This window comes from Thermobia domestica, chromosome 13 (genome assembly GCF_964235325.1).
Source record: "Thermobia domestica chromosome 13, izTheDome1.hap1.1, whole genome shotgun sequence".
Classification (NCBI taxonomy): Eukaryota; Metazoa; Arthropoda; class Insecta; order Zygentoma; family Lepismatidae; genus Thermobia; species Thermobia domestica.
Window position 1 is genome coordinate 11,705,150 of NC_137466.1, and position 60,948 is coordinate 11,766,097.

The 60,948-nt window shown below is 33.6% G+C and overlaps 1 protein-coding gene across 1 annotated transcript; it reads right to left on the reverse strand.

Moving 5' to 3' along the window:
- Window positions 1-3,433: 3,433 nt before the first annotated feature.
- Window positions 3,434-60,623, reverse strand: LOC145669120 (pancreatic triacylglycerol lipase-like). The gene is made up of 6 exons (XM_081737461.1): window positions 60,508-60,623; window positions 60,001-60,242; window positions 53,557-53,686; window positions 48,490-48,610; window positions 29,134-29,334; window positions 3,434-3,912 (listed from the first exon to the last, which is right to left on the reverse strand). Exons 1-6 carry the CDS (start codon window positions 60,593-60,595, stop codon window positions 3,771-3,773), a joined length of 924 nt encoding a protein of 307 aa, XP_081593587.1. The 5' UTR covers window positions 60,596-60,623; the 3' UTR covers window positions 3,434-3,770.
- Between the last annotated feature and the right edge of the window lie 325 nt (window positions 60,624-60,948).

Below are 60,948 nucleotides of genomic sequence, written 5' to 3' on the forward strand. Positions count from 1 at the left end.
TACTCATGTGTAGTTTTCGAGAAAAATGAGGCTTTAAAGCGATAAGAGTAATGTCTTTCGTTGCCAATATGACGTTTTCGTTCTGGAATAAGTTACTTAATCATGTACTGTATATGAAAAATATACAATATTACTCCAAGTAGCAGAATGTGTCTATTGTTGTTTGACACATATTCCTAATACTGACACATATTATTACTATAAGTCTAATACCGACACACTGCTCTTGAATATTTCAAAATTAAGGGTTATCTTAACATTATCACTGCAGCTTTAAAGGGCAAGGATAATATATGTGTTATATAGTTTTCTGTGACATTGAAACTTATTAAATTTTAAAGAACAAGACTGTTTGTGGAAACTAGCTCAATTTAGATTGGTGATTTATCTTTTTTTTTAAGCTATAGTACTTGTTGTCCATAATGCTGCCATGATGTTTGAATCCATAATACTGGGCCTACAATGCTTAAAATTGTAATTGAAGTCAATATTTTATTCATTTCGTTACAGATACAGATTTAAACTTACTTTTAGTATGTTTAAAACCAAAACCGTTCCTAAAATAAATTTACCTTAGATACAAACGACAAAAATGCTAAATTATGAAGTAAAATTACAAGCTTTGTAGTTTTGTTTTCTCGTAATAACTCATTTTGTAGTTAATTTTTTTATCGTTACCAAAGGAAATTACAAGTTAAAATGTTTTCACTTTGATAAGTATTGAGCAGCAATGAAAGCCTTTCTCTGACTCGCTAGCTACCACTGCTGAAGAAAGCAGGCTGTTTCTATACGTTTCATTACAATAAATATTGTGCTGTCCAAGTGTTTTCGGAGGGATGTGGGTAGTTCAATGCTATGAAGACACATAAAAGGGTTGTGTGAAACTTTTATTTGGTTTCTCATCTTTGAACTATTTTAGTCGAAACGGAAGCGTGAGCAGTAGGCTGACTTCACATACTATCTGAAGCGTCGACAATCCACAAAAGGCACTCCTCGGATAAAGGTTTCTTCGATTATGACAAACCCGACTAATGCTGAATGTGTCCTCTTATGGGACAATCCAGATCCAATTTGAATAGTACCCGTCTATGATTTATTCCAACTTGGTATTAACTTTGTCGATAAATCATATAGAAATTCTGGAAATTGGGCGTATGTTGAGAACTGTTGCTTGTGTTATATCTTCTGTTGCATAAGCATGAAATCTTCAGTATATACAAACAAAACCATCAGGTTGGAAATTACCTTACTATCTAATGTGTCGTTCACAGATCTACTGAGAAGTTCCAAGCGACGTTAAATTACAGACCAATACGAAACCACCTTAAACATTCGAATAGCTAATTAAATAAAGGAGTAATATGTTTATCCAATCTATTCATTTATTGTACTTCAACAGAGATAAGTATTTCCAATTACAGAAGGTATATAAATAATGTATAATGCAATATAAATAGTTCATATTAATATATGAAGTATTTATGTTCATATTCATAATATAATATTCATATTATTATACACAAGAGTGATGTAAGCACATTGACAAAAATAGTTACATGCAGGGATAAAAGTGGATCTGAAAAGGTAGGGGGATAGTAGGTAGCGGCATGATGTCACGACGTCCCCCTGTCTATCTTTGCCCATTGTAATTTTTTGGAACCTGGGGGGGGCGCCGTACATATTTTTCCGAGGTGGGAAGACGGCGTTTCCCCGCGTTCCCTTTCACTTTTACCCCTGGTTACACAACAAGACAAATATGATTATCGTAAAAGTACAAGCGCATTAATTGTTAACTACACATATAAGAAAAAGCACCATTATTGAGTCAGATATTCTGTAGAAAGATATATAATGCTACATCCAGAGCTTTGCTTAGTACTAAAATGCTATTAAACTTACTACTCATTCTAAGTAATGATGAGCCTTTACACTTTTCATTTTTGGAAATATCTAAGGTCAACAATTGTCGAGTACGTAGATAGCTTGCTATAGTATTGAGTTCAATTTTTTCTATTATTGACATGAGCATTTATAGTTTTATAAAGCCATGATTTCACAAAGTAACAACTAAATTTATCTACAAGGGCCTTGACTCTTTGTTTCTTACAGAAAAATGGGGGATTCTTTCAGAAGAATCTCCCCTGGTTATAAAACAGAGATATCTTAGAATCTCTTTTGCATAATTTTCGCTTTTTCCTAAAGTTTTGCAATACGTAGTCCAAACAACTCATGAGTGCTTTAGTTTGCTTTGAACTCGGGTATTATGTAACATTCAAATAGCTACAGCATCATTCAAATTTCTGGTATTACTGTAATAAACACAGGTGCCTATAGGCACTGAGAGATACTCCAGTAATATGGCATACAAATAATAAAAAGTGTGTGCATAATTTCTACTCCTTAATCTTTAAATGTGGTAGTTTCTTCCATTTTCCATCACCAAAGTGTACAAATAAACCCAAAAATGAAATTTGAAACCATCTGGTATAAAAATCTATCTCATATATGGACCAAAGCTTCTTGAAAAAGTTACTTCGTATGATTGACTTGTTAGCAATTTCTTTTATGTGGCAGATGCTGAGTGAAGAATGTGTTAACACTTCTCGCTTGATTGACTTGATATACGATAGCTGATGTGTATTATCTTACTAACTACATTAGTTATAATTCAGTTAGCGGATCTACTAGATATAAACTCTATCTAATATAGGTTCCAAGATTTCGTCTTTGAAAAAAATACAACTCGTAACTATTTTCATATAACTATGTTTCAACAATAAACTGTATTATATTTCATCGGTTGTTATTTATCAACAATACATATTAGAAGTAAACTTTGTTAGTATTAAATTTTCTAAGTATCTTGGACAAAAATATGAAGTTAAATCTACATAGGTTAAAAGATCTATAGAGACACGTAACAAGAAGCAAAAACTAACTACTACTAATATTTGACCAATTTTTGTATATTGAATATTACTAACAGATACTTAAAAGATGTTATTAGTGATAGTTGGTTTAAATTCGTAATAACTACTTATTTTCTCTTATATCAAGTTATTCATTTTATTTTCTAGGCATTAGAAATTACACCATACAATCGGAAAATTAGTTAATAAGTTCCCTCATCTTGTGAGAGCTGCATGGGACCCATGGAAGTTCTTGTAAGCCAGGCAGCTTCTGATCAGAGCATTGTCTCCTATTCTACGCTTGAGTTCAATATCTCTCAGCTTAAATAGTTCTTTGATTGCCCAAGTTCTTCCGCAGGATTTTCAAACTAAAGAGCAAGGTATATTTATTTCCGTTATTTATAATAACTATAGCGTCGTCAGAAATTCAGCTCAGTGTTTTTATTATTATTATTATTATTATTATTATTATTATTAGATATAATAATTTCTTTGAAAAATAGTACTTTTTCTATAGTCCAGACCATGATTGTAATAAATTCTCCTCGCAGATTAGTTTTGTAGATGGAACTCAAAATCAGACCATGTTAGGGTGTGTGTAAAGCATAAGAGACTCCTACTTTTAAAAAACCGAGGTAATTTGCTTTCACGTTTTATTCGTTAATTTATTTACAGGCGAAGTTTCGTTTCCTAGGTGCCGTACTGTGTATATTCAACTGTAGTGCTTATTCAGGGTTTTATTATACCAATACTCTGTACTTATTGAATCGCTCAACACTGTTGCATAATTTTTTTTGTACAGAAAGTCGCAGAATGGAGAACAAATATTGTTCAGATCTAGGCGTTAGATTTTGAAAATAGTTAGATTGTGTTGGGCATTGTACCACTCAATATTGGCGGAAGAACTGTGTTTGGACGTTGATAACATGCATCTGCAAAAAACGTTGCCAATCGTTTCACTTTAACTTCCCCCTTTCTTCCACAAAAAGCGACAGTTTTCACTCTGAAATAGAAACAAAGAACTTCATTACATTGTTGTATCATTTAATCATAAGCATAATGAGAAGAAGAAATTTATAGTTTAATTTAAAGTATAGATAGACATGTTTACAGCACGCGGATAAGTATATCTATATCTATATCTATATCTATCTATCTATCTATCTATCTATCTATCTATCTATCTATATATATATATATATATATATATATATATATATATATATATATATATATATGGATATATCCATAAAACACCAATATCTTAAAATTACATAGGAGAGATATTGGGAAGTTTGTTTTCCAGTGTTTTAATACATTAATATTTATAAATATTTTATTTCAGCTTGCCTAAAAGCAAGAATTGTATATGTAAATTCCTTATAATCCTTTGAAAAATCCATACAAATGTAATTTCATTGAATATAAGATAACGGATACACATTAGGCTCAGGGACGATTTTGAGAGTATGTTACACGTATGGTTACCATCTTGTTTCCGTCACCTTGAATTCGAAACTTTTACTATGAACAGTAGGTGAGTAGAGAATGAATTTTCTCGAAATGCCAAGTATGAATTTGTATTTTGTGTAACTTAATTTGGCGAAAAGTAATTAGGAGCTGAAAATTATAATTACCTGTTTTTTGCATTTGTGAAAGCATGCCGTTAACTCGTGAGGATTATATCCAGATAATCGAAGGACGGGATGAAAGAAGTCCCCTGCAGTGGCTGTGTATTTCAAGCATAATCATCTACAATGGAGCCCTAGAACGTTACACTATCACAGTTATTATCCAAATTTGAGGGGTCGGGCATTGATATGAACAGCAGCTGACAAAGGAACAACTACGACAGTACAGGCCTTCTTCTAGATGTCACTCCAGCGGAGCATATGGCGTTCAGTAATGCACAAGGAGTTGAATCATAGTTCAGTGCACAGGGTGTTGGACAAGTACCCACATGCGCAAAAAAATGCGCGTATACTGTAAGTCACGATTTTTCACATTTATTCCATTTTTCTTACGTTTATGAGTAAACTTCAGTTATTAGTATGAGGAGATAATAGGAAGTTATCCATCTAAGGAGATATTTCCAAAAAATGTAGTAAAATATTAAACAAATAAGCAAAAACAAAATTCCGCTCTGTTTTGTTTATACTGGCAATCATGCTTACGAGGGATTTTTCAGTAGCGGAGCGCGATTGCGAAGCGAAATTGACAATAGGCAGTGAACGAGCTGGTGGAAGGAACTGGAAAGTGGAGTAAAATATTGAATTTATTGGTTCAAATCTAATGTTTAAACCAATGTGGTTTGCCAAATAAAAATTAGCTTCCGTAACTAAGATGTCGTACGAAAATAGAGAATTAAACAGAAAACTCTTATCGTAAAGTTCGAAGCGATACGCACCATTGTTATGAGCATTATTTGTTAAGAAAAAGAGAGCAAACAAAACGTTGTCTCTGTGGTTAGGTGGATAGAGTGGCGGACTAGCAGTTATTTTAATATTTTACACCAGATCGAATCCCATCCCATCCCACATTTTTTTACAAAACTTTATAGGAAGTGTATAATTTCGATGTTAATAAGAAACGAAACAATATAATAAGGAAATAACTTATTGATAGTATCCTTTAATCGTATTTATTCAGTATTAGAGTACGTGTACTATTGGAAGCAGTGGTTGTTTTCAGTTTATGGTCTTGTATGTTACACATCCCCTGCCCGTTCTTGAACAGCAGAAAACTCACTTCGGATTTGTGTGTCAGGAACAGGAAAAGAACATACGCGAATTTGAGTCTTTCCAGTCTTACCCCTTGTTACATCGAATGTTAGAATAGCTTGTTGCCATGAAAGAAAAGGAAGAAAGGAAAAAGCTGATGTCAAATTATCATTTGTGTGTGTGCTTGTGTTTTTTCTTTTTAGAGTATTAACTTTCTCCCTCTCTTTTTTTCATATCCATAAGTGCAAGAAATGCAATCATAAGTCTACGTAAGGAATAAATAATGCTTTCGTTGTACGAAAGTAAATAATACAGATCTATGTATGGGGAACACGAATATTTTCAAAAGATAACATGAATATCAACGAAAATCATACAATATTTATACATTATATAGTAGCGTGAAAAATTGATATTAAAATGATATAGCAAACAGGCATAAGCTTTTTTTCTAGCATGGCAACACATTGAACGTAGCTCATTAAATTTTGGGGATTACAAATTATCACCTTATGTGTCGTTGGATTCCTATTCATTTTCACGGTCGAGCGACGAAAGAAGAAATTGTAGTGATGGTGATAAAAATAGAATCCGAGATTTCAATGAATTCAAATTTCACGCCCCAACATATCGAAAAAGTGATTTTGATATCTGTCCATCTGTTCGTCTGTCGGTTCGTTACGCTTTTACATGCATTCAAATAGAGGCCATACTGTTCGACGTATCTGGACCGAATTCTAGACATGAAGTTTTTATAACACTATCGTTTCAAATTCTATATCCTCCGACACCTAAAAATAAGGGTAGTTTACTGAAGGTTGAAATATTAAAATAATTAAATTGTCTCAAAAATAGCTGTGAAGATTTTGAATATTTTTAACAAATAAATATTTTATTAATAACCTTTCACCGTACTATGAATCATTGCTCTGAAAAAATGCATAAGGTGTAATTTATTGTATGGGATGCACTTTTTCGAACAATTTTCTCAATCACATCAAAATAGCCTAACTATATGACACGACTCTTTCGTCATGTAAACATTCAGAAGGGGTAGTTTACTCTTAGTTTACTCTTCTCTGACGATTTTCCCATTAACGCCTGACGCTATTTTGTTCAAATTTCATAAATAAATGTTACATAAATCACTTAACGATATGGTATAATTCCATCTTCTTAACAAGCTAAAAGTGGTATATTACTTTTCGGAGCAAGTTTTACCCTACGATTTTGTCGGAAACGACTCAGGCAATTTTGTTCGTATTTCAAAAATAGCATAACTCATTTGTCCTGAAAAGATATACAAGGGATATTTTATTCTTGGGGATGACTTTTTTGACGATTTTCTCAGGAAGTTCTCAGACGCTTTCGCTCATAATTCACATACAATTATTTCCTTAATAATTCTAATATATGACATAAGTTATTTCTAACAGAAATATGATCAGTGGGTACTTTACTTTTAGACGTAAGTTGCTTCGAACAAAGTTTTTCAAAACACATTATTTTATTCGCATTTCCCAAATAAATGTTTCAGTAATAGCTGCAGTCTAACACGAGCCGTTTAAGAAATTCGAGAGAGAAAATTCATTGCGTTTCATCGGTACTCATTCTTAAATATATTTTTAAATATTACACCTAATCACAATTTTCCTAACAAAATCAAAATTTCTTTTTAAGTGTGTCTTGTTGTGGCCAAATGCTTCAAGTGCATTGGTTCTGGATTTGATTCCCACCGGTGAGAGGTAGTGTCTTTTTATCCAACGTTAAGGTATAGGTAATACGTAGGTGCAAAGAGAAAAGTATTTAAGTAAGCCTAACCAAGCTAATGAATAATACAGAGAAATAACACAATATTACGAAATTAGAGAAGAAACGTTGTTAATATTAGATATTTGCGTGTGAAATGTCCAACCGATGACTGTCAACTCCAAAAGCAAGAAAGTGAAAGATAAACATACCAGGTTAATCAGTGGTCTCTAGGTAAAGCTATCCTACTAGAAAGTGATTGAGATACCAAAAAATGAAATCGCTGTGAGACATGTTAGGAGAATACAGTGGGTGAGAGAGTTTAATACTGCAACTCATGAATAGTCTGCACCTTCGTTGAGTATTGAAGTGCGTAGGCCTATATAGGTCTGCATTGAATGAGCATTAATACACAATATCTGTTGAACATTACGGGGGGCTTGCAGACAGGTTTGCAGTGCATTTTACGAGGTTCGATATTGTAATGATCCCAGCGAACTCTTGAGCCTTCCCCACTCTACAATATATGTTAAATTCGTGTTTAATTCAAACTCTATTTGTTGAAATTTAACACTGTTAACCGTTATCAACTGCGCACTACGGGCAACAATCCGCCAGTAATTCTTTATTTTTGCCTTTTGCTTTAGTACCATAAATGTCTTTGTTCATAAATTTCTTTGTCTATGGTTTTGCATATACGTGGGCATTAAATTTTGACTTCTACGCCATATGCATCCAATTGCAAACACACGTATAGAACGAGCACAATAAACTTGGAAACTTCGTGTATGGAAAATCATACACGAGGCGCTGCACGGGAGGGCCGTGTGCATACATATGGCAGTCAACTTCCTAAGAAATTTATAATAATAATAATAATAATAATAATAATAATAATAATAATAATAATAATAATAATAATAATAATAATAATAATAATAAACAGAAAACGAAACAGTTATTTACATAATTTATTTATTTAAGCATGTAAGTGCGAGGGCATGTAAATTATTTCTCTCTTTCCCTCTCTCTCTTTGAAGGCAACAACCCTTAGGGTGCCAAGACGTAGAAAAGGACTTGTGGCACTCACGACTAGAGGGTGATGTGTGGTTGGCACATCGGGTTCCTTTGTTGTTAGTCCCAGCTTTCTAGAGCAGATGCAGTTATTCCCGGTAGAAAATACAGGAAAATATACCTTTCTAATACTATTAAAGTAAATAATTACACTCATTGCCTCAATGTGATTCTTGTTTGTTTAACTGTATACAGACAGCTGACCCGAGGAAGAATCGTTGATAATAATAAATAAAAAAAAACTCGACAAATATTCTTGTAAATAATAGGTAAAAGTTTTCGTCACACTGTTCATTTTGCTGGGAGAAAACGGGAGAACCCCGAGAAAACCAATGGACATGTTTGTCCACCACAAAATTCACTTGGCGCGAGCTGGGGTTGAACCAAGCATTCCATGCACCAAAGGTGAACGCTTTATCACTGAGCCACCGCGGCTTCTCTGAAATTGTTTACAGGAGAGAGTGACTACTTTATGAAAACTTGATATCGAAAACATTTGTTTAAAAATACCAGCTTTTGTGAAATATTGCTTAACATTCAGGAAAACATATGTAAATAATAATACTAATAATACTAATACTAATACTACTACTACTACTACTACTACTACTACTACTACTACTACTACTACTAATAATAATAATAATAATAATAATAATAATAATAATAATAATAATATTCTTAAATTAAAAACTCTGTGGACCTAGTGCATTGGCGCAATTTCACGAATTAAAAACAATTTGTTTACTTCTCATGTAAGTGTAGAAGGACTTAATCCCTGTTACTTTCAATATACGAAGAAAGTGTCCAAGTGTCAAATGGTATGCTACATGAAATGCTCTATGCAACATAATGTAGTATAGAGTCATCATTTCCAGTTTGTTTAAAGAACAGTTTTGTTTTAGCAAGAAAGGAAGAAAATAGAAAATGCTCATTTTTAACCTAATAGAAAGTTTGTAGATTTAAGGGAAAATGCACAGAGTTGTTGGATATTAAATGTAGTTCAGATTAATGGAGTAAGACACCGTAAATAATTTATTGTTTGAAATATACGGGAGTGACCAAGCCATTACTTATGAAAATATCGAAAAAGATACGTTAATGGTGTTAGTTGCAAACTGTTGTAGAAATGAAAAATTTAAGGAAATCTCTAAAACTCTGAAATCACAGATCCAAATTGACTGACTGTTAAGTAAAACTGCTAAATCTGTCTAAAGCGAAAAAAAAAAAAAAGTATTAATGACCTGTGTTACAATTTCAGACATCATTCTCATATCAAAACTACGATAGAAGTAAATTATGAATAAAGGTGAATTTACAGTTCTGGAAAACCAACAAATGATTTTGCTAGATGTAAATTTTGGGAAAACGTTTTTTATAAGGCTTTAGATTTATTTAATGGTTTGTTTGTTTATTAGCTTCCCCATGTCGTAAACGTCACCAACACCTAGTGGCCCACTTGCTGGTAAATGGCGATCGTCGATGTAGCGACGCGTCGAGGGATTGTCGCTAGTGTGCCACTAGTGGCAGGGATTCCTCGAGTCGAAGCAGATATCTAGAATCGGGGATATTGAAGTTACCACCGTGTAACAGCGAGTACTTCACTTTGATCCGCGCTCCTTTGATTTGTCACGTAGAATCGCAAAGGGACGAACACGAACTATCGCTAGTCATGTGCATGCGGTTATTATTTTATATTACTTTTCCCTGACGAATTGTTATTATAAGGACAATACTTGAGCTCCGGGGGTTAAGAGTAACTCACTTACATCATGAAGTGAAAAATCTTGAGATGGGTGCGTATAATTGTATGAATTTAGATGGCAACTGTCACCGATCACTAGCAAGTGAATATGGGAGAACTATGAAAAAAGTAAATAGACACTTGCCATTTTGTTATAAAATTACATGACGAGTGCATTTGATCTGATCCCAAACAGTTATCGTCAAATATACACGGTTAAAGGAGCACTCTGATTAGAAATGTTAAAACGACTTCAACCATTTATTACTGTACAAGCTGTGTCTTTATAATCGCCTCTGTGGCGAATTCGGAAGAACACGCGACTAGTAACCGCGGGTTGGAAGTTCGCGCCCAGCTCAGGGCACGTTTTTTACTTTTTTAGAAAGTGTTTTTAGACTCACCTTAATGCAAACACATCACGCATATAGGCTATTTAACGTATTTTAGGGGAATAATTATGTGCTTCGTTGGCGTGCCGTCGTTTTTCTGCCGCTCGTGGTATAATTTTCAAAACGGAAGTGGGACCACTGCCGATCATCGCTGCGGAACCGCCAAGTTTTGGGGATATGTTGCTAGTTGCCAATCGGTGGTCCACCGACGCTTACAGCATGGGGTTGTCCCCTCACAAGTGAGGGAGATTGTAATCGACCAAGAGTGTTTTGGAACAATGTGGAACATCTTCCATCTTCGACTTCTGAATAATCCGTTTAGGATCAAGTCGAATGAAGGCTGCCACAAGGGAAGGTAGAACAAATGAGGCAATCATTAAAAGCACTACGCTCGAGAGCCTCCGTCTCATTCAAGACTTAAACTCTTCAGGAAAATTAACAAGTTTATTACTTGTAGTTCATTCTTTGAGTGAAAGTATTTTGCAATAAACCATCGTTTTGTAAGATATTTTTACGATTGTATACTACTAATTTCGAAACTTGTACTCACAACATAATTTCCCATCACAGATTTGAAAAAATCAAAGTTCGAACAAAGAAAGATCTCCGATCCACATGTCTCTACATGTTTGATATGAAAATCTGATCTTCATTATTGACCCTTAATTTATTTTAGTCCTAGGCAACGTGAATCGACGGGATGGCGAAGTGAAAACATTCATTTAGATGGTTAATTCCTGTTGTTATTTCACGAAACACAACAGATCTTAAGGGAAAAACAAACAATTTTGCTAAGCAGGGGGAGGGAGTAAATCATCTGCTTATGTTTGCTTAACTACGAAGAAGGCAAGGGCGCCGATCCTGGGGGGCCGGAGGGGTGGACCCCCAAAGCTCATGTGGGCCCTCTTTGTATTTGTGAATATACAATATTTGGCATAATTTGAGTGCAATTTGCCTTAAAATCCTCATATATATATATATATATATATATATATATATATATATATATATATATATCTTCTACATTTGAATGGGTCCCCAAACTTACAGAGAAATCGGTGCCCTCGGAAGGTCTAGTAAAATGTAATACTTGAACAGCTCTATCTAATGGAGGAAAGTAAATTAGTATTCAACACTTCTTTCAATTTTAAGCATTTCAAAGATTCTCGTAATTTAGTAGCGTCCCGGATTTTCATTATTGAAATATGGGAACACTATCTATACCTTAGCTTGGGAATCGGTTTCGGACCATGCACTTAAGCCGCTTTGCCACAAGAGGCACATAGGAGTTTTTCTTTCGATTTCCTTAGGAATATTGCGAATGGTATGACTTTTAAAACTATGTTTTAAAAAGAATACACAGCGACACAATAACATGATAATCTGATACCTACGAAATATATTGAATTGTTTTTAATTTGTTCTCACGCTACCTAAACAGTACTTATGCTTTTTTTATTCCAGCCTTTTAATATAAGCATTTCACACTATTGTCTCTTCTAGGACGATACAATTCTAGTTCATGTATGTGCTAGCTTTGGAAATACAGTAGAGTTTCGCTTATCCGACATAAACAGGCAGGCAGAACGCCGGATAATATAGATGTGTTAAGAAAAGACCTATTAAAAGTATAACTTATGATATAATTTTACATATTATACATTTAATAATCATGTTTTATAACAAATAAATGCATTGCACTGAATCAGCGACGTATCCAGCGTGAGGGCCTGAGGGTTGTTCCCCTCCGAAACTCAAGCAATTTTTAATAAACTTGCTTTTATCCTTTTGAGGTTCTTTTATATTAGTTTACTTGGAGGCCATTATACCAGGTGGAATTAAAGAAGAGTTTTAAATAGGATTAACATTTCGTTTCCGTTCTGTTTTTAACTTTAATATATTAGAACGATACACTCAATGTCTTCTTGCTATTTTTATTATGTGATATACGAAGCACACAGTTTTCTTTAGTTACATTTCTCTCGAAAATAGGTTTCATTTTGTTTGTGCTATAATGCAGTTTCCAAAGTAAACCGGTTTACAAATGAAAATTAGGAAAAACTTTAAGAGAAATACAGAACTGTTGCATTATTATTATTATTATTATTATTATTATTATTATTATTATTATTATTATTATTATTATTATTATTATTAATAATAATAATAATAATAATAATAATAATAATAATAATAATAATAATAATAATAATAATAATAATAATATTGATATTGATATTTTTAAAACATTAGAATTACGTGCTTACGAGGATTCGTGTTGGGCCCCCTCCGAATAGAAAACCTGGATACGTGTCTGTACTGAAGGATAGACATATGAGTCAAGGTGTAGACGGGCGCGCTAGGCGATAGACTCCAGAGCATGAAAAATAAATTAACACCACAACTTGCAGTTCTTCTTGCCGATTGGCGCTATCTGTAATTATATGTCGGATCATACGGTATGTGGAACAAAGGAAGTTCGGATAAGCGAAACCATGGTGTATTGGTGTTTCACGCACCTAAACCTGTAAAATGTTTGTATAAACAATTATCTTTCACTCCATAGCTAAATTTTGGGTATGATCACACACCTTGCCTAGAAAAATATTTTTAGCTAAAAGCTAAAGAGGAGCCAACTTCAATAATTTACTTCTTTTTTAAAAAAAAATAATGGCAAACCAATCAATTTCATCACGATAAAACACGTTTGGTACTAAAATGTCTTTTTTCTGTCCGTATATATCCTTTACACTTTGTTGAAGACAAATTTATTCTTTCCAAGAAAACAGGATGAGAGAAGGTATACAATAGCATGAAATGAAAACAATAGCTATTGCAATAAGTTATGTCCTTATTATATTGCTACGGTTCTAATTAACATGATAATTATAATGTTTTGTAAAAAAAAGAATGGGATGGGATTCGATCTAGTGTTAAAATAGTATAAGAACTACTAATCCACCACGCTATCCACTTTTTAGGGGGGGTATAGAGATAATTTGCATGATAAGTATACAATTTCTTCACAGTCATATCTTTAATAGCTGTGTGACAGATAAGAGCATTCGAAATGTCTAGAATGATGGTGCGCAGGTAATGGTAAGATTGGGACCAGTTCAGAATAGAAACAGGTGAACTGAGAGGACCAGCTCAGGAGAGTAATCCTCCCGGAAGTAGGAACGAAAAACACAATTGTGATTGGTAGGCGTTATCCATTTCTTGCTACATTGCTCTCAAATAGCAGAAACCAAACGATTGTGGTTGTCGGTCTTCGTGGCCGAGTGGGCTAGCGCTCGGTTCAAACCCGGCCCGAGGAAAGTTTTTTTTTACATTTTTATAACACTTTTTAAATTAAAATAACATGAAAATAATTACTTACTTTTGTGCTGATTGTGCAGATAAGTAGCAGTAGTAGTATTAGGAACGGGTTAGAAGCCCCGCAGGGCTCGTTTTGTTCCCCTTGTACTCCATGATATAGGGCTCGTTTTGTCCCCTTGTACTCAATGATATAAATTTTGTGACCAACTTAAAACAACTGGCTAGGACAGCGCGTAAAACAGCTGGCTAGAGTAGCGCGCGGGAAAACGTACTTCCGGGAGCATTGCTCTCCCGAGCGGGTCGTCAACTGAGAGGCTCGTGTCGAACCAACGCATTATATGGCACGCGGAGAAGGACTCAGAAAAGGAAGTTAAGAGCTGACACGTGTGGGGTAGTAGCAGACAACGACCTTGAAGAGCCATGTCTTTAATACCTAACCCTCCTACTTGCTTGTTCGTACAGACCGTTCGTCGATGTACACGCAGTGTCAAGTGATACCACAAAAAGGCAAACAGATGGTTGTTAAGTGTGTTGGAGTCTGAGACAGAAAGCTGAAAATTCTGCATTATATAGTACAATAAACTGAAGGCAAACATATTTAAGAAGGTCGCTCGCTCATGTAATGTAAGATTGCAAGCTTTGGGTTTATAAAGCAAGTTAATGACCTTAGGAACAGCCACTCCATATATTGCCTGGATAGATGTTTTTATATTGGTATGCCAAGTAATGCCGAGAATTTTATGAGTGTTAACTACAGGGAAGGGGCAGACAAAAGGGCAAGAAGACATATCATTCAAAACAAGAAATTTGGTTTTCCTACGATGTAATTCCACACCAAACAGTTGACTAAATATCTGAAGATTATTAAGAATAGTATCTAAATCGCGCTGGGAGCGAAAGAAAAAGCAAATATCATCTATGAAACCCTGAAGTTTAATAGTAGACGAGGGAACACACAATCCCGTCATTTCATTCCGGATCCTTTGCAGAACCGTCATAACGACAATGCTATATAGCATGAGGGACAAGGGGCATCCCTGAATAAGCCCCCGGTTAATGAGAAAGACCCGCGTTAAGGCTCCGTTCAGTTTAATTTGGGCAGTACGATAGGTGCATAACGTCTTAAGCATATTTAAATAGACTGGCCCGAAATGAATCCTCTCAAGAACTGTGAAAAAAATACTGATGGCTTAGTTTATCGAAGGCCTGAGAAAAATCAGTACTCAAAAGCGCAGCATTTAATTTCGGACGACTTTCAAAATAAGTGATCGTGCTCCTAATATTCAATAAAGCCAGATATGTAGGATGCTGCTGATCGTGACCAAATTGTTCCGGTAACAGAATGGAACTTAAAGTGTTGCGTAACCGAGCTGCTAGAACTTTTGCGAGAAGTTTATAATCACAACATGCGAGACTGATAGGTCTAAAAGAGTGATGCGCGTGCTCTTGGGCTGCTTAGGAACGATCACTATAATACTGTGCGTAAATGTTTAACGACTTGTAAATTAGATCGAAAGGCATTAAAAAGTTTAGTAAAAAAATGAATGCAAAGATCTGGGAATATCTGGTAAAATTCGTAAAGTAGGGAGTCGATGCCAGTACATTTATTCTTTTTAGCCTCGTGGAGGGCATGCTGAATTTCTGCTTCAGTAAAGGAAGCATCAAGCTCTGCTTGAAGTTCAACTGGGAGAGGGTTCAAAGTGTCGAAAACACCGTCATTACTTGCTGGAACATCATGGTTGCGATATAAATAGGCAAAATAGCGCACAAAGTATGGAATAATATTAGTTCCTTCACATAAAACACCTTCATCATCGAGTATATTATGAATAATCTGTTGCATGCTTCTGCGACGTTCGGCACTGATATGTACAAGACTCGGAGGCTTTGTGGGATACTTTACTGTGGACAGTAAGACCATAAAGTCTTTTGCGGTGTAATGTCAACAGGAAAGCTTTTACCTGTTTAATTTGTGGAAGTACAGATTCACCGTTAAGGAATGCCTTATGATAGTCGCGTAGAAGCTGAGAATAGTAATTATATTGTTCATGGAATCGCTGTAACCGTTCTCTACTGTATTCTTTACAGATTTGTTTCAAAGCTGGTTTGCCCCATTGTTCCCACCATTGGATAATATTGTTCCGTCGCAAAAGTTGCTGATTAATTTCTCCAGCGTTGGCGTAGCAACTGTAGGAATTCTGGCTCAGAAAGGATGCCGGTATTTAAGTGCCATAAGCTAATATGTTTCAGAAGCTTTTGAAGCGGTAACTGGATAGTCATAACAAGCTCCACGTGATCCGAAAAACAAACTGGAATCCTTTCCACAGATTGCACATGTGGAAGTAATGACCGTGGGATATAAAAAGAATCGAGGTGTGAAGATCCAGTGGCGTATAAAAACGTGTGTCCAGGATTGTGGGGACGAAAATGACGCCTCAATTGCAGAAAGGAGCCTATACCTACCTATTACCGTTTGCATTCTACAGCTATTAAGATTGAAACCGGAAATAGTTTATTTCTACCAATTCCGGTTTGAGTAGACGGTTAACGAAATATATGGATCATATTATTGCTATAGTGAATGCAATGCGAAAAAAAAAAACACTTCTAGATATCTTTTACCGCATTTGCTCTGACACCTGTCAACAGACGGAACGACACAAACCAGGTTGAAAGAGGTTAACAATGATTAAACAACATTTAACAAATGGTACCAAACAATCTTAAACAAGTATTACCATTCAAGAAATTAAGAAAACAATAACATGTATCTTATTTAGGCAATCGTCGGATTTTAGAAAGTGAGAAAAACGGGTAAAGAGAAAATAACATTTGTGTTAGAAAACTACAATTTAATTATAACATCAGGATTCATTCCAGTGATTTGGAGACAGAATAAGGCTGTACTTATTTTGAAAACTGGGATAGAATTAACTAAAGAAATTAATTAGCGTTCTTTATTCATCTCCTGTTTGTAACGTAAATTTTGAGAGAACTATATGTTGCTCAGAGAGATTTAATACTTGCTAATTTGACCCTGTTCAATTGTTTGATGATTGGCACTACATTGAAACTGGGTAAAACTGTCAAACCTGTTTACGGTTGTTCTTTTGGCATCTCTAGGAAATTCAACATTGTTCCATATCTAGTAATAATAGATGCCTTGAGATGTACAGAGATTTCAGTAAATCACAATAAGCATAGCTTATAGCTTATAAAAAAATAAACTTAATTCAGTAATGTTAACTTTAATATTCAGATCAAACGTGGTAAAAGACATGCCAACCCATTAAGTCTGTTGTTACTCAATTCGGAGTTGGATAATATGATGCGGTAGGCGGATGTAAAACAGACGGGTTTTAGTTTGCAGATAGTTTCGATCCCCCTGCTTGGTTATGTCGACTAGTATATGAACGTGTACAACTAGTATATGAACTGATAAACGAATTATACATAAAATAGCTGCGAAGAAATGTTTGTCATTTCGTGTTAAGCCATATAGGAAATATGATGTAATGGTTGTAATCTGAAGTTGGCTCATAGCAGTATAAGAGACTTAGGAATGTACATAGTCTTGAAATATCTCGGTTGCAAATAAACTTTATGCATCGGCATTAAAAGCAAATATCACTTACATGAATATCACTGACGAGGGAACCTATCCAAGTGTAACTCTGACTTTGAGTCGAGACTATGGCCGTTGGATACCTTGTCCCAAAAGAACATAACACTAAAAGGGATACATCCTCGATCCTTTGAATGAAAAATTTGTGTTCCCGGGGCACTCGCAGGGTCCCAGTGGGGTCCAAATCAAAATTTGCAACTGGAACCTGGGGGTGAAGTAGCATATTGTATGAAAGCTATTTTTAAGTAAAATAAGGCAGAACAAATCTCAACTCTATACGATAACCCTGTGCAAACGGGCAACTTGTCAAAATGTCAATACATCCTACATCAGAAAATTTATGGCCGGTTTCTAAATCCGTTAAGTTGTGACAATAACAAGACAGAAAAACACGTTTAGAAGTGCAAGGTATTGAAGTAAACCAAATTGGTGCACGGTCTCCCTCAGAGTCACACAACGGACCTTATCCAAGTATAAGTGTGACTTCGAATGATCAATGGACCATAGAATAACCATTACCATTAGATTTCGTGTCAGAGAAGAGAAAGGATGCATTGTCAATCGCAACCGTCGTGGAGGGTGAGAAGGTCCAAATGAAGGAAATATGCTTCGCCCATCGAGACCCCAAATTCACAGATTGCACCGTGAAATTTCTATCGGGCATTTTCTGATCCAGAAACATGATGGTAAAGACGAAAAGGAGTGACCTTGAAACTGTGAGGCAACTTGGAGAGGAGCGAGGTTGGAGAAAAGTGGAATAATGGTGCAGAAATAAAATATAACGGAGAGTGCTTTCGAGCGTGAAACTCTGCAGCAATTTGCTTTACTTCAATACCTTGCACTTTCAAACGTGTTTTTTTCTGTATTGTTATTGTCGCAACTTAACGGATTTAGAAGTGTGGCCATAGATTTTCTGATCGACATTTTGGGGACCGCAGTTGCTCAGTTGTAGAGCGTTCACCTCTGGGGCTTGGAGTCCTGGATTCGATCTCAGCCGCCTCCAAGTGAACTTCGTGGTGGACAAACACCGTGTGCGTGGGTTTCCTCGGGGTTCTTGCGTTTCCTCGCACTTTCTTCTTTGCACAATTTCATTCATTACTCGTCATCACCGCCTCCTTTAGCCTAACCAGCATAACCGTGGGACGTAAAACTCAAAGGTGTCATTTCATTTCATTTTTTGTATTAACATTTTGACCAGTTGCCCGTTTGAACAGGGTTATCATATAGAGTTGAGATTTGTTCTGCCTTCTTTTACTTAAAAATAGCTTTCATACAATATGCTACTTCACCCCCAGTTCCATTTGCAAATTTTGAGTTGGACCCCGCCTGGGACCCTGCGAGTGCCCCGGGGACACACATTTTTCATTCAAAAGGTGCTGGGCTTCCCACACAAATTTGATATGTATTCACTGAGTTTCCTTACCCGACTTGGTAATGTATAGTGTGGAGCTCAATTTCTAACTTTTCACGCTTATATCTCCGCAACGGTTGCGATCGAGGATGTATTCCTTTTCGTGTTATGTTCTTTTCGAACAAGGTGTCCAACGGCCATAGTCTCGACTCGAAGTCATAGTTACCCTTGGATAGGTTCCCTTGTGAGAGCTGTTAATAAACTCTCCTTAAGGAAAAGAAGAAAACTTTTTTGATACTTTTTTAAATCCAAAGTTTTAGAGAGAAGGGGTGAAGGACGAACGTAGCTTGCGGCGCTACATTATCTTCAATCTCTCGCACTGGCGGAAGTTAGTTGATATTATGCACGAAGCATACCACGAATATTCATACACGAAGGGTAAATGTACTATTCATTAAACCTTATGTTTAGATATATGAAGAAGGTGCTTCTGCTATATACCAATACTATTATAAAATTGAAGTTGTCATTACATATTTTATCATCAGGGAAATACTGATGAACCGTTTGAATTGAATTTTTGAACATCTTAGTGTCTGCCTTGAACTGTTTTTACCATGTCTGTTTGATTAAAATCCATCCTATAGGAGGAAGGAGAGGGTTCAAAGGTACAGTATGTGAATAACCTCAAAACGTAAGAGTCAATACATACACGTCTCATTAAGAGTAAGTCGACAAGGTCCCAGTGTTTTTGAAACTGCCTCTCTTAGTGGAGAAATGGGCAATTTTTATAATATTTTCTCAGTATATGCATAAAAATAACATTGATGCTGTCTGTCTTATAATTTGAAGAAAACAATTGAATCTTTTCAATTGTGATTTGGGACATAAGTACCTGGCCCGAGGCGGATTTAACACTAGTTTCATTAAAATGTATATCCTAGAGGATAGGAGGATTTAGAACATATGCCAAAACTCGAGTATCTCACGATTTCCTGATACGAGAGGAATGAAGATTGTATATAAACTCCATAAGAAAACAAGTGGATTTAGTTTCTCATCGATTTTGTGGAATTCCACTTAAGAGGGAAGAGTGAAATTTCATGAATATCTCAATTTCCCATTTTGTGTTTATAAAATTGCCAAAGCGAACGAACGAATCAACAATTTGAAAAGAACTTTTGAAAAATTGGATCGATCTGGGTTCTATTATTTCACTTTAATTGAAATGCGTATGCAAGGGATATAACAAATTTTAATCTTTGCAAAGATGATTCTATAAACGTACTCTACCCGTGCAAGTAATTGGAACTGCAGCTAGTTTATTATGCTGTAACAACATCACTTTCACTTAGATAATCCAAATGTTAATGTTTAATCAAATACTATTATTGTTGTTCAGCTATGTTTGGGAAAATACAATAAAGGAAAGATTGTCGAGCCATGGATCTGGCTATTTCATCCTTTCTGTCTTCATTCTATGGCGCTAAGCCATTGATCGAGACCATTCTCCAACAAGATCTTAGCCTAGTATCGGATTCGAATGTCAACGATAGCATTGCTAAGTGGTCATCTATAGTGGGATCAGATCCCCCTGACCTTGATAAGAGAGGACTACAATCCTCTTGGGACGATCCTCTTATAAATCATCACTTTTCAGCTCTGCTTCAGTCATCCGATAACCCAGAAGATAAGGCCAGATTTCTAGCTACATCATCTCCAGAAGCAGGCGTTTGGCTCCATGCTATCCCGTCACCTTCTTTAGGATTACATCTTCCCAATGGCAGTTTTCGAATTGCCAGTGCACTGCGTTTGGGAGCAGATGTTTGCGAGCAACACAGATGTCCTGCCTGTAGAAGTGTCGTAGACAAGAAGGGCCTTCATGGACTCTCCTGTGCCAATAGTGCGGGCAGACATTCACGCCACTTCAGCGTCAACGACATTATCATGAGGGCACTAATTTCAGCAGGCGTTCCTTCTATATGTGAACCGTTGGGATGCAGTCGTGCAGACGGCAAGAGGCCAGATGGTATGACTCTAATACCGTGGAAGAAAGGAAAAGCACTTCTATGGGATTTTACTTGTTCCGACACCTTCGCCCCTTCAAATATACATTCTTCCTCAGCACAAGCTGGCAACGTGGCTGCTCGCCGGGAAACAGAAAAGCGCAGGAAATATAGCAATTTACTCGACAAATATCATTTTGTCGCTATAGCTGTCGAATCGTGTGGTTCATGGGGTCCCGAAGGCCTTAACTTTATAAAAGAAGTTGGTCACCGCATTCGTTTATCGTCAGGAGACGCTAGAGCAACCTCGTTTCTACTGCAACGCATCAGTATGGCAGTACAAAGAGGGAACGTTGCATCAGTTTTGGGAACGCTACCCTCTGGTAAGGAACTGGAGGAGATCTTTTGTTTGTAATCTCGGCGAAGGTTTGAGGATGCTGTTGCGAGGCTTATCACAATAACGTGTATTAGTGAATAATTATATTTTAATAATCTGTAAAATGTAAATTGTGCACTGTTCAAGGAATGTAATATTTTGTAGTTTTGCCAGCGGACTTAATGCAAAGTGGGGTCTTATTTTTGTCTAATTTCTAATTTTAATTAACTTTGAATGCTACAAATTTGAATGAGGCCGTCGGTTTAACAATATTTTATTGTTAAATTTTAATGTAAATAATTAGGCAAAAATTGCTTTGTTGTTACAATAGATAAAGGAAAGATGCATTCAATTAAAATTTTACAAAGCAATCCTGAAAGCTAACCTGCCGAATATCATAACCTGATGCGACTACATTTAGAAACTAAAACAACGGAGTATTCAGCAAAGTGGTACTAATTTGAGAATCCATGTAAGAACTTCGATTATGGACTTACGACAGGTTATCGAATATCGAAACACGAAACTTACTATGGAAACGTCTGTTCGAAAAATACGAAAGTATTTTACAAAATATTAAAATATTTCGAAACGAAGACTCAACACTGAAGTCTAAGTACACGTGAAAATTAAACTACCTAACTGTGAGTGAACATAAAACTCTATTTGAAGGAACGTTTGGATCCAGAATTTTTTCTCGTTATAGTGGAAAACTCTCTTTGAACAAAATGGACAATTCCGTTAAAACCGAGTTGTGTGATCACTTTACCATATCCCGAAAAAGAAGGAAATTTCTTCTTTCTTCGAAAGGTTCATATTCCTCTAGCTAAAATGTGATTTCTACCCTGACTGAAACTAGAGAGAATACGTCAAAAGATAACGTTAATTAGAAACATAGAAATGTAATTACTATGAAATTCGTCGAGCTTCAAACAAGACATAATTCAACTATAACTTTATTTAAATTTACAAGATATAGAGCAATTCACTCAACTATCGACCGAAATTATCTTTTAGTCATTATCTTTTATTTTTAATTTTTTGTTTTATTTATGTTTTTTTACAGAAGCTGACTAAAAAGCACCAGAAGACTCATTAATGTACGGGAGAAGGTCATTGCTGATGGCTCTACATGTTGTATTAGTTTTACATCTCTACTCATTCATTATCAACAAACAGTAATGGAAGGGGTCATGGCCTCTATGACCTGTGACCCAAAAACAAGGGTGTCTACAATCAAGCTTTAGGGTGGAAGTTACGCCAATGAGAATATTTGGGGCGGGACAATTTTTCACTGAAAATAGAATAATAAAACTGTAAAATTGTCCATTTGATGAGAAAGTTATAGATGGGAGAACAATGATAAATATTGAAGGAGAAAGTGAATTTGGAGAGGGGAAATGGTATATTTTGAGAAGAATGTAAATTCTTTTGGAAGTTGGTTGGGTTCAATCCTTTCAGAAAATAGACACCCTTTTCTGAGACTACGCAACTTCGTCGTACACACGGACAATCTCGACCCTGCTAATATAATAGAATTATAATGATTGCCACCACCCAAGCACGTTGCCAGAAATTTAAAGTTAAAAAGAGTTATATATATATATATATATATATATATATATATATATATATATATATATATATATATATATATATATATATATATATCGATATATATTAAGAATTAATTCTTGAATTAACTGCACAAAGAGATTTATTGTGCATTAAAAACAGTGCATTTTCTACGTGTAAATCATACATTTACCAATTAGAATCTAATGTGTATGAGACATTGCATTTGTTACAAGAATATAATACTGTAAAAATGAAAAAAAAGTATTTAAATGCACTTGAAGTCTCAGGTATTCCCCTGATATTTAGTGTTACTCAAAAAATTAAGATAGTAGTAGAGTTAAAGAAGTATTTTCCTCTCTCCACTGCTAGCCATCACATCAATCACCTTTTCAACATCAGGCGATAACTGGGAATGAATGGATAACAATGCAAGTCCTGTAAACTGTTCACCACCCATCTTGTTTCAGAGATATGGTGTGGTTCTTTTCAATGAAAAAAGGATCTTTCTACTGATGCTGTCGAAACAGACAAGCAGCGAAAATTCGGAGTAGCTTGCTGATTGACGGAAAGTAGGCTGGATCACATGCATCTAATACATCCACTATGTCGAGAGGTTTGCTTGGTTCTGATCGCCATTTTTACACCATAGTCTGTACTCTGCTTTGATGGTAGGTTCAGAAACAAAAGTTACCCAATAGAATTCAATATTTGAAAAGTCTTGCAGCTTTCTTTCACCAGTATTTTTTCGAAGGAGAATCTCTAGAGAAGATAACATATGTTTGTTATCAGAAAATCTTACTTTGAGTCCAGAGATTAAATCATCGAAACATGGTAAAAGTATTGATCTTCTAAAATACTCTTCTGGAGAACAACTTGGTGGATTTGACCTCCTCATTTGTTCGCCAATCACCCGAGAGACCTAGATTTCACTTTACAATGTTTCCTTTGCTAATTTGGAACAAGATTTGGAAATATCACTGAACTGTGAGTCAGCAGTTTCTCGCACTCTTTCCAGCTTTTTTGTTACTAGTTCAGCATATTGAACAACAGTTGCCAAATCATGGTTCGGATTTTGAAGATAGGCCGACAATGATAGAGTAAAACTAAAAATCAGACTCACACGTTTTCATTGACACCAAAAATAACCTTTCTCTATGAAAGCCAAAAGTGTCGACGCAGTTTGTGCCACAGTTCGGTGGGTCATAGGTAAATCTCTCAAGGTCACAACTATTGGTTCAAACAGGTCACAGAATACATTCAATGAGCTGTGAAGTTGTATGAATCTTGTCTCACTCATACTGACGAGTAGTTTTTTCTTGCTCTCTGGTGTAAGTTTTTCTATATTTACTTTCAGTTTCTCACGCCAGGAACAGATAAAGAATAAGAAAGCAATAAATTCAGCCGGTGAGAAGCACAGTGGACGTAGGTAGCTTTTGGAAACTGCGCTTTTATTCTAGCTTTTACACCACTAATTTTCCCTACCATGTTGGCTGCTCCATCATATCCCTGTCCAACAAGATAGTCCAGATATAATCTAACATATTTGTACTTATTCAAAATTGTCTTACTGATGGCTTCGGCACTCAAATCATATAGTTAAAAAACTCAAGAAATCCTCTCTCAATGTGCTTTCATAAGTGTAACGAACACAACAGAAACTGTTGTTTTCCACTCACGTCCAATGTTTCATCTCCTAAAATGGAGAAATATTTGTTTTGATTTACTCCATTTACTATTTCTTGTTGTATGAGGTTTCCACAACCTTCTATTATCTCATTTTAACTTTCAGGACTTAAGTAAGTTACATTCTTGGGACTGTTTATTACGTACATGTTTTCGCAAAATTTCGTCATAAGGTGCTCTAAATCGCAACAATGCCCGAAATTTCGCATCCTTTGAAGCGTTTTTTTCTAGAGATAAGGGACCACTGTCTTTGTCACCTGTTAAAGACAACTCTTGTTCTCCACAAAAATTGACAGTTTCCACTGAAGCTCTCAAAGCCGCTGTGTTTTGTTCTTTTTCCTTTCCTTTTTGTTCATTCAGTTGCGTAAGAACAGCCTCCATTTTTGATGTCATGATCTTTAGCAAATTTTTCGTTGCCAATGTTGGAAACTGAGGGAATTTTCTGTTCTCTTAATCTTTCAGTTGTGTCTTTCCAATTGTCGAAAGGTGTTTCAACTTTCCAACATTCTAACTTTCTGATGCAGGCTTTTTCTGCATACTCTGACGAGAATATAACACAGTATTTACAGTAGGCTCCCCATTTCATAGGAGAAAATACTAGCCATTCTCATTTTGTCATCCAGTCTCTCTGAAAACGCAATTCCCTTCTTCCATAACATCGAGTCTGGAAAATGAAAGATGTATCAGGTACAAGCACATTAGTCAATACAGTTTTTCTTTGTTGATCTGTGAAGGGAGGGATTTGTTAGATTCGAATTAAAGACATAGTCCGAAACTTCGCCGATGTCTGGGAAATTAACACTCACAACAGCTTCTGCACTTTCACTTGTCGTTGCGTACACTTCACACTATTTCTCAGATACAGTTTTCTCTATTCTCACTTCGGCTTCAGTCACAGATACAGATTTTACCGTTGAATCACTAACAAACAACGACTTTATCACTCACAACAACCCCTGTTTATCTTTCTTTCCTACTCTCTTCAATTTCATCTGTAGCTATTTTCTTCGACACAGGTTTAAAGAAACTATTTATTCCCTTCATTTTATAGGCAGGTAATGCACAGGCACAGGGGCCGTACGCCCTTCTTACAAAAATTTACTTCACTTCTTGTTTTGAACTACTAGTGAAGAACTAAGGGAACCGCATTTTATACTGCTTCGAACAAACATTTTACTCTTGTATTTTTAGGGGTGTGTCTAATTTACTGACCAGAACATATTCTTGGCCACCGCCAAAACTATGAGGGCCACCAACTTAACATTTTCAGCAAATATATCCCTCAACACCAACAATATATCCATGTTCGAGAAAGATCTCAATGTATTGTTTGCGCCATATAGCGGCTCCGTTTGTCTACCAGTTATTAATTGCTGGGATTTACATTTCTCCTCACTGTGTGAGAATTCTGAGGGCGCCGCTCCGAGTGTTCAGCAGAAAATCAGTACCCATTATTAAGGCGCAAGTTACGTCACGATTTGAACGTAGGAAACAGCATTACTTATTCGCCTTTGTAATAAACTATCTGACTTAAATTTCGCATCGTATTATTATTATCTAATCGTATACTGTTGTTATTAGAAAAGACAGAATTCATTACAAAACATATTGCAATGAATTTTGAGTGATTTATTTTAAGAAAATAATTTTAGAAAAAACTTTTGTAAGTGAAAACACTTTGAATTCCTAAAATTTGTTAATGAAGATGGCAATAAAATAGTTAATATTTACTGAAAGTACATTGTTATAATAATAATAATAATAATAATAATAATAATAATAATAATAATAATAATAATAATAATAATAATAATAATAATAATAATAATAATAATAATAATAATAATAATTTATTAATTTAATAATTTATGGTATGCCAGATAGTAACTCAAAGTAGGCCATAGGTAGGTACTGAAAACTGACCCTTAAATGTATAAGTTTAATATTTAGAATGTATCTGTGTTTTTTTTTTCTTAATTTATCTTGCCCTATTTTCTTTCTTTTTTTTAGTGGTTTCCCTCTTCTTCTTTATGAAAATTTCGGGTGAGTGACATGTCCCACCTGTTCCCCCTGGCTACTTGCCTGCCACCAAATCTTTCTTCTAAGCCTATAATTTCCTTTCTCCCTATGTTTGTATTTAAAAGTAGTAGCCTACACCATAAAAGAAAGGTGCAAGGCATACTGTAGAAAAGGCCGTGAGAATCAGAGGTTACATTGTTTTTTTCTTATCACGAATGTCAAAGTTTAAGCGAGCGTGCCTCCAATACCTAAAAAAAAAAAAAACATCTCGTATAAAATGTGAACCATTCCGTCGAGCCCACACAGTATTTTGATACTTCTCTCTATAACGTGTGTTTAGCCACTGCATTATTTTTCAGAGCAGGAAGAAGAATAAATATAGAATGTTCAAAACATCTTAACTTGATTAAGTACTGTACTCTCACGTTGCGTGTGAAATACGTGAGTACTCGGGCTCCAATAATGAACATTATTAATCCACAATAAAATTGAAGAGTAATGCAATGGAGTTCATATAATTTCGGGTTCTTCTGTTTTACAGATTTTGTTTGCTCGAACAGAGGCCCAGGTCACCGTCACCTGAGAAACAAAAAGTCACCAAAGTCACCCATGCCAAGCCCTCGTCTTTCCAGGAATAGTTCCGACACGAACTATTGCTCTAGTGAATAGCAACTATATAACCTATGACATCTCTTAATGATCGAAAACAAATGCACCTACTTATTACTTCTAAACTCCTACTTTGGAAAAATATTTTACATGTATAAATTGACTGCAAATGAACTCTCCGTCCCAAGTGCGACGTTTCTAAAGAGTAAGAAAATGAAAACTTGTGATTACCTAGTTCACTAAAATAGTCGCTGTCCGTAACTATGTTCGTTTTGCTATCGCTTTTCCAGCGATTGGAGCCCTGTTTCGAAAGACTGTTCAACAGTGCATTGCGTCCTGACATTGTGGGTACTCCAGACTGTTTGCTGGACGTGTTCGGAGATTATGCAGTGCAATGAAAAGATAGTGAAAAGATAAAAATACTTCAGACTAACGTCCAATGATTATGCTCTTTAGGCTAAGGGAGACGAAGTCAAGTAAATGATGAAAGAAGCGATGGAATATGTAAGGAAACTAGGGTCTGAATTCAATACAACGCTGGTTTCTACTGTCTAGCAATAGGACAAGAGGCCGAGATACTGTTTAGGAATGCTAACTTGAATTTACCTTAGGGTAAATTCATGCATAAAATACCTCGCGATCAAGGTAGAGGTTTAAGTCGCCGTCACTACCTCGATGTCTAGATCGGGATGGATGAAGGGCGCACATAGCGAGAGGGTCGCACCGTCGCTGTTAAGTTGTCAGTTTAAGGAGAAACATTGCTGTGACACATGTGAACTTATTCCGTCAGTGCATAAAAATCACTGCGAAACCACATTTTGAAATTGAAAGGACCAAACAGTTTATAAATTGGGATGGACGCGAGACGAGATATAAGAAATGCCAAAGTCTCGTCTCTTGTTTTGCAAAAATATTTGAGTCTCATCTCTTATTCATCTCTATCAATACTAAATCAAAGCCTTTTACCTTTTATTCAATTTTTTGTGAAAAAATGCCCTCCTTCAGCACTCAGGCGAGAAGTCTTTTTCCAGTAAAATTTAATAAATAAATCAGGTATGACTTGAGGTGTCGAGGTGGAGGTGGTATTAACTGCAGTAATGGAAGATTTCTCACTGTAATTCCATTATTCGACGTTTCCTCCCTATGGATACGTGCCTTACTTTACAGGTATTTCTTTACCTTATATCAATAACGAATTTAGAAGAAACCCTTTTTATTAATCTCGGAATTTGGGGGGGGGGGTTGGAGTTTTTAAGCATTGCTTTTAAACATTGCTTTATTGCTGGAACATTCCTCATTAGTTCTATTAATATGTCTTTCATAATCAAATATATTAGTGCACGAAAACTTCTCGAGCATAGACACACACAATCCTCTGCAGACGAAATTCTAAACAAATGAAGACTTTATCCATGCAGCGCTTCAGGAAGAACCAATGAGAACACGAGCCGCAGCGATGCTTCCGCTGAACATAGATTTAAAAACAAACTCAGTTGCTCATCATCGTGACCACTAATTCACCCTCGCGGTCGACATCTTCGGCATGCGCTTAACCCATTTGAATCCATGTATTTGTGCCAGTATCGAGGGTGCGATCGCGACTTAAACCTCGACCTCGAACGCGAGGTTTCTTTGGCATGTCCCTACCCTTACATTCTTAACACTTGTTTTTATCTAAACAAACAATTCGAAGCTTCAGGGGTGCCAGATCCTCTCTGGCCACTTCTTAGCCTACAAGCGTGTTTCTAGTCCTGAGCGAGCAATAATGTACAGTTTTCTTTTTTTGTTTAAGCTGACAGCAATCACGTAAGACGATCACTTTACATGAGTTTTCTTTCAACATCTATAGAATCAAAACATTTTTTAGAATTTCATCCATTCTGCTCTAGCAACGTAATTTAATTTTCTGCTTGTTATTTTACCTTTAGACAAAACATTTTAATTTTATTCTTATTAGGGCAATATGTTTCTAAAGTAACTTACGCTCCACTCGGTTCGCTGATCATTGCAATGTATATTTTTCTTACGTGAAGATAATTAACACAGCCAGAGCAACTTCTTCTGGTTGGTAAGGGACTTTCTGAAACGAATGTCCAGTTCAATAAGATGGAGACTATGTTTCCCTTCCTCATGTTGCTTGTACCAAGGAAAGTATGGTTTTCACCGGGATGAAACTCTCTGGCACTGTTGAAAAAGAAAGTTCTTTAGAAAAAAGATTTAAAATAGTAGTAATAATAATAAAAACTCAACAGAATGTCTAGCTTATGGGACAGAGAGAGAGAGAGAGAGAGAGAGAGAGAGAGGATGTGCATAAGGTCCATTGTCTTTAATAACTTACGTATTAAAATATGTTTGGATATTAAATACCAGTAAGCTGCAATTCAGACATGGTGATATCGTAGAATACTTCTACTGTGAAAATTATTAATGTAAGACATTTGTATATTTTACATATTTTATGTAAGTGCCTGTACCAGAAGACATAGGAGTGAGTAAAAATGTTTCTAAGTATAATTTTCTTTCGAAAATTACTCGATCATTAAGTCATAAATTTTGAGAGAAAATTTATTGTGATAGAATTAAACAGCATTCAATTTAACGCGCTTTTAGTTCATAGTTCCAGATACAAGTAATCGAACTCGAAACTTGTTCAAATATCCACTATGTTAAAACCTAAGGAATCACTCCAGAAGAGAATAGTTCTTGTTTCCATGAAAACGAAGTATTCAAATTAATAATGTTTGTTGTGATTTTGTGACCTAGCTGAATGTATATGGAGAACTGTGAATACTCAGTGCGTCTAATAACCAAATTTCAGATTATTTAATCAAGATTTAACTTAATTATTCTTAATTTTGTTGATTGCTTCCTTAAGCCCATTAGGAACATATGGTGTATTTATGGAGTTGACTGTGCCTTATGTAGTTCATATGGACGTGGTGTCGTGATTTAAATTAACAGAAGGAATCAAAACGTGGTGTTTGATGAAATTTTATTAAGTTAGATTAAGTTCTTAACTTTAAAAGCTAAGAAAACTCAAAATGTAAATAAAACATCTGTAAATAAACGAGTGTATAGGAAGGTTATTGGTTGTAAAGAATTCTCATAATACCGTGTATATTGACCACCGAAATCGATTTGGTCAAGGTCAAAGATCATTAGTTGAAAAGTTTGAACAATTTGATCCAATGGCAGCGAAGATACGGATGTTTAAAACTGGGATGTGAATTGGGTGTTTGACCTTCCGTTTTTGGCAATAACAGTAGCAGTATAGAGCTTGCATAGCTATTTGATGACAGAAGACCTGTATTAATCTTCTACTTAAGAATGTTTACAACTCTGGGAGTCATATTACGTTTTGAGCTATTATAGTGCCGAAGTCGTCGTGGTAATCTTCTGTGTTTGAACAATCCTTGCTGATGGCTTACTGGCAGCAAATGCAGTTGTAATAATTGAATACACTGTAACAGGAATAAATAAATTGATGAACCCTGTAGAAGCTGATAATAGAATTGATAACGTAATAAGAGTAATATAAACACATTTTATTCTCTTAAACTTCCTTTTGTTTTTCATTAATAACTTCTCAAGATTTAATATAGTATCTTCAATTAACGCAATTAAATTCTCACGTGGAATGTTATCTGGAATAGTCATTTTATTAAATAAGTTTTTATGATATTGTCATAAAAACACTTACAAACTAAACAAATCTAATAAACATATAATTGATTTATATCTTCTCAATTATTTTTTCTTTCTCAACATCATACTCTAAATTTTTCTTACCAATCATAACAACATAGCAAATTGTTTTATCTGGTACATCGCTTTCAAAATTAACAGTCAGTTTCAAATTAGTTCTATCACTTACAGTTACTGATTTATGCTTGCTTGTGTTAATTACGAACATCGGCCTATTTTCTAAAAATTCTTTAGGATAATAAAACATCTCAGTATTTCCAATTGTAGCTCGCTTATATACCGTATACATTTCATAAACTTTCAAATACTTATGTTTTGCAAAATCTAAGTTTAAAGATTCTAATGGGAAAGATTCATTTCTAGAATTACGAAAATGGATATTCTGAACTTTACAATGATCAAAATAGCTTGAATCTCTTTCTTGATTATCATTTCTATCAGTTTGGAAAAAGGCGATCACAAAATTAGGCATATCAAATTCACTTGAGTTAAATTGTGTGGTTAAATCGAATTCTAAATATTTACCACTAACTGATTTCTGCAAACATTGATACGTGTTGAATGAAATAGGAATCTTACCTTCTTTTAACATATTAGATCTTAACAAGGTGTCATAGTTAGGTTCATAATTAACAATAGACATTCTTAACTCCATATTTGTAATCTTAATTTTACCTGGATGCGGTTGATCATTCTCATATGTTCCATCCTGCTTTTTTGTTTTCCAAATAGCAAATGCATTATCATCAGAACCACTTCTTTTAAATGTATATTTCAATCCTCCCTTCCACATAATATCTTTAAAATCTGAACAAAATCCTGGCAAAAGTCTTAGCAAAAACACTATTTCTTCATCTGTTCTTGCCCACGTAATTCCTTCCCATCCACATTCATCATAGTGATTTGCCTCTGGTTTTGAAATCGTACATGTGTTTACAGCTGTTGAAGTTAAACCAGGATAATCTATAATATCTAATATCTGTCCATGCTTACTAACTTGAATTTGAGAAAACAAATGTGGGAAGAAATTATTAATAAGTCCAATATTTTGACCAGTAGTATATTCTCCATCAGCATCTCTACCTCTAATTTCAAAAGTTACATAAATATCAGCATAATAAGGATGTATAAGCCATCACCCACGTCAATATCAAATTCAATAGACCTGTTTGGCTTATTTAAATTCTCGATTGTTTCTTGATTAGGTTTAAAGGATTGTAATTCATATGATTCTATCTTATCCATATTTATTATAAAAAAATATTTGTAATCGTTTTATGAATTAAACCAATAAAAACTGAAATATAACTTCTCCAAATATCCTTATTCCTATTCACTTGACTAATAATTTCTGAAAAACTATACCCATCTGTAAACATTTTTAACACTGTAATGCATAAATGTCCACAAATTACCTCGTTAAAATGTTGTATACGGCTGCTATTGTACTCTATATTATAACCAAGATATTTTACGAGTGTTTTTGGTGGATTACCTCCAAATGAATCAAACACATACTTTCTATTTCCTTTTTTCCAATAACAAATCCAATGCGTTCCTATATTTTTAGACGTATCAAAATTAACAATACCACACTCATTCTTCCTTGGATGTTTAGGCAATTCATCACTCATAAATACACCTCTAAAGTTTCTTATCTTAAGTTTTTTAACAAGTTGTATTAGGTCTAAATTACTTAAAGGTTTATTTTTTCTTTTTCTTTACTGTTTTGGAATTTACGTTTTTTGAAATCTTACCACCTTGTTTTTCTTCCATTGCTAAGTTATGTCGCTTTTGTTCTTCTAATTCCATTTTATTCTTTTTTGCATCATCTACAGTCTTAGCAATAGCAGCCGCACCTCCAGCAACAGAACCTAGAGCACCTATTAAAGCTAAAATCGTTGGAATAGTAAATATAAAACCACCATAATGAACTTTATTATCATTTGCCTTCATTTCTTTGTTTATTTTCTTAAGTTGTGGTATAGAAAGAGATAGAGACATACATTGTCCTTTACTTAGTTTTGCTTCCTTTTGTTTGAGTTGTTTGTTAGTTAAAATGTAAACTATATTTAATTGTTTAAGTTCCTGATTAGGAATCGTAAATGTAAAACCTTTTAACTGCATATTTATTATATAATTAAAAGCTTTTTATGAAAAAATTTCCATAAAAAGTACATATAAACCTAAATCTAAAAATATTTATAAACCTAAACTAAATCTTACTTATAAACCCAAACCAAATCTTACTTTTGTATTCATCACTAAAGCAGTTCCAAGAGCAGGTAGTTTTTCAGTTATTAAATTAGCATCTTTAGCAAAAACTCTTTCCCAAGCTTTATTTTCTAATTCCTTATCTGCAATATGTCTTGATTCTGTATCTTTATTATCCCTATAGTATATATCATGTTCTTTACAAGCCTCATCTAATTTGTTAATACCTTCATCACCTCTTTCTAATCTTTCTTGAAGTTTTGTACCCGGACCGCAAAATCTAAAACCTGGAATATGCAACTCAAATGGAAGTTATTAATCAAATCATTTACTAATCCTTTTCCATACTTTTCACTATTCCAAAATTTTGGTGGCAACGTATTCAATATCTTTATCAAATAACCTATACCTTTTGGATAATTAGGTATAAATTGTGCAAGTTTAGAATTAATCATATCCATAATACCTACTTTCTCATTATAAAAGTTATCATTTCCAGATTTTTCTTCCCCATCAATAACAATCAAGCGATCAATCAGTTTTCTCACATCATCCATCCATATGTATTCTTTTGATAATTCGTTATATACCTTTTCCTTCTCCAGATTTTGGTGTCTTTTTTGAAGGTGTTGTTGGTTTTATATATTCATCCCAAATAGGTTTGATAATTTCTTTATATTTTTTACCTTTACTAGATTTTTGTTTTCTTGTATTCGGATCATTATTATGAAATGCAACACTAGAATCAAGTACTATTTGTTTATATTTTTCTAGATCATCATCATTATAATTTGTTGGATTATGTTTTGTCAATAATTCCCATAAACCTTCTGTTCCTGTATAATGTCGATTATTAATAACTAAATCATCACCATGAATTTTAACTTCCGCATTTCCTATCATATGTATAATTTTCCCATCCTCATCATATGGTTGTATTCCAAAACTTTTATCATGTCTAGTTGCATAATATCTTGAGGCAATCTTACCAAAATGAGTTGTTGCTAAAGATTCTATTCCTTCTACTTTATATTTAATTTGTTTTTTCATGTGTTTTATTTCTTCTGTTATAGGCGTATCACTTTCATTTATAGAACTATCATACATAGGTGGTGTTTCTAATAAGCTTGAATCCACTCTAGCACTTTTATACGCAACTGGAACTAACTCTTGAATTAGATTTTTATTTTCTTCTGCTACTTTTGATATATCTTGCCCTAAATCTTTAATTGCATCAATAACAGGCTGATCTTGTTCTTTAAATTTTTCATACTTACTTCGATTACTTTGTTTAATTTCCTTAAATCTTTTAATAAGTTCTTCTTTTAACTTAATATACTTCTTAGCTTTATTAACATCCATTTATTATATAAAGAAAAAATAAAAACATAACATAACATAACATTACATTAACATAACATAACATAACATATACGTTCACCTGCATTCATATACGTTTTGTTTACACTTTTAGAAATTCTTTAATTTTATTTCTATATTTACCATTATTCACCTTCCTAGTCATATCTATTGTTAAGAAACCATGTTCTTCACTCCAACACTTATTATATAATGATTGTAATTTTTCAAACGACATATCAGATGCAACAAATTCATCATATATATGTTTTAAATTTACATTGTCCTGTCTAAATATACAAAGAAAGTTTAAGTTGTCCCTAATTAATTGTTTTGGCACTTTAGAATATGTTTGTCCAAGATAGAAACAGTTCAAACCCTTATGACGACCTCGACTAAAATACTCTCTAACGTGGTTTTGTTCTTCTAATATGAAATCATCAAATACTACCACAGAATAGTCCTCACATTCATCTAATGGAATAATCTCTTAATGTTTCCTTTTATTATTGCTACTGTATCTTTAATATTACGTTCTATATCTCGAAAAAGTTGTATTAAGTGTTGGTACTTAGGTTGATTTAAACTTTTAGAATAGATATAAACATTTGCATATTTTAACCATTTAGGTGCTAACAAAAAATTATCAATCGTTAACGTTGTTTTACCACATTCACTAGGCCCAACTATTAAACATCTTATATCATCAGGTAACAACTCACCATTCCTCTTTCTCTTCGCTGTTTTTTCTGTTAACCTTACTTTAATATCCCAATTATCCATATTAGTTATTTATTATATAATAAATGAAAGTATTTAATTTAAATGGTTATTCATCTGTATTAAATATGTATTTGCACTACCCATTTGAAAACGATTTAGAAGTAGCTGTTGCAGGATTTTGCATAACATACTTAACACCAAACATTACAGAAAAGAACAACAAATTAACATTTTGCAGTGAAGAACCTGAAGTTACAAGACAAGCCATAGTTCAACCTGGTCAATATAGTTTAAAAGAATTAGAATATATTAAATCAAACCTTCCATTCTACACTGATGAATTCAAAGATACTTTTGAAATTACAGAAGACAGGAAAAGAAATAGAGTTAAAATATTTAGTGAGGTTTGTGATATAACCTTAGATACCATTAATACTGTATTAGGTTTTAGTGAGAAAAAGTTAACTAATAATATAGAACATGTTGGGGATAAGCCACCAAAGTTTCATCCGTTTGATACTATAAATATTCACTGTGATTTAGCAGAAGGTATGATTTTAAAACACGATGACACAACACACAACGAAACAGACTTAATTGCAACATTTAGAACAAATGCAGAGTTTAGAGAACCAATTATATATGAACCTAATGAAAAGATATTTTTCCCAATACATCACAATAAATTTAATAATTTCAAAGTTTCAATTAAAGATGAGAATTGTGATTTGATTGATTTTGGTGGAGCTCGTATAACTGTTTTACTTGCTGTTAAATAATTTGAATTGTTATATAATAAATATGGACATCTTTGGTAATACTAAAAGGGGGACTACAAACCTCAATCATGTAAAAGAAGTTTTTACATCAAATATAACATGGGTTGATTTCAAAAACAAGACTTGTTAATGTAAGTGATGCAATTGACCAACATGATGTAGTAACCTTACAACAGCTAGATTTAATAAATAGTAATGTTAATAGTCAATTGGAAGGTGATAGAAACAAATTTGAAGATGTATTAAAAACATTACAAGACACATATATAAAGAAAGAAGATTTTCAAAAGGTTAGGATAGATACTACTAAATTGATTATGCAGAAGGAAACTATACTCTTAATATGTCGATTGAGAGCTAAAAATGTTAAGGAACCAATCTTTAGAATATTTAATCTCTCTAATGGTTAGAAATTTCTCAATAATGGGAAAATAATGCACATGGAATTAAGTTTGGATAAATACTTTTTAGAGATATATTTAGGTGATACTTTGATTGAAAATTTACCTGTAAACATTAAAAAGGGTGATATAATTACATTTCAAGCAAATAAGAATTCAGCTATGGAAGAAGGGGAACCATTGCAAGTTATTATGTATATAGAAAGAGAGCATAAATGATTTTCTATACAATAAATAGGATGTATTGTGTTAAGTGTAAGAAATCAACGGATACAGAGAAAGATACCATTAGAATAGAACAGACAAAGAATGGAAGATATGTTAAGAAAGGTATATGTGTTGTATGTGATACTAATAAATCCCAATTCATTAAAAAGCTCGATTGACTATATGAAGGTGAAGGTATTAGAGAAGATATTATAGAAGAAATTCATAAACCATCTAGAAAAAATTATCCTAGGTTAAGTGTTATTGTTAAAGGTATAGATGATTTATGGCAAGCAGATCTTGTGGAAATTTATAGTGGTGTGTTAAAAGGTGTTTCAAAATTACATAAAGGGTATAAGTATTTGCTAACGGCTATAGATGTGTTTTCAAAATATGCATTTGCTGTTCCTGTTAAAGATAAGAGTGGTAAGAATGTTACAGAAGCATTTGAATCAGTGTTAAAAGTAAGAAAACCTAATAATTTACAAACTGATCAAGGGAAAGAGTTTTACAATAAAGAATTTGAAGATTTGATGGGAAAAAACAATATCAATCATTACTCAACATATAGTGGTAAAAAAGCTTCTGTTGTTGAAAGATTTAACAAAACACTTAAACAAAATATGTGGAAGAAATTCACTGTTCAAGGTAATTATAAGTGGTTAAAAATATTGCAAGGTTTGGTTGATGAATATAATAACAAAGTACATAGAACAATTGGTATGAAACCCGTAGAAGTGAATAAGAAAAATGAGCATGTGATATTGAAAAAAGTATATAAGAAAGAATATAAGTCTGTTAAGTTAAAGTATAAGATTGGTGGTTATGTTCGTATAAGTAAAATTAAAGGTTTGTTTGAAAAAGGTTATAAACCAAATTGGTCAGCAGAAGTGTTTGTTATTAATGAGGTTATACCATCTAATCCACCAACATATAAAATTAAAGATTTAAACAATGAAGAAGTTAGAGGAAGATTTTATGAACCAGAATTATTGAAAACTAAATATAAGGATGGGTATTTGGTTGAAAAAAATATTGAGAAAGAAAGGTAATAAAGTGTTTGTTAAATGGTTAGGGTTTGATGATTCACATAATAGTTGGATAGATAAGAGTAATGTAATATTATAAATGTTATATTTTATGATTATTTCATAAAAGGTATAAATTGTTTATTAAATGGTTAGGGTTTTAATAATTAAATAAATAAAAGTAATATAATATTATAAATGTTATATTTTATGATTATTTCATTAGAGGTATAAATTGTTTATTAAATGGTTAGGGTTTTAATAATTTACATAATAATTAAATAAATAAAAGTAATATAATATAATAAATGTTATCTTTTATGATTATTTCATAAAAGGTATAAATTGTTTATTAAATGGTTAGGGTTTTAATAATTAAATAAATAAAAGTAATATAATATTATAAATGTTATATTTTATGATTATTTCATTAAAGGTATAAATTGTTTATTAAATGGTTAGGTTTTATTAAATGGTTAGGGTTTAATAATTGCATAATAATTAAATAAATAAAAATAATATAATATTATAAATGTTATTTCATTAAAGGTATAAATTGTTTATTAAATGGTTAGGGTTTAATAATTGCATAAAAATTAAATAAATAAAGGTAATATAATATTATAAATGTTATCTTTTATAGTTATTTGATTAAAGGTAAATAGGATAAGAAGGTAAATGATAATTATGATGATGAGTGAGTTTATGAAAATGATTTAGTTTTTATCATATTAATAATGACTTTGATGGGGTGATCCCACAAAAGCCCTATACTAACACAACACACTAATATATGTAGACAATGGCAGGAGTGTACAAGTATTAGCAGGTGTGTTAGGAAAAATAAGTATGCTAATGTTGGTATATATATAACATGAAAAAATATTATGAAAATGAACTTAAAGATTTGGTAAATATATAAATAAACGATACAGTATTTTTTCATATAAGATGAGTATAAATAATGTTAATTTTACTGGTGAGGAGATGAAGGAGATGTCAATTACAAAACTAAAACTAATATGTAAAGTCAAGAAAATCCGTAAGTATAGTTCTTTAAATAAGAGTGAATTAATCAAAAAAATCGAACAATATCAAAATGAACCAGATGAATTGAAAGTTATATACACAATGAAAGTTGATGAATTAAATAACCATTGTAAAAGGAAAGGAATAAAAGGTTATTCCAAATTAAAAAAGGCTGAACTTATTGACCGTATTAAAAAATATGAGGATGAACAAAACAGATCACAAATTAGAAACATATTTCCATTTAAACAAGATGTTTTTGAAGAATCGAAACCACAACGAATACCAATTAAAGTAGAAACAAAGGAAACAGCAATACAGAAACGATTACAAACTATCACAATTGAAAACATAGGAGGATATAAAGATCCAGTGAAGTTTTTAAATATAAGTGGGAAAGTAGTTATTAACAAAATCAAGGAAGAATTAAAGCACCACCCATTAAAAGTCAACCTTGTATTCATTTGTGATTATATTAAAGATAAAGAAGTACAAGAACGCAATTTTAAAACTATGAATGAAAGAATATTACAATCAACTGACTTAGATGAATATATAACCCATGCTAAACAAAAACTATGTAGAGAGATGGAGGAATTTCAAGGTAGGGGATCAGGATGGACATTACATCAAATTAAACATTTAGAAATCAGACTAAATAAATATGTACCATTACGAGCTTCTTCCTACATTGACCTTCCTAAACCAATTAAAGATAAGAAAGCAGTAGTTAATGTTCAAAATAAAGATAATAAATGTTTCTTATATTCTATTGCAAGTTATTTAAAACCAGCAGAAAAAGATCCTCAACGACCTTCACACTATACAGAAATTGTGGATGAATTACAAAATAAATATTTTAATGGTATTGAATTTCCTGTACAATTAAAAGATATAGTAAAGTTTGAAAAGAGAAGTAGCATATCCATTAACGTGTATAGTTATGATGATGAATATAATATATACCCACTTCAAATTACAAAAAATAAGCAGGACAAACACGTTAATTTATTATATGTAAAAGATGAAAATAATAGTCATTTTTGTTGGATAAAGGATTTATCGAGATTAATAAGAAGTCAAGTAACAAAACATACTGAAAAATTATACTTCTGTGATAGGTGTTTAACAAGACGTTTTAGAAATGAGATGCAATTACAAGAACATGAGCTATATTGTAAGGAGCATGAATCTGTTAGAATAGAACTTCCAAAACCATATGACAATCAAATACAGTTCCAAAATTATAATAGATCATTTAGAGTACCATTTACGATATATGCCGATTTTGAATGTTTGCTATGTAAAATGGAAGTAGACCATAATTGTTCTAAAACTGTGAAGTATCAAAAGCATTTACCAATGAGTTTCTGTTATTATATTAAATACTCAAATGGTGTGTATAAAAGTCCTGTTAGTTATATTGGTTTAGATGCTGCAAAGGTGTTTGTGGAGAAGTTAAAACAAGAAGCAATAGAAATAAAGAAAATATATAACAAAAAAGTTGAAATGAATAACCTAACTAAAGATGAGAACGAGATATATAATAATTCCAATAGTTGTCATATATGTGAGAGAAACTTGAATGATTTACCACCAGCAATTGAAAAACAAATAAATATGTTAAATAAGAAAATACAATTCGCTAAAGATAATGATAGCATGATTGAAAAGTTAGAAGAATGGAAACATGAATTAGGAAAATGTTTAAAGGATATAAATAAAAATAAAGCAAAAGTAAGAGATCATGATCATTTAACTGGGAAGTTTAGAGGTGCAGCCCACAGTTATTGTAACTTAAGCTATCGAAATCCTAATTTTATTCCAGTATTTATTCACATTTTAAGTGGTTATGATACTCACCTGTTTGTTAAAGAACTTGCTTATGATAAGAATGAAATAAAACTAATTGCAAATAATGAGGAAAAATATATAACATACTCAAAATATGTGAAGGTTGATAAAAAGAATGGAATTAATTTACGATTTCTAGATTCATTTAGGTTTATGTCAAAGAGTTTAGCAGAACTAGCAAATAACCTTACAAAAGAACAATATAGAGAAACGTGAAAGTATTTCCCTAATGATTTATTAGATTTAGTAATTAAAAAAGGTGTGTACCCATATGATTATATTGACTCAATTGAAAGATTAGAAGAAACAAAAGTACCTTCGAAAGAAATGTTCTTTAATAAACTTACTAAAACCCACATCAGTGATGAAGATTATGAGCATGCGGAAAATGTTTGGAAGTCATTCAATATTAAAAATCTAGGTGGATATACAGAACTTTATAACAAGACAGATGTATTAATATTAGCTGATGTATTTGAAAGTTTTAGAGATGTGTTTAAAAGCATATGGTTTAGATCCTGCTTGGTATTTCACTGCTCCTGGTTTATCGTGGGATTCAATGTTAAAGATGACTAAGATCAAACTAGAAATGTTAACTGACTATGAAAAAATATTAATGATAGAAAAAGGTATAAGAGGTGGGATTTCACAATGTAGTAAGAGATATGTAAAAGCAAATAATAAGTATATGAAAAATTATAACAAAGACGAACCTTCAAAGTATTTAGCTTATCTAGATGCAAATAATTTATATGGATGGGCTATGAGTCAGTACATGCCTTACAAAGACTTTAAATGGGTTCAACCTTACATAAATATAATGAATATTCCAGATGATTCAGAAACTGGTTACATATTAGAAGTTGATTTAGAATATCCAGAATACTTACATGATAAACATACAGATCTACCATTAGCTCCAGAAAATATGTGTCCACCAGGATCGAAACATTCAAAATTATTAACAACGCTTTACAATAAAGAAAGATATGTTATTCACTACATAAACTTAAAATTGTATATGTCACTTGGGATGATATTAAAGAAAATTCATAGAGTATTAGAGTTCAAGCAATCAAACTGGTTAAAGGAATATATTGATCTAAATACAAATATGAGAACAAAAGCTAAGAATGATTTCGAGAAAGATTTTTACAAGTTAATGAACAATAGCCTATTTGGTAAAACAATGGAAAACATTAGAAAGAGGCCATCTGTTACTTTAGAATGTGATCCAATGAGGGTGGAAAAGTTAATAGCGAAACCGAACTTCGATTATAGAACAATATTTGCTGAAGATTTGTGTGCGATACATATGAGAAAAGAAAAATTGACCTTCAACAAACCTATATATGTTGGTATGAGTGTGCTAGATTTGTCAAAACTATTAATGTATGACTTCCATTACAACATTATGAAACCTAAATATGATATTGATATAGGGTTATGTTATATGGATACTGATAGTTTTATATATGAAATTAATACAGATGACTTCTACAAAGACTTAAAAGAAATGGTTGATTTATTTGATACAAGTGAATATGGAAAGGATAATCAATATGGAATACCATTAGTAAACAAAAAAGTATTAGGAAAGATGAAGGATGAAAACAATGGTAAAATAATGACAGAATTTATTGGGTTAAGATCAAAGATGTATGCCTTTAAAGTTGAAAATAAAGAGAAGAAAAAAGCAAAAGGAATAACAAAATGTGTAGTAGCAAAAGAGTTACAATTTGATGATTATAAGCAAACCCTATTCAATGATGTGAAAACATACAAAAATATAAATCTAATTCGAAGTTGTAAGCATGATGTATATACTATAGCTGTAAATAAGTTAGAATTAGATTCGAATGATGACAAAAGATATATACTAGAGGGTGGTATAAGTACATTAGCTTGGGGGCATTATAAGATATAATTAAAATGTATTTATGTGTAGTTTAGTTTTAGGTAAAATTTAATTAACTTTTATGTATGGTGTAGTTTAGTTTTAGGTCATATGTGATTTACTTTTATGTATAGTTTAGTTTTAGGTAAAATTTAATTTACTTTTATGCATGGTGTAGTTTATTTTTAGGTCATATTTAATTGACTTTTATGTATAGTTTAGTTTTAGGTCATATTTAATTAACTTTTATGTATAGTTTAGTTTTAGGTAAAATTTAATTAACTTTTATGTATAGTTTAGTTTTAGTTCATATTTAATTAACTTTTATGTATAGTTTAGTTTTAGGTAAAATTTATATTTTTAAGTCATAAAAGTTGTTTTTGTAATTTTATCCTTAGACATAGGCAACCAGTAATGCGTGAAAAATAATTGTTTTGTAGTCTAGTATTTATGTCCTGTTTACATTTTCTTAATACATTCTTACATAGTGAAGATTTTTGACTTTTTATAATTTTATCCTTTGACATAGACAACCAGTAACGCGTTAGAAAAAAAATATAAGAAAATAGAAACCATTTACCGTTTGAATTTTGAAAATCGGTTAATATTTGACGATGTTATAACAAGTTCAAAATTTCGGGATTTTTTACTGGTTTATTTTTGAGTTTTCTTGAAAATGTTATTCTTTAAAAAAGTCTTAAAATTTTATTTGACTTACGGTAGTATTTTTATTTTTTCGATTTGTTGAAATTTTGTGAAGATATTGAAAAATTGAAAAGTATCCTTTGGGTTGTGCAACCATTTATGCATTTTAGAAAATTGGTTATGTTATTAGTATTCATTTACCGTTTGAATTGTTGAAATCGGTTAATAAGGGACCGAGGAATTAAATAATAACATTATTGGGGGTGGGACTGCAAGTGTTGCCAACTCACTTTTAACAATTATCATATTTATTAGTAATGGGGTGAATTCATCCCTATATGTTTTAAAGGGATATCTTGAAAAATTAAAATCCTGGAACGTTCCGAAAAAATATATTGAGTTGGAGACACTGACTTTTTTCTTTTTTTTTGAACATTAATGTTTTAACTAAATTTGTCGGTTAGGTGACTATGTTCAAGAAGTTACTCACCTACTCAATAGATGGTGTTGCATGCGGTATGTTTCAGTTATAAAAGCTAGAGCGTTGCGGACAGATTTTGCATCAAGGATTTTCTTCAAAGTGATGATCTTGAATCGAAAAAAGCGGGACAGACAACAAGCCGTGACAGCTAGGACAGCCAGCCAGGACGGACAGTTTTGGTGTTGTTATTATTACAGACGGTCCTTTTCTGGTACTGGAATCGTTCAAATGAATCAGTGACAGATCACCTGTTCCGAAGTTGTATATATTCCTTCTCATTGAGTTTTTAAAGCTAGTTATTAATGGATTTTCATGATTCAAGTGTCAAATGAAAGCTTATAAACAGGAGATTAAGATGAAATAAATATATTTTGTGTAGGATTCCATTGTAAGTTTTTAGATGTAAGTTTTTATGATTTAGATGTAAGTCAAAACCGGTTATAACCAGATTTTGTAACCAGATTTAGTGATTTTTTGAAGTCAAAACCGGTTATAACCAGATTTTGTAACTAGATTTAGTGATTTTTTGTAACTAGATTTAGTAATTGAATGCATTAGAAGTTATTATGAGTAAGATAGAAGTTATTTGAGATGTGATAGAAGTTATTTGGGGGATAAAAAGTGTTAAAAATTATTATTAAGGGGTAGATTAGAAGATATTTGGAAGCAGGGGTGTGCTATGTTATTGAGGGGTGGGGGTGAAAGTGCGCTAGAACATACATTTATCCCCTACTAGCAATATTGCTAGGGCTTATTTATTATACAGAAAAGAAGATAAAGGATTATCAGTTATAGCAGAGTGCGAATGGATATGAGTTCACAGTACGGTGATACGATTGAGGTGGCGTATGGATACATACGTATCATATGATAATGGCGAAGAACAGCTTATATAGCTTTCGAACGTAAGTTTGCGTGAATTGTGAATATACTACCATAGACTAGAAGTTACTGTAATACATTCGTTAGGGTGTAGAACTCTGACCCCTCTTCTCATATAGGTTCGATATATAGGCTATAGTAGTTAGGTTGGGTTCTTTATGTTCCAAAGCTCAATACTCAATTCACATGATAACGAGTGCAGCAATAACAACTGAACTTGGGTTAAAGCCCCGTATTATACTATGTTTTCTATATTACAATAGAATGGGGACGTATGTCAATGTTTTACCTTTTTACCATTCGTTATAAGGTGCAACATAGCTTATGTACGAAACCAAAGAACACACAAATCATCTGTATAATTAGAAATAGTTAAAAACTTATTCATTATTATGGAATTGTAAAGCAGAGGTACTTTGTACTGATCTCCTAGCACAGATTGGCACATCCTTTTTCATCACCAGTAATTGTTTCAGTGACAAACGTTTGTAGGTTATTTGTGGCATAGTACACTGTGCGCATTTATTCTTAATTTAAAGTAGCGGCCGTGGTAGCTCAGTGGTAGAGCGTTCATTTCTGGTGCGTGAGGCCCTTGGTTCAATCCCAGCTTACGGCAAGTGGGCTTTTTGGTGCATGAACACAGCGTACGTGACTTTCCTCGGGGCTATTCTGTTTCTTCCCACTTTTTCCATTCCACCATTTCATTCATTTCTTATCATCGCCGTCTGCTTTAGCCTCCCGACACAACTGTGGGACGTAAAACTCAAAGATTTCATTTCCTTTTTTTTAATTTAACGTCCCAAGATTTTACTCCAAGGTTAAGAGAGACAGTGATATAGATAATAATGGTGTAATGAAAATGTGGACGTACGTTTCTTGGCATTTTTTATTTATTTATTTATTTTTTTTTTTTTTTGCAAAAATACGAGTTGGTGTCCTTGTTTCCGATCTGAATTGTATCTGTAGCAGTGGAGTTTGAGCACATTTATGAGGGGCAAAAACTGTCGCATAAAGAGAAAGGTACAATGTAGAGGGTGAGTCCTGGATCTACGAACCTTCCCCGAAATCGCTACTTTTATGGTTTGTTTTTAACTTTTAGCGGCACTTATAAAGAAATTTATACAATTTGCCCTGGAATTGACCCCTCCGAAGTAAATTCCTGCGTAAGTCCCTTGTAGGAGAAAGCTGGAGAATCCCAGAAAAGCCCACGCATACGGAATTTTCTCAAGTAGGCAACTTGTTTATGGCTGATAAGTAGGCATATTGGATAGCGATGACTCAGTGTTAGAACTTGCCTCCGATGTATGGGGTCCTTGGTTTGATTGCAGCTCCAACAAGTGGGCTGTGTGAGCGTGTTTTCTCGGGATTCCCTCATTTTTTTCATTACACCATTTTCGTCATTATCATCATAACGTCTCCCTAAGCTTCCTGGACCAATCGTGGTATGTTACACTCCATCAGAAATTGTTGCCCTTGGGCTGAAGTAGACGGATAATTCTTGAGTCTGAATTATCAAGAAGTTGGTAAAATGTTGGAGGAAACGGAAGAATCTTGAGTAAACTCACGTCGATGAAAACTGAAAATCTTGAGAAAGTGGACAGTGATAGAAAGGAAAATGTTAAACTGCCTGATGCAGTAGGAGTAAGTAACACACTTAAAATACGTCTTCATGGAATTTTCTTGAGTTGAAATGAAGGTTTAAATGTGTTATAATTTAAACAATATAACTGTGCATGTTTATTTAATATAAATTCTGTATGTACTAATAGTTTGATTTATTTGCATGTTTATATTTTGTTTATGTCCCTTCCCTTCTCCTTCTCGTATTTAAGAACCCCGTTTCTGTGTACCGTTTCTCTCTTTCGCGAAAGAGATTTTTTTTTTAAATGTGTTTCTCAAAATTGGGGTTATATGTCTCATTTCCTCAAATGTTACTTTCTCTCTTTTCAGAGAAAACTAAATTTTTTCTCACATTTGAGAAAGCATTTGCACCCTCAGGCATGAGACATAATTCCTCACATTTGAGTCATTATTTCCCAAAATGATTTGAGAAAATCGAAATCTCACTTTTAAGAATGTATTACTCGGTGCACAGGTAAGAAACAGATGCTCTCAAATACGAGGAATTTTTTCTCGAATTTAAGAAGCCAATTTTAGCAGTGAAGTTAGTAAATAGAGTGAACATTGTAGACATCGAACTCATGAAAGTGAGAAGCGAAGTCCGTGATCTTAAGCAACACGTAAAATATCTTAAGCTAAAAGTGGAGGACCTTGAAAAAAATCACGGAGACAAATTCTTGTTTTATGAATTTCAAGAGGATTAGAACGAGAACGATTAGAACGAAGATTAGACAACCCAGTAGAAACTATGTGGTGTGTTACTACTTAGATTTTTATTAGAATTGGCAATGAGGTATTGCAACGTGTGAAGAAAATGTAATAATAGAACTAGACTAATTGTTTGCTATTTCTTTAGAGACAAAAGAAGCATATCTTAAAAATAATAATAAACTGCAAGGAACTGCAAGGAACTGCAAGGAATATATATATGTGGACCGGGACTATTTTGATTTAATGAGAAATGAACAAAGAAACTATAAAAATATTTAATGGTGGCACTTACGAGTGCAAATATGTGATGATTCTGTCCTGTTACTTTTATATAAATGGAAAATGACATACACCTTCTGAATCGGAAGGCAATGAACGCTATGAAGATCTGAACAAGGATATTTCGGCGAATTTTGAGGATGTCAAAAACATATCTACCTATATTATTCGTGACGGCAGCAAAGAAATGAACTGCGACTTGGAAATGAATCTTCTATTCCTTCCTTCTGAAACTGATCATTCATCATCAATTAACCAAAAAAAAAAAAAAAAAATCTTGAGATCGAAGTACTGAAGACAATACAACGAATAGCAATGATATAATCTGCTTAGTTATCCTCATTCCATCCAAGTGAATCTCTCAAAACGAGCTTGCATTTAGAAGCTCATAAACTGCTCAATATATTTTATGAAAATGCTCATAATTTTGGAGGTAACCTCTCCATATATTTTGTTTGGTCTAGAAGAAATCATTTTAAATTAATTTAATTTATGTCTTAGCTATTTAAGAATTACTTACCAGCTAAATGTTAATAAAGAAATGATTAGTTTAAATGTTTCAGCCTTACACAAAACACAACATTAATAACTAGCACCAGAACCTTATCATAGGCCATTTTAGATACTTAAATGTTACTAAATTTAATATGCTAAAATGTTGTCGGATTTACGATTATTAACATTTAGTTTAGTTTGTATTAAATGCAATTTAGTTAGTTCCTTTTGGTAATTTGCATTAATTATTTTTTTACCAGAGTAAAAATAATAGCATAAATAACCTTTATAGAGCATACGTACATTAATACAAGATCTTGGGAAAGTTGAAAAATAAAGAGATTGAAGGAATAACAAGGCAATCAGAAACATAAAATATCAATTTCTCGTAAATAATAGGATATTCTAAATGCGCATCAAGCACAAAAAGTTTGCATACTAAAGAAAGCAACGAATTTCCATCTCAGAGTAGTATTCTACGTTTACGAGTAATTAATTAAGCTAGTGTTGTTTGCTAATTGTTTTGACTTGCATAGTATTATTTTACGAAAATATAGGTGCTGAAATGCACCTGAATTTTAGCTAAAAGAACTAAAAGCTTTTATAAAGAAAATGGCTGTTCTAAAAGTTTAAACACAGACCGCCTTATGCAGAGTCGTTTTGACGTATGATTAGCTTCATACTAAAGGCCGGACTACTGCAGAAAACATATGTTAGTCGATCTCTTTAGTATGGCACTAATCACGCGTCAGAACGACTCTGCATTCGGCCCATACTGTTTAAAGTCAATTTTTCAATATTCAGAGAATAACAACGCAAGGCATCCGTATACCAATATGGACGAGAAACAATTTCTATAAACACAAATTGCACTAAACATATAAATATGACGATAATTTATGCAGAGGAATCAGGTTGAGTTTCCTTTTATGGTAATGTTATGAGTTTAATGTACTTACACAATTTAGTGTCAAGCTAATACAGATGTTTGGAAAACTAATGTAACAGATTGACTCAGTAATAAACTTACTTCCGAGGTATGTCAATAGGGTCATATGTATCCGAGTCATCACTTAACTGAATAGAAAATTCTCCCTCAACTAATCTCTTCACTTGAGTGGATACCTCGATGACGATTCTGTAGTGATAAACTGAAATTAAAATAAAATAAAATAAGCAAAGCAAATAGAACGTAAAACTGTTTTTTAAGCTTCTTTTCTGAAAATAATATTCTATTTTGTGTATTACATAGTGATTCAGAAAGTAATGCTTGCACGTCCACTGCTTTGCCAATAGTACAGCAAACATTCTGAACTGTTTATCGTTAAGACATTTGTGTTTAAGCTATAGAATATTACTTGTTTCACCTTCGGTAGTATAAAATTGATTTAAACACAATTTTACTTTGAGCTACGCCACACTTTTGTACTAACACACTAAGACACTGTAGTACACCTGTACGTAATAATAAAATAATAATAATAATAATAATAATAATAATAATAATAATAATAATAATAATAATAATAATAATAATAATAATAATAATGCAGGTTATTTGAATATATGCCGTTACTGTTCTACCTGGTGACCCTACCGAGTTTTATCTATAACAACAGGCGATCTAACCTATCCTAACCGGTCTCAGATTCGATTTCCGGTGGGGGTACTCAGTCGAAAAAGGTGTGAAAAGCTTTCTCACGTCAATTATAATGAATGAGATTTTCCTGGGATTTTCTCGTTCACACCAGGCAAATGCTGGGTTGGTACCTAACTTACAGGTCCCAGACCGCTTTCTTCCCTTTTCCTGAATACTGTGCTACCCGAGGAACATTATCTCTCATACGTGACGGTCTATATGCCCTTAGATGCCAAAAGCCGCGAAATCTAAATCCTAGTCCTAATCTAACCTAACCAGTTGGAAGAAAACCAGTGCACACATTCTATTACATATGCATCTTTTCAATTACCAAGATCGTCATAAACATCGTGCAGAACCCTTAGTTCAAAGTACTGTTTCCCTTACATTTCTGGAAATGTTTTTTGTCTTTCAAGAAAATAATTTTAAAAAATCGAAATCGTTGCTTATACTATCTCCTTATATGAAAAAGTTCGATTCAATGTGTTGTGAAGGTCGTGCAACAAATGAACCGGCAAACTTTAAGAAAAAAATGTAAATCAATCAACAGCTTTCTTGCGATAGTAGCATTAGGTATTAATTGCAGCAAGTAGTCAAAAATATAGTTGCCACAAGTTACGAAAAGAACAAACAAAATCGTGTTCTACATATTAAAGTATAATACAAAATGTAACGTGTTAGTCAGTTCAAGTTAAAACAAATCAAATATTTTGCGTTTTACTACAGGCATTTCCTCTGTAACGGAAGAATAATACAAGATTTAACGGAACGCTATACGAAGGTCACAAGAAGAACAAAACAAATTTTCGCTTTATTACAGATTACCAGCCTGTCTCTAGAAAACGACATGCCTAATATTACTGGCAACGTCACTCCTACAAGAAAATTTTCCACGTAATGGGTTAAGGTATTCTTCTATGACTTCGTTGCATTTTCTTTATTTTATCTGGGGTTGAGAAGTAAAGTAATATTAGTCATAAAATATTAATTTCACGGGAGAAATGTGTGCAAGACAATATTTTGTTGGATTGCGTCACTTGTTCATTGACGGAAAAAATGTTCAGTTCTTGCGTTCCTGTTGTCCACATCTCGAAACGTTCCTATTGGCCCTCATACTAATGTAAGTAAAGAAAAAATATGACAACTTAATTTTGACAAAAAAGTGACTTGGTATAGTTTACCTCTCAGCCCCAGTTATAATTAAAACTTTAAGATGGTTCAAAATTATGGTTGAAAGTAAATTATAAAAGAAGAACTATTAGATTAACGAATCGACAAATCGGCTTCAGCAATACGGGTGTCAATTTGCTTGCAGCCCTTCTTCTGGTGGTTTTCTTGGGTGAATGTTTCTCAAGGGAAGTCTGTAGTGTGTAACGGACCGAATTAGCTTTCGCAGTAGTCACCCCGAGTGTTAATTTTTTCTTCCGATTTTGTTTTATAATGTGTGCATACTAAAACTTAGCATGGAAACGGGTCGTTACGTAACCCTCCCAATCAGTTAATTTTTGGCGCCATTTGATAACACTCACTACCAATACTCACGCACATAGAAGGTCAGACACAAGACTGCTCCCGCCAGCAACCCCATAGTTTCAGCATGATACGACAGGTGGCAACACCGAATCGAAAATGGTCTGATACAGCCTACAGCGAAAAATCTTCTATATTAATAGCATATGTAACAAATAGAGTGTAATTTGCAAAAGATATTAATTATTGAGATTATCTCTGGTATAGCGACAATCATTTTAATTATTTTAGCTAGTAAATTAACTAAATTTCAATAAATATACGGAAAGCGACGCAAAAGCTCGTTGACCTTTCCCATTCTTAAATCTCACGTTACTATTTAAAATTAACTAGTAAAACGTTTTTAATAGTTTGTGAAGGAAAAATAACATTATACCGTAACACTGTTCAACAAATTTTGATCGAAAGTATGTAAATTCTTTGAAATTGCGATTTTTACATTCATTTAAGCATAATATGAAAGGAATTGATAATATAAGAATTTTCTTAGCTCAGGTTGTGAAAAAAACGGCCTTGTTTCCACATCAGTAGCTGTATATATACAAATGTATTAATATTTATAGAACATTTAAGCAAAATCCTTGTAAAAACCTACATTTCACTTTTTTTATCTATTTCACTGTGATGTGATAAGCTGGGGAGTTAAGAAGTACCCTAACCTATAGCTTTCTATACCCTTGTACTTCCTTTTTCAAAATTGCGCAAATACCAGTTTCACAGCGATACAGAAAATAAAGTATCCGTGGTCAAGTTAAACATAACAATTCCGTAATAAAAATCAGTATTAACATCAAAACATGAAAAGTATGTACAAATACCTTTTTGTGCAAGAACTACACTGCAATGTAGACAAAAGTTTCAAGTGATCCCTTGTACAGGATTATGTTTATTTTATTTTGAGCGTCTTCGCTTGGCTTGCCTTTTGTAGGTTACATCTGGAGCATCCCTTGCAATAGTCCAACAGTAGTCGGCCAATATGTTAGAACTCCACTTTCCCTCATATCTCTTTTCCATGGTTGCAATATCTTGATGGAAACGCTCACCATGTTCGTCACTTACAGCTCCACAATCTTCGGGAAAGAAGTCTAGATGTGAATGAAGAAAGTGGAGTTTCAGAGACATATTACAACCAAGATTTTCGTAGCACAATAACAACTTTGCTACCAGTTGTTTGTAATTGGTTGCTCGGTGGCTTCCCAAGAACTGTGAACAAACACTCTTCAAGCTTTCCCACGCAGCTTTCTTCTCACCTTGGAGAATTTCGTCGAACTTGTGATCTTTGAATAGTTGCCTAATCTGTGGCAATATGAAAACACCCTCTTTAACTTTGGCATCACTTAATCGAGGGAATTGTCCTCTTTGGTACTTGCAGGCCTCATCCTCTTGGTTCATTCTCTTAACAAAACTTTTCATAAGACCTAATTTAATATGTAGAGGGGGAAGCAAAATTCGGTTACGATCTACCAGTGGTTCATGCTGCACATTTTTCACTCCCGGCTGAAGAGTTTCTCTGGTACTCCAATCACTTTTGCGGTAATGAGATCCACAATCTCTACTGTCCCATTCACATATAAAGCAACAATACTTTGTATACCCTAACTGCATACCTAGCAACAGTGATATTACTTTAAGGTCACCACAAATGAGCCACTGAAAATCGTAATATTTAATGGCTTGAAGTAAACGTTTCAAGTTTTCATAAGATTCCTTCAAGGAAGTTCATTTCCAATATGTAAAAGCACTGCCTTTAAACTCACCTTGGGCGAATCTATAAAGAACCTCCACTCCGTAGGTTCGTAATTAATTTTAAGTGCCCTAATGAGACCATTTACATCTGTACATGCCACAAGTGTGTCTTCCATAGTAAAAAATGAAGTGAACATCTTCTCCGTATTCCGATACACTGAAATATTTACTTTTTCCTGCAATAAATTTCATTGCTTTAAGCGTGACGCTAAAATTTCGGCTTTGCTTTGCAAGAGGTCCAAGTCTCTGATTAGATCACTAAGTTCCTCTTGAGTAAGTCTATGTGGTTCACATGGAGGTTCTTCTACAACAAACGTAGGGTCAGGAGCTTCAACTTCTTGATCATTATCAGAAAAAATATCGTATTCTTTAGGTGGGTCAGGAACAGGTAGTCCTTCTCCATGTGGAACAGGGCGCATTGCAGAAGGAATGTTAGGATAGATCAAGGCCCCCTTCTCCTTCGTGGAAATTCGAGGCATTTTTGTTTATTGAAATCCTCAAAATGTCACTTGAAATAGTTCCGACAACTATTTAAAAATATACATTCGAAATACCAGTATTTTTGCGTACTTGTAGTTGTATCTTTATGTCCTGCACTACACAAACGTCACACCCAAAACGCTGATAACTGCACTAAACCTGTCTTTTCTAACAATAGCAGAACATTACTGAGGTAAGGTACACAATGAAACCAAGCGTTCATACAGTTTCTCCAGTGTTGCCGGATCAGTGTAACATTTTACCCCAAACGAAGCGAATATATTTATTTTTAAAGCGTTATTATTCGACATGCCTGTAAAACGAAAAGTAGAGCTAATATTCGAAAATAACTTTCAAATTCGTGATCAGCACCACAAAATCAATAAGAATTAGCTGATTTTGTTCAATTTACATTTTCGTTGTTGAACAGTGTAATTTGTAAAGAGTTTGTCTCAACAAAATTAAGCTTAAAATAATGTTGTATTTTAATCTTGACATCTTAGTACAAATGAATGATTAGATCAAAGAATATTTAAAATTAGTTTCGCTTTAACCAATTACTTTTCTTTTGTTCACAGTTCGGTTTTCAACTTTTCTTATTTCTTATTGTTGAATTTATTGTTACATCATCAGACGAAAACATTTACTTCCTTATGTAGTAAAATTATAAATTGATACATATTTACAGTAAATTAAACTTACGGCAGAATGGAGATTTGCTGTCTGTCCTCAAGTAGTACTTGAGTTTAGATTTCGATGTGTGCAAAGGGGTCGACCAATAGCCCATCACCGCACAGTCTTCCTCGTCCTCCCCACAATAAGTGCAATCTCCCTGCAACAAGCCATATACGAATACGGTCACTATGCGAATAAGATATTCATGCTAAAAGAAACTGCGCATACATTATTTTAACACGTTGACTACTGATTCAAGAAGGGTGAATTACTTGAGCAGGCTGAGAGTATTTTAGAGTGTTTTATTAATTAGATAAATAAATAAATACATGTTGCATTCGGAAACCAATGTCTGCAAAGTGATTCAGAGGCAGACGAAAACTATACTACCATATAAAACAGCAGAAAAAGCAAAGCATCGGTGGTACGTGGCTACAAATTAGTCTAGGCAAATTTTTGTTGAACCGGGAGCAAATTGTCATAGAACTTTTGTTAACGGGTTTTTATGGAAAAATACCTGAGAAAAACTATGTCGGAAAGTCTAGCACTCTCCGAGGTGGGGTAAAGCTGCTATGAATAATTTTCCAACATGGCCGCCTCTTGTGCCCCTACAAATTAACATAGAGCATTGAGTAATACATTTTTGAAAAACTTATAGAATGTAGATTCCAACGATGTAAGATTATTTCCCATTTCACCCACCCACCGACTAGAAGAAGAAGAAGAAAGATTTTTAAAAATCACAAAAAAATCTATTCTTTCAGAAAATATTTCATCTCTGGCAACACTATGAGCACAGCAGCGCAACTAAAAATTCATTATTACATACCTTAGATATTTGTGTGTAAGATGTACAACAACCACTGAATTCCAGGTGAGGAAGGTGTCCCAAAATGCCATACCTTTTAAAGGCTGTATCACCGATTTTAATGCACGAAGTAGACCATTATATAAGAACGTCCTGCGACCTACGACCATCCTAACTACCACAGTATCACGACGTACATCGTCGCAAAGCTTATAGAATGCAAATTGCAACTATGTAGAACTGATCACTATTTAACCTACCGGAGAGAAGAAGAAAGTTGAAAAATTATATATAAGTTACTTATTTATCGAATTATTTATTATTGAAAAATTATAATTGCTATACACGCATGCTGTATTACGAACTTTACTGGAGAAAGTATACCACTGTATGAGAACACCATGCAATGTAATAGTTGTCCTCATTTGTTCCAACTGGAAAATTGACTAATAGAAGCTGAATACGGGCCATCACAACCTAACAAATTTAGGCAGAAAAAACACTGGACCGCGAACTTATTGTAATGTATAATTTAGTGTTGACTTTTTAATGAAAAAATACCTTAGAGAAACGGTGTTGAAAAGTCTACCACACTCCAAGAGTGCATAGGTCCGCTATGGTGACTTTGCAAATATGTGTGCCATGTTTCCTAATGTTTGATATCATTATATGTTAAAGATTGTTCAATATTTGGAACCTCATTCTTTATATGAATTGAAAGCAAACTCTTGAACTAACTAACTGACTCTATGGCCTATGGAACCCAGAGGTTCAATGCCGCGTTCACAAAAGCTTTCCACTGACTTCTATCCTTAGCTAACTGCATCCAGTTTCTACTTTGTATTCCAATCTCTGCGAGATCCATCTTAATATTGTCCTCCCATCTGCGCCTAGGTCTTCCTAATGGTCGTTTTCCGATTGGTCTTTCTGTCAAGACTTTGAAAGCGTTTCTACTTTCTTCCATTCTAGCTACATGACCCGCCCACCTAAGCCTCCTAGACTTCACGACCCTAACAATGTTGGGTAAACCGTATAAATTATGTAGTTCCTCGTTATGAAGTTTCCGCCATTCCCCATTCCCGTTCCTCTTGGGTCCGAATATTCGTCTCAGGATCTTGTTCTCAAATACTTTCAGTCTATGTTCTTCCCTCAGAGTAAGTGACCATGTTTCGCAGCCATACAAAACAACAGGCATGATTACCGTTTTATATATTTTAAGCTTCAAATTTCTCGAGAGAATTCGCGACGACAAGAGATTTTGAACCGAATAGTAACACGAATTCCCTGCTTTTAGGCGACATTGACAAGTTTTTTTTTTCAAATGTTTTTATTACAATACTTTTTCCATAGTGCTGTACACACTACAGTTTTATATCCAGTATAGTGCTCAATAGTCCATGTGTTAGAGCTTACTTTATACTACACAACTTAACCTACATGCATTATGTTGATTATAAGAATTACATGTACGAGTATAATGTGTATATAACTATGTTAAGTTTTGCTACATTCAACTGTAAATTAACTAAGCATTCTTTAACACTAATAAATTTAATTCACCTGAACTGTTGATTTTGTAGCCCTTGATGTGAACATCCGAAGCCACATTTTGTTTAGGGTATCTCCTGAATTTCCAACATAAAAGTAGACCATAGTTCCGTGATCAGGAATCTTTACAAAATCAAGAGTTCAGGTGAAACCGGAAAAACTGCCTCTTTCAATAGATGCATGCAAATTTCATAGTCAATGAGTGTATTATCAGGTTCAACAGTGGATGGGTAATGAAATGTAGCTGAGTATGGGAATTGTGTCACGAACATCTGACACTAGTGAATATGGCTTAATCACTAGCAACCAATTATTTATTAAAATTTGTGAAATGGGGATGCATCATAACACAATCTGCTATCCTACATTGCGTATGCAAAAGACAAGGAATGATATGTACAAATGCTTGTATTCATTGTGGAGGTACAAGTTGTAATCTTGTGGAAGTTGTCATGGATGATGATCGAGAGAGAAGTGATATTATAAGCGAAGATAGAATATATATATATATATATATATATATATATATATATATATATATATATATATATATATATATATATATGGTTTAGCTGCTTAGTTCATTTACAGTTGAATGTAGCAAAACTTAACATAGTTATATACACATTATACTCGTACATTTAATACTTATAATCAACATAATGCATGTAGGTTAAGTTGTGAAGTATAAAGTAAGCTCTAACACATGGACTATTGAGCACTATACTGGATATAAAACTGTAGTGTGTACCGTACCATGAAAAAAAAAATATTGTAATAAAAACATTTGAAAAAAAAACTTGTTCAAGAGTTTGCTTTCAATTCATATAAAGAATGAGGTTCCAAATATTGAACAATCTTCAACATATAATGATATCAAACATTAGAAAACATGGCGCACATATTGGCAAAGTCACCATAGCGGACCTATGTACTCTCGGAGAGTCGTAGACTTTTCAACACCGTTTCTCTAAGGTATTTTTTCATTAAAAAGTCAACACTAAATTATACGGTTCAGTGTTTTCTTCTACTTAAATTTGTTAGGTTGTTAAGGCCCGTATTCAGCTTCTATTAGTCAATTTTCCAGTTGGAACAAATGAGGACAACTATTACATTGCATGGTGTTCTCATACAATGGTATACTTCCTCCAGTAAAGTCCGTGATACAGCATGGGTTTACAGCAATTATAATTTTTCAATAATAAATAAATCGATAAATAAATAACTTCTATAAAATTTTTCAACTTTCTTCTTCTCTCCGGTAGGTTAAATAGTGATCAGTTCTACATAGTTGCAATTTGCATTCCATAAGCTTTGCGACGATGTACGTCATGATACTGTGGTAGTTAGGATGGTCGTAGGTCGCACAAGGGAATCGATTTCTCTGTAAATTTGCGGGGGGGAGGGGGGATTCATATGCGGAAAGCATATGTGAGGATTTTGAAACAAATTGCATTCAAATTATACCAAATATTGTAAATTTACAAATACAGTAATGGGGCCCGCGTGAGCTTTGGGGGGGGGGGCCTCAGTCCCCTTTGGGATCGGTGCCCTTGGGTCGCAGGATGTTCTTATATAATGGTTTACTTCCTGCATTAATTCGGTGATACAGCCCCTAAAGGTTATCTCATATCGGGACATCTGCCGCACCTAGAATTCAGTGGCTGTTGTACATCTTACACACAAATATGTAAGGTATGTAATAATGAATTTTTAGTTGCGCTGCTGTACTCACAGTGTTGCCAGAGATGAAATATTTTCTGAAACAATCGAAGAGTTTTTGTGATTGTTAAAAAATTCTTCTCCTTTTTCTTCTTCTAGTCGGTGGGTGAAATGGGAAATAATGTTATATCGTTAGAATCTACATTTTATAAGTTTTTCAAAAATGTATGCTCTTGTTCTATGTTAATTACGAGGGGCACAGGAGGCACATAAGTGAAACTTTTCGCGTGGCGGCCATGTCGGAAAATTCTCCATAGAGGCCTTACTCCACGTCGGAGAGTGTTAAACTTTTCTCCATCGTTTTCCTCAGATATTTTTCCATAAGAATCCGTTAACAGAAATTGTATTGTAATTCGTTCCTGGTTGAGCCATTTTTGACCTAACGTTCCTAGTTTAAACATGAAAGAGACATATATGTGCGTCACATTGCGTCTCGAACAAGACTATGGTGGGTTATACGCCAGTTTACGTGTTAAAATTTAACACGGAAAGAAATTGCATCTTCTGATTGGCTGCAGAAAAGAGTTTCATGATTTCCGCTCGTGTCGAAGACCACTTCCGGGAAGAGAACACAACATCCAGCTGAAGGATATACGGCCTTTTGCCAATATTTCGTTGGTATACGTAGGTAGACAGCTTACATATGAACAGGACGTATACTATATATGGACAATGCATATGTATCATTGCAGCATACAAAACTTAAAATATAGGTTGACAACGAACGAGAAAGCGTGATTGGATATGTAAGCCTTAGGGAACACACGCCTACTATTGATCATCTGGACATGAATTATACACTCTACAACACAGAATTCCCCCAGAAAGTGTTTCTTCCCCAAAAGTCTCTAGACAAATAAAATTCTAGCTTATAGCTATCCATTTATTTACTCCATTAATTGTGAGAATCTGTGGCTCAGCGGTAGATCTGGAGATAAGACCCAGTTTTGCTCTTAACTTCTAGAAATGTATTTTTTATACTTAGCGTCCTGCTTCCTTAGTGTACAGTTCATATGCTGTGCAATGTCCACACTCTTCAGATGACAATATACACTTTAGAGTTGTGGGTACCTACACATTCTGAAAACGTCTTTCTACGGTCTCTGCATGGTGTTTTCTACCATTGGAAGTTACCAAATTTACGTAGAGCTCCTCCAGATCACAGGGTACTTTTTCTCTTTGTGTATAGAACTAAATAACACAGTTCAATAGTTAATTACTACTTGGGGAATTTTACATTATAAACTACATGAATTTATTTACTTTGAAGCACTGAAATGTAAAGAAAAAATACTGCTTTAAGGAATGATGAATTTAATAAACCATATTTGCTACTTTTGAGAAAGCATTGTGTATTGGCCTAGATTGTAATGCGGAGATTTTTAACTTTTCTTCTATATGTTAACTAACTACGTGACGCTTCAGTGCAGAAGGGAATCAATTATACTTTTGTTATTTTGAATACATTTAAGTTTTAAGAGCTGAAGCTGAAACTCATTTCAGTATCTTAAAAGTTTCATCCATTCATTCTTCCATTCATAAGATTAAAACAAACATTCACAGTTTTTTTCATACAAACTTAATGTGCATTTTTCTTACAACTTTTGTAATATGGTAGAGCGTTCATCTCTAGTGCATGGAGTCCCTGGTTTGATCCCAGCTTGCGCCAAGTCAGCTTTGAGGTGGACAGACACCGTATGCGTGGGTTTTCTCGGGGTTCTCTTAATTAAACCATTTCATTCCTCATCATTTCCGTCTCCTTTAGCCTAGCAGGCATAAACGTGGGACATGAAAGATTCCATTTTCATTTTAAAGGTGACTTAACTACCTTGTACACTGAACGACCATCTGTTTAAAGTTTCCTTCACTATAAGTTTACGAAGGATTATAATGTGAATGGAAGCGTTACTAGATGCATTTAGTATTAAAACAAAAAAATAGAGGGTAAAATATAGTGAATCTAGAGCTTGTATAAAAAAACAGAAATTCGTAACTGTTATTGTTAACCGCTGTTGATTGTCATGCGATTTCCAATCACTTGTCTACAATATGAGAAAAACGAAGTGATGCGAAGTGCTGAATATGTGCTTTACATGTTCAAAAACAGAAACTCCTTTCCATAAGTTTAATGTTACTGAGCATTGAACAGGTTTCATGTAATTCTAAACCTGAACCAAACTGTTTCATTCAATATTTTGGAAGATGCATGAATATTTTCTTTGACTGAAGAGCAAAGTTTAGTCATTACATTTTTGGGGTTAGTGTACTTGCAGTTGCAGAACCATGAAACGTAATACAGCTGCTACGACTATTATTAATATTTCTTTACAAAACATTTCTTTCATTTTTAATTGGCTAGTTTAGCATGTAATTGAACTAATGTTATTTTCTACCTCCATAAAATTGTTGTAATCACTACAACGAAAACCAACGAAGGGGCATTTAGAAGAAATTGACTCTGTAAAGAAATGGATAGCCCTGTGATGGCTGCAGGAAAATACTTCCTCCATTGTTCCATCGATGAAAGATCTATTCAAAAATTCACTTGTAGCCCACTCTGGAGTGCAACCAGGTTGACGCATTCCTTGGTTAGGATAAAAATCGAGGTGTCCACCAGCATCCATATCACCAAATCCTAAAACAAAAGGTTAATTAGTGAAAACCCTTAACTTCAAAAGTACGTATTTATAAACATGAAAATATTGAAAAAGCACGGCAGTAATCCTAACTATATATAATCTTAGATAAAATTAAGAAGTATTTGGTGTATGATATGTACATATTTGTGCAATTTTAAACAAAATATTATTTCAAGTAACAGTAGAATTTGCATTATTTACATTATTAATCTTTGATATTTTGGAGAACACGTCTTCAGTGCTGTAGAGCTGAATATTTACCTAAAAGTGTGTAAGTAGGATCTCCATCTGAATGGATAATGTCAACGAAGTCAGCATCGGAAGGGTCAAGGTGAACAAAATTTGGCATCTTGGCAAAAAGTGGTCCAGCTGGGTCCATTCCTTAAAATAGAATACGAAGTAAAAGTTTTACACAAAATGAAAATGTTACTGCATATCATTTACAAGATTACATTGAGTATCGCACTAACTGAGCAAAAAACTAGAATAATAATAATAATAATAATAATAATAATAATAATAATAATAATAATAATAATAATAATAATAATAATAATAATAATAAACAGCTCTTCAGTAGATGCGACTTTCGGTACAAAATATTAGATTTGTATAAAATATAATGGCCATTCAAAAATGTTAAAGGTCGAATTATACTGAAGGCTGGTATAAAATGGGAAATCAATCGAACAAAAGATTTAC

What these genes read in the sequence shown, in the direction of transcription:
- LOC145669120 (XM_081737461.1), bottom strand. Translation starts at nt 60,595, where the DNA reads ATGCCAAATTTTGTTCACCTTGACCCTTCCGATGCTGACTTCGTTGAC. An exon ending in CAGCAAATCTCCATTCTGCC is followed by an intron (nt 48,611 to 53,556) that starts GTAAGTTTAATT and finishes TTTTAATTTCAG; the next exon opens with TTTATCACTACAGAATCGTC. An exon ending in CCTATTGACATACCTCGGAA is followed by an intron (nt 29,335 to 48,489) that starts GTAAGTTTATTA and finishes CTTTTTCAACAG; the next exon opens with TGCCAGAGAGTTTCATCCCG.